General features: G+C 53.5%; 2 protein-coding genes and 1 long non-coding RNA gene across 6 annotated transcripts; 2 read left to right on the top strand and 1 right to left on the bottom strand.

The window, feature by feature from the left end:
- The first annotated feature begins 33,733 nt into the window (after nucleotides 1–33,733).
- Nucleotides 33,734–35,414, top strand: LOC112545135 (uncharacterized). Its single transcript, XR_003088563.2, has 2 exons — nucleotides 33,734–33,872; nucleotides 35,171–35,414. It is a non-coding gene; the product is annotated as an uncharacterized LOC112545135 (long non-coding RNA).
- Nucleotides 35,415–36,306: 892 nt separating this feature from the next.
- LOC142819513 (putative E3 ubiquitin-protein ligase RNF144A) lies at nucleotides 36,307–52,545 on the bottom strand. Of its 4 annotated transcripts, none has more exons than XM_075907256.1 (8): nucleotides 52,386–52,537; nucleotides 52,204–52,301; nucleotides 51,847–51,996; nucleotides 41,320–41,435; nucleotides 40,770–40,912; nucleotides 40,384–40,534; nucleotides 40,124–40,224; nucleotides 36,307–37,653 (listed from the first exon to the last, which is right to left on the bottom strand). In XM_075907256.1, the coding sequence occupies exons 3-8, from the start codon at nucleotides 51,960–51,962 to the stop codon at nucleotides 37,348–37,350; spliced, it is 933 nt and encodes a 310-aa protein (XP_075763371.1). In that variant the 5' UTR covers nucleotides 51,963–51,996; nucleotides 52,204–52,301; nucleotides 52,386–52,537; the 3' UTR covers nucleotides 36,307–37,347. The 4 variants fall into 4 exon arrangements, with proteins under 4 accessions (XP_075763371.1, XP_075763372.1, XP_075763374.1 ...); XM_075907257.1 differs by having other exon boundaries at nucleotides 52,414–52,534; XM_075907259.1 differs by lacking the exons at nucleotides 36,307–37,653; nucleotides 40,124–40,224; nucleotides 40,384–40,534; nucleotides 40,770–40,912 and adding an exon at nucleotides 51,381–51,731 and having other exon boundaries at nucleotides 41,252–41,435; nucleotides 52,386–52,545.
- Nucleotides 52,546–52,559: 14 nt separating this feature from the next.
- LOC142819512 (uncharacterized) lies at nucleotides 52,560–58,456 on the top strand. Its single transcript, XM_075907255.1, has 4 exons — nucleotides 52,560–52,718; nucleotides 52,803–52,900; nucleotides 53,209–53,358; nucleotides 53,695–58,456. Exons 1-4 carry the CDS (start codon nucleotides 52,649–52,651, stop codon nucleotides 54,205–54,207), a joined length of 831 nt encoding a protein of 276 aa, XP_075763370.1. The 5' UTR covers nucleotides 52,560–52,648; the 3' UTR covers nucleotides 54,208–58,456.
- The last annotated feature ends 11,277 nt before the right edge of the window (nucleotides 58,457–69,733 follow it).

Here is a 69,733-nt window from a genome sequence, read left to right as displayed (position 1 = left end):
AGAAGGCCTGCAGTGTAAAGAGAGCACCTCGGAGTGGGGACACCCTAACTCCTGCCCCTAGTGACTACAAGGTCGGGGATTAAGCCCCAGGAAACCTGGGCCCAGCCTTGTTGGGGTTTCAAGGGCTCTGCTACTCAGGAGAGTGGAGGGGAAGCCCTCAGGATCAGGGAGCCGTGGGGTAAAGGAAGTGGGAGCGGGGACTCAGATCCTTTCGCTGGTTCATTTCACCGGGGTGTATAGAAGCCAGGAAAGTTCCCCACAAGAGCGGGACCATTCCCCCGCTTACACTTAGGGGCAGCGAGGCAGCGCCCTCAGAGTGCTGGAGAGACTGCAGCTGTCTGCCTCATGGCCCCGCCTTGCTGGGAGGGAGTGTTGGTGGCGGTGTTGTAGAGCCAGCACACTGAAGCTCAGAGAGGTTAGGGGACTGGCCCTGGGTCACAAAGTGAGTCTCCCATAAGAAGGGCCACACTGGTTCAGACCAAAGGTCTGTCTAGCCTAGCCCGATGCAAGAGGCTCCAGGAGGAATGAACAAAACAGGGAAGCATTCTGTGATCCCTCCCCTGTGGCCAAACAGAGGCTGGGACACCATCTCTGCCCAGCCTACCTAGTAGCCACTGATGGACCTACCCTCCAGGAATTCATCTTGCTCTTTCTGGAATCCTGTGATAGTTTTGGCCCCCACAATATCCTCTGGCAGGGAGTTCCACAGGCTTCCTGTGTGCTGTGTGACAATCAGTCCCATCGATAGATTGCCAGCTCTTGATGGCAGGCCTGTCTTCTCTTCTGTGTTTGTTCTGCACCCAGCACAATGGGCCTAGTCCCTGCCCTACCTAGTATGGCAATGCAAATATCACCACATGTGCAGCTCCTGGCACTGGCGATGGGCTCTGCCCCGTCCTGATGAAATCAAAATAAATTGCAAGAAATTTGAAGTGCATTAGATGTAGGGCCAGAAACCTTTGCACCACAGGACCAGTGGTGCCAAGAACCTCGCACTGGGTCTGATACCATCTGTGTCCTGAGCTGCTCTTGGCAACAAAAGCTGAACCAGGGGCATTGTGGTGGCTCTCCCTCTGGGGCTGCTTGTATTGCAGACACTTAGTAGGTGAAACAGAGACCAGAGCAGAACTTGCTGTGATGGGAGTTTTGTTTCCTGCCATAGCTCTGTGTTTGATGTGACTCTCAGGGAGAATGCAAATGTTCACACTGACCTCCCAAGTCACACTATGGCTTGAGCAATGCAGATTGGGGGGGTGTATTTCCCAAGGGGAAGCAAGCTGACGTGCGGATCATTCATCTTGTGGTCTCCCCCTGGGCCACAGGGAAACAAAGTGTCCCAGGCGTCCCGGGCTTTTATCTACAAATGGGCAGGAGGAGGAACAGGAGCAGGCTGTGATGTCAGGGAATGCCAAAATATAGGATCACCTGCGGCACCTAGAACCACAGGGAAATAGTTGTTCCTAATATCTAATGGAGACTCCAGTGGAGGGGAATGAAAGTCATTAGGGGGCTAGAGCACATGACTGACGAGGAGAGGATGAGGGATTTGGGCTTGTTTTGTCTCTAGAAGAGAAGAGCGAACAGGGACAGCTAACAGGGAGTTTGGAGAGGGAGTTCTCCAGGTAAAAGAGGAGTAAAAACGGGACCCTTGTGGTAAGTGTCTGTCTGGAGTGTGTGTTTGTGTGTGGGGGGGAGTTATTTGCTGTGTGCTGAGCTTGTGTTTGTCTGGTTGGTTGGTTGGTTGGTTGGTTTGTTTGAAGGAGCTTCTAAAAGGTTTGAAATCTAGAAGCCTCTGTTAATTAGCTGAGCCTCAGTGGGGGGGGGGGGGGGGGGGGCGCTACCAGAGCTATATAAGCCTGTGATTCAGTGACCAGGGAGCTTGCAAACAGGAACAGCTAACAGGGAGTTTGGAGAGGGAGTTTAGAGGGGGAGGTTAGAGGGCACTAGTGACTTCTGACCTTCTTTAAACATAACTCTTATAATAATCTATATTCCAGAGGTTTAAAAAGAATCCCAGTTTATACTTAAACTTATTAATTAGAAAAATGGAGACAGAAGCCCAGCAGCAGAGCGGGGGCTATCCTGTTTATTGCATCGAGTGTCACAAGTATGATTACCTGCCCTATGGGCGGGTGGCGTATGTGTGCACCCGTTGCAAGGAGCTCCTGACCCTCAGAGACTGAGTTTGGGCTTTGGAGGCCAGGGTGGCTGAACTAGAGGAGCTAAGGGAGGTAGAGAGATATGTTGATGAGACTTTCCAGGACACTGTAGTACTGTCCCACCTCCAGTCTGAGAGCCTCCAGTCTGAGAGTGCTCTTAAGGAGGATGAAAGTCTCAAGGGAACAGAGCATTGGATGGGAGCAGAGGGAAAGCCGATTGGTGTGGAGATGCACGTAAATCAGAGGGATACTTCTCTTAGAGGAGAATCCATTTCTCTAAGCTGTAGTCAGAAAGAGAGGAGGGGAGAGGGCAAACCATGCGCCAGAGCAGACAAACAACCACATAGAAAGGAATCCAATGCATCAGGGAAAGGCAGACAAATAAGCAGTGGCAAATTTTTAAAGTGTTTGTACACAAATGCTAGGAGTCTGACTGATAAGATGGGTGAACTAGAGTACCTTTTATTAAATGAGGAGATTGACATAACAGGCATCACTGAAATCTGGTGGAATGAGGAAAATCTGTGGGACACAATCATACCGGGATATAAAATATATCAGAAGGATAGAGCAGGCCGGGTGGGTGGCGGAGTGGCACTGTATGTGAAAGATAATGTAGAATCAAATGAAATAAAAATATTAAGTGAATCAACACGTTCAATAGAATCGCTATGGATAGTAATTCCATGCTCCAATAATAAGAAATTAGCAGTAGGGATATATTACCGACCACCTGACCAGGACAGCGATACTGACATTGAAATGCTGAGGGAGATTAGAGAGGCTGCCAAAATAAAGAACTCTATAATAATGGGGGATTTTAATTACCCCCATATTGACTGGATACATGTCACCTCAGGAAGAGAAGCAGAGATAAAATTTCTCAATGGCTTAAATGACTGCTTCTGGGAGCAGCTGGTACAGGAAACCACAAGGGGAGAGGCACTTCTCGATTTAGTCCTGAGTGGAGGGCAGGATTAGGTCCAGGAAATAACCATTACAGGACCGCTTGGGAATAGTGACCATAATATAATAACATTTAACATTCCTGTGGTGGGAGGAACACCTCAGCAGTCCAGCACTCTGGCATTTAATTTCAAAAAGGGGAATTATACAAAAATGAGGAGGTTAGTTAAACAGAAATTAAAAGGCACAATGACTAGAGCCAACTCCCTGCAAGCTGCATGGAAAATTTTTAAAGACACCATAATAGAGGCCCAACTTAAATGTATACCCCAAATTAAAAAACATAGCAAGAGACCTAAAAAAGAGTCACCGTGGCTTAACCACCATGTAAAAGAAGCAGTGAGGGACAAAAAGGTATCTTTTAAGAAGTGGAAGTCCAATCCTAGTGAGATAAATAGAAAGGAACAGAAACACTGTCAAATCAAGTGTAAAAATGTAGTAAGAAAAGCAAAAAAAGATTTTGAGGAACAGCTAGCCAAAAACTCAAAAAGAAATAACAAAATGTTTTTTAAGTACATTAGAAGCAGGAAGCCTGCTAAAAAATCTGTGGGTCCCCTAGATGATCGAGCTATAAAAGGAGCAATCAAGGACGATAAAGCCATTGCGGAGAAACTACAGGCAGTCCCCGAGTTATGCGGATCCGACTTACGTCGGATCCACAGTTACGAACGGAGCTTTTCTCGCCCCGGAGGACATGAGCAACGGGATCGCCCAGACGTGCTGCGGTCCCGCCGCCCGTGTCCTCCGGGGTAAGAAAAGCTGCTCGGCGTCTCCCTAGTCTGCTGGGGGCCTCTCCCCAGCAGACCAGGGAGACGCGGAGCAAAGCCACGGAGGATGCGGGCGGGACCGCGGCACGTCTCTGCGGTCCCGCCGCCCGCGTCTCCCTGGTCTGCTGGGGGGGGCGCAGCTAGTGGCCCCCCCCCCAGCAGACCAGGCTTTTCTCGCCACCAACGCCTGGGGTAGAGCAGCTGGGGCGCTGCTGGGTTGGTCCCGCAGCGCGGCTCCTCAGCACTACTGGACCAACCCGGCAGCACCCCAGCTGCTCTGCCCCCAGGCGTCCTGATTCAGCCGCCGCTGGTCAGTTTCAGCAGCGGCTGAATTGGGGACACCTTGGGCAGAGCAGCTGGGGTGCTGCCGGGTTGGTCCCCGCTGCGCCGAGGTGCGGAGCTGCGGGGACCTACCTGGCACCGCCCCAGCTGCTCTGTCCCAGGCGTCCAGATTCAGCTGCTGTTGAAACTGATCAGCGGCTGATTCCAGAAAGCCCAGGGCAGAGCAACTCTGCCTCGGGTTTCCTGTAGTCAGCCACTGGTCAGTTTCAGCAGCGGCTGAATCTGGACGCCAGTTCCGACTTACATACAAATTCGACTTAAGAGCAAACCTACAGTCCCTATCTTGTACGTAACCCGGGGACTGCCTGTAAATGATTTCTTTGCTTCAGTCTTCATGGCTGAGGACGTTGGGGAGATTCCCGAATCTGCACCATCCTTTGTGGGCAATGAATCTGAGGAACTGTCCTGGATTGAAGTATCATTAGAGGAGGTTTTGGAACAAATAGAAAAACTTAATGTTAACAAATCTCCAGGACCGGATGGCATTCATCCAAGGGTTCTAAAAGAACTCAAATGGGAAATTGCTGAGCTATTATCTATGGTTTGTAACCTATCCTTTAAATCGGCTTCCGTACCTAATGACTGGAAGGTAGCCAATATTTAAAAAGGTCTCTAGAGGCGATCCTGGCAATTACAGACTGGTAAGTCTAACTTCAGTACCAGGCAAATTAGTCGAAACAATAGTAAGGAATAAAATTGTGAAGCATGTAGAAGAACATAATTTGTTGGACAAAAGTCAACATGGTTTCTGTAAAGGGAAATCCTGTCTTACTAATCTATTAGGGTACGTCTACACTACAGCGCTAATTCGAACTAATGCATCTAGAACTAAAAACTAGTTCGAATGAGCGTTTTGCTAATTTGAACTAGCACGTCCACACTGATTGGACGCAGGGGGGCATTTAAAGGCAGCTGAAACCCATTCTGGCAGGCCATCAGGTCAGTAGTTGCTTTGTGTGGCTGCTGTCTGAGGCTATCTGAGGCTCGAGCTTAAAGGGACCCCCCTGGACAGCCGGTTCTCAGCTTTTCCTGCTTGCTTGCCAACCTCGCCGAGGGACAGCAAAGCGTTGGTCTCTGTGCCCGTCTGTGTTGGTGCTTCCCTTCGGGGGGGCCGCCGCAGGTGGCAACATGGAGCCACGGCTTGCCCTGCACCTTCTGGTGCACGTTCTGGACTTGCTGCTGCAAGCCTGCCAGCAATGGCTCGAGGCTGCCTGGCACCACCTGGTGCACGTCAGCCCCCTGCCTCTCCGCCTGGCCGCCCTGGGGGCCGTGGAGAAGCCGCGGCGGCGTCCCGGCACCGGCGTGCCCCGCCGCATCTGGCGTCTGGACACCAGCAGCGACTGGTGGGACCGCATCGTCCTGTAGTGCTGGGAAGACCGACAGTGGACCCAGAACTTCAGGATGAGGAGAGACACCTTCCTGGAACTCTGCGAGTGGCTCGCCCCTGCCCTGCGCAGAAGGGACACTCGCGTGAGGCCCACCATCCCCCTCCAGAAGCGTGTGGCCATCGCTCTCTGGAAGCTCTCCACACCGGACAGCTACCGATCCGTTGGGATCCAGTTCGTCGTGGGGAGATCCACCGTCGGAGCAGTGCTCATGCAGGTACGGCGCTCGTCGGCCACTGCGCCGGAGGGGGAGGGGGGCTGCAAGGAGGGGATGGGCCGCCCCAGGGACAAAGGGGGGGGCGGGAAGAGACGAAAGCGCCCCGCACTGGAGGGGTCGGTCTGTCCCGGCCGTACTACACGCCGCCAGGGGGGTTGCTACAGGGAGGGGGGCGCAGGGCACTGCCAGGGCACGAACGCTCCCAGCCACCCGGGCGCCCCACTGATTGGCGCTTTGCTGTGTCTCTCTCCGCAGGTGGTCAAGGCCATCAACCGGGTGCTGCTCCGCAGGGTGGTCCGCCTCGCTGACCCGGACGCCGTCATCCAGGGATTCGGCGTCCTCGGCTTCCCCAACTGCGGGGGGGCCATCGACGGGACGCACATCCCCATCCATGCCCCGGAACACCAGGCGTCCCAGTACGTCAACCACAAGGGGTACTTCTCCGTGATCCTGCAGGCCTTGTGTGACCACCGGGGACAGTTCACGGACATTAATGTGGGCTGGTCCGGCAAAGCACACGACGCCCGGGTGTACCGCAACTCCTCCGTGTGCCAGCGGCTGCAGGACGGGACCTTTTTCCCCGACCGCCAAATCAGGGTCGGGGACGTGGACATGCCCGTGTGCCTGGTGGGGGATGCCGCCTACCCACTGCAGCCGTGGCTGATGAAGCCCTACACGGGACTCCTCAATCCCTCCCGCCAGGCCTTCAATGCTAGGCTGACCAGGGCTCACATTGTGGTGGAGGGGGACTTCGGGCGACTGAAAGCCCGCTTTCGATGCCTCCTCACCCGTCTGGACCTGGCCGAGCACAACATCCCTCCCGTGGTGGCAGCATTTGTGTGCTCCACAATTTATGTGAGAGAAAGGGGGAGGCTTTCCTGCCAGCCTGGATGGCTGAGACTGACCGCATGGCTGGACACTACGGTCAGCCCCGCACCACCGCCGTCCAGGAAGCCCAGCGGGGGGCCGTCCGGATCCAGGAAGCCCTGCGGGGGAAGCCCTGGAGGAGGAGGACTGACCTCTCCCTGCATGCCCCACTGGGGCCTTCTTCCACCCAACCCCCCTTCCCCTTTCCCCTCCCTACCTACTGTCAAATAAAGACACCTGTTTTTCAAACAAAAATGTCTTTTTATTTTACATAACTGGGGTGGGGGGAGGGAGGAAAAAGGGTGGGAGAGGGGAGGGGGAAACCTGGGACGAGGGAGCAGGAAGGGGAGGGAAGGGAGGAAGGGAAAGGAAAGCTCAGGAGTGGGGGTCCGGCTGCCTCTCCCGTCTCGCAACACTGCGGGTCCGGGGGCGTTGGTGGGGAATGGTTGTGGAGGGTGGGGCAGGAGGGACGGGGGGTGTGGAGGAAGCAGGAGTGGGAGCAGGAGGGGGAGCTGGGGGAGCAGGGGGAGCAGGGAGAGGAGGAGGAGCAGGAGGAGCAGGGGGAGCAGGAGCAGGAGCAGGAGGAATTGGGAAGCGGTCGAGCAGGCTCTGGAGGTGGCCTCACAGGGCATGGCCCTGCTCCTCCAGGGCCTCCAAACTCCTCTGGCGCAGCCTCAGGTCCTCCTGGACCCAGTGGTCCTGGATACGGATCTGTTGCTCCAGGAACCGGTGGTGCCACCTCTGGTAGTCCTCTTGGTTCTTGGCTCTCCTGCTTGTCCGGGCGCGGGCGGCTGCTGCAGGTGGTGTGGTGCGCCCTGCAGTCCCAGGTGCTCCGGCTGTGGTGAAACAAGAACAGCGGTCAATTACCCCAGGGGCCCAGGTGTGTGAAACCCAGCTCCCCTCTGCAAGGCCAGGGCCCCTGCAGGATCCCCAGCTGCTGCTCCGTGGTGGGCAAGGCCCAGGCGCACGGTCCCGGTGCTCCCTCTCGCCCCAGCCCCCCGTACATATAAGGGGAGCACGATGGTACTCACATGTGGACGCCTCCCCGGCCTCGGACGACACAGGCGAGCGGCTCTGTGGGGTGCCTCAGGGGCCCTGGGTCCTGGGCAGGCTGCCTACAGGCTCCTGGCTCTCGGAGCCCTCCTCCTCCTCCTCCTCAGTCTCTTGCAGCGGTCCCTCTGCCCCGGGGTCTATCACGTCCCGGGGGCAGGGACGGCATGAGCCCCCAGGAGGCGGTCCAGGGTGTGAAAGTGGGGACACGCCTCCGGGTCGGCCCCTGGCAGGCAGGCCCAGGAGTAGGACTGCCGCAAGTCCTTAATTTTCCAGCGCACCTGCTCCAGGCTGCGCTGGTGGCCCCCGGCAGCCAGGCTGTCAGCCATGTGACCGTAGATAGCCACGTTCCTGTGGCTAGTGCAGAGATCGTGGACATTGGAGGCTTCCCCCCAAACCTCGATGAGGTCCACGATCTCCGCACTAGACCACGCGGGCGCCCGCCTCTTGCGGCCCCGGGCAGGCTCCTGGGAGCCGCCAGGCTGGTCACAGGAAGAGCGGGAGGGCTGGGTGGCATCGGGTGGCTGGCTAATGGGTGTCAGGTGCAGGGTGTGCAGGCACGGGTGCTGGCAGCCTTGCAACTGGCACAAACTGTGTAGCCAGCCCGTGGCCCTTTAAGGGCTCCGGGGCCGGGAGGGGGGCAGTAGAGTTTGCCTCGTGTTGGCCAGAGTGGCCACCAGGGGAAACCTGGGGAGGGCTAGCCTCCCACTAGTTCGAATTAAGGGTCTACACAGCCCTTAATTCGAACTAGTAAATTCGAACTAGGCTTAATCCTCGTGGAATGAGGATTACCTAGTTCAAACTAAGTGCTCCGTTAGTTTGAATTAAATTCGAACTAACGGAGCGCTAGTGTAGCGCCTATGAAAGTTAGTTCGAACTAACATCTGTTAGTTCGAACTAACTTTGTAGTGTAGACATACCCTTAGAGTTCTTTGAAGGGGTTAACAAACATTCGGACAAGGGGGATCCAGTAGATATCGTATACTTGGATTTTCAGAAAGCCTTTGACAAGGTCCCTCACCAAAGGCTCTTGTGTAAATTACATGGCCATGGGATAAGAGGGAAGGTCCTTTCTGGGATTGAGAACTGGTTAAAAGACAGGAAACAAAGGGTAGGAATAAATGGTAAATTTTCAGATTGGAGAGGGGTAGCTAGTGGTGTCCCCCAAGGGTCAGTCCTGGGACCAGTCCTTTTCAATTTATTCATAAATGATCTGGAGAAAGGGGTAAGCAGTGAGATAGTAAAGTTTGCAAATGATACCAAACTGTTTAGGATAGTCAAGACAGAAGCAGACTGTGAGGGACTCCAAGAAGATCTCACCAAACTGAGTGATTGGGCAACAAAATGGCAAATGAAGCTTAATGTGGATAAGTGTAAAGTAATGCACATCGGGAAAAATAACTCCAACTATACGTACAGTATGATGGAGGCTAATTTGGCTATGACAAATCAGGGAAGAGATCTTGGAGTTATTGTGGACAGTTCTCTGAAAACTTCCACGCAGTGTGCAGCGGCTGTCAAAAAGACAAATAGGATGCTAGGAATTATTAAGAAAGGGATAGAAAATAAGACCCAGAATATCTTACTGCCCCTGTATAAAACTATGGTATGCCCACATCTGGAATACTGTGTACAGATGTGGTCTCCTCACCTCAAAAAAGATATTTTGGCCTTGGAAAGGGTTCAGAAAAGGGCAACTAAAATGATTAGGGGTTTGGAACGGGTCCCATATGAAGAGAGGTTAAAGCGACTGGGACTTTTCAGTTTAGAAAAGAGGAGACTGAGGGGGGATATGATAGAGGTCTATAAAATCATGAGTGGTGTGGAGGGGGCCGATAAAGAAAAGTTATTTATTAGTTCCCTAAATAGAAGAACTAGAGGACACCAAATGAAATTAATGGGTAGCAGGTTTAAAACGAATAAAAGAAAGTTCTTCTTCACACAGCGTGTAGTCAACCTGTGGAACTCCTTGCCAGAGGAGGCTGTGAAGGCTAGGACTATAACAGAGTTTAAAGAGAAGCTAGATAATTTCATGGAGGTTAGGTCCATAAAAGGCTATTAGCCAGGGGATAAAATTGGTGTCCCTGGCCTCTGTTTGTCAGAGGCTGGAGAAGGATGGCAGGAGACAAATTGCTTGATCATTGTCTTCAGTCCACCCTCTCTGGGGCACCTGGTGCTGGCCACTGTTGGTAGACAGGATACTGGGCTAGATGGACCTTTGGTCTGACCCAGTATGGCCGTTCTTATGTTCTTATGTTCTTAACTGAAGGGGTTTCCAAAGGGGATGGAGAGAGACTGTTCTCAGTAGTGAGGGATGGTAGAACAAGGAGCAATGGTCTCAAGTTGCAGTGGGGGAAGTCTAGGCTGGATATTAGGAAAAATGATTTCCCTAGGAGAGTGGTGAAGCATTGTGGGATGGGTTCCCTAGGGAGGGGGTGGAAGCTCCATCCCTAGAGATTTTTAAGTCTCAGCTTGACAAAGCCCTGGCTGGGATGAGTTAGCTGTGGGTGATCCTGCTTTGGGCAGGGGGCTAGACTCCGTGACTCCTGAGGTCTCTTCCAGCCCTAGGATTCTATGATTCTATGACCTGTGGCAGAAGTGGGTGTGTGGGTTTGGGCTGTGACCTGGGATAGAGGTGTGCGAGGTGGGGGTGGAGGGAAGGGGTGGAGTGCCAGGAGTAGGCTCTGGCCGGGAGACATTTACCTTATGTGGTTCCCTACCAGCAGCCCAGTGGGATCCTCACGCAGGCTTCCTGCCTGCTGCACCCTGCATGTCTCTGAAAGGGGCCGGCTGCCCAGGGCCGAATGCTCTCTGTGCACTGCTTGAGGTAGGAGGCTTAACGCTGCCTGTGCCACAAACATGACCCAGGCAGCACCAGCCAATGGATGCTGTGAAACTGTGCTGGGTGTGGGCAGCATACGAACCCCCCTGTGGCAAGTTTATTTGTATGTGTATGTATGCATATGTGTGTTTGTGTATTTGTCTATGTGAGTGTTTGTGTGTGTGAGTATGAAACAAAATACAGGACTATGTAGCACTTTAAAGACTAACAAGATGGTTTATTAGATGATGAGCTTTCGTGGGCCAGACCCACTTCCTCAGATCTGGCCCACGAAAGCTCATCATCTAATAAACCATCTTGTTAGTCTTTAAAGTTCTACATAGTCCTGTATTTTGTTTCAGCTACACCAGACTAACATGGCTACATCTCTATCACTATTCTGTATGTGTGAGTATATTTGTGTATGCATTTGTGTGTACGATGTGAGGAAGTGGGGAGTTTTGGGGGCTTAAAGGAAGGAGTGTTGCATACTTAGTGCCCGGAAGTTACTGGTTTAATGTGACAAAGGTGGGGAATTTGTTGTTTCAGAGAATAGCCCAGAATTGGAGCCGTGGTATCAGGTACCCAGCCCTGCTCAGAGGACAGACAATGGGCTGCAGAGGAGAGACCCTGGCAACTGGCCCAGCTGGTCCCAGTGATGGGAGAACATTGGACGGAGGACAGAAAAGGTGTAGAAGAGAGGGGCCAGGCGACCACATTACCTGGAGAGAAGACAATGGCCAGGGGAGGGGCTGTTGCTGGGGATATTGGAGGCTCTGCTGGGAGGCTGGAGCTGTTTTTGGGGGGACTGAAAGCACAGGAGGCAGAACTCAGCTAGGTGCAGGAGAGACTGACATGTGGGCCCGAGGAACCAGGCCTACCAGCCTGAGAGATCCTTTGCTGTGTTCAAAGCTCAATACATTTTTGGAGAATGTTGGGGATAATTTCTTGGTACAAGTGCTGAAAGAACCGACCAGGAGCCATGTGCAGCTTGACCTGCTCCTCACAAACAGGTAAGAACTAGCAGGGGAAGTAGAGGTGGGTGACAACCTGGGAAGTAGTGATCATGAGATGGTAGATTTCAGGATCCTGACCAAAGAAAAGAGAGTAGCAAAATACACACCCTAGACTTCAGAAGAGCAGACTTTGCCTCCCTCAGAGAACTGATGGGCAGAATCCCCTGACAGACCAGTCAGCCTCACCTCAGTCCCTGGAAAAATCATGGAGGGGATCCACAAGAAATCTATTTTGAAGCACTTGGAAGAGGAGAAAGTGATCAGGAATAGTCAACATGGATTCACAAAGGGCAAGTCATGCATGACCAATATGATTAGCTTCTATGATGATGTAACTGGCTTTGTGGACATGGGGAAGTCAATAGATGTGACTTTAGCAAAGCTTTTGATATGGTCTCCCACAGTATTCTTGCCAGCAAGTTAAGGGAGTATGGATTGGATACATGGACTGTAAGATGGATAGAAATCTGGCTAGACTGTTGGGCCCAATGGGTAGTGATCAATGGCTCAATGTCAGGTTGGCGGTCGGTTTCTAGCGGAGTACCCCAAGGATCTGTTCTTGGACTGGTTTTATTCAACATCTTTATTAATGACCTGGATGAGGGGCTGGATTGCACCCTCAGCAAGTTTGCAGATGACACTAAGCTAAGGGGAGAGGTAGATACTCTGGAGGGCAAGGATAGGGTCCAGAGTGAGCTGGACAGATTAGAGGACTGGGCCAAAGGAAATCTGGTGAAGTTCAACAAGGATAAGTTTAGAGTCCTGCACTTGGGATGGAAGGATCCCAAACATTGTTACAGGCTGGGGGCTGACTGGCTAAGTAGCAGTTCTGCAGAAAAGGACCTGGGGGTTACAGTGGATGAGAAGCTGGATATGAGTCAGCAGGGTGCCCTTGTAGCAAAAAAGGCTGATGGCACATTAGGGTGCATTAGGAGTAGCATTGCCAGCAGATCCAAAGATGTGATTATTCCCCTTTATTTGGCTCTGGTGAGGCCACATCTGGAGTATTGTGTCCAGTTCTGGACCCCCCAGTATAGAAAGGATGAGGACACATTAGAGAGGGTCCAACGGAGGGAAACCAAAATTATTAGGGGTGTGTAGCACATGGCGTATGAGGAGAGATTGAGGGATTTGGGTTTGTTTAGTCTGCAGAAGAGAAGAGCGAGGGGGAATTTGATAGCAGCCTTCAACTTCCTGAAGGGAGGTTCCAAAGAGATGGAGCAAGGCTGTTCATAGTACTGATAGATGACAGAACAAGGATCAATGGTCTCAAGTTACAGTGGAGGAGGTCTAGGTTAGATATTAGGAAAAACTTTTTCCCTAGGGTTATGTCTACACTACAAAGTTAGTTCGAACTAACGGACGTTAGTTCGAACTAACTTTAATAGGTGCTACACTAGCGCTCCGCTAGTTCGAATTTGAATCGAACTAGCGGAGTGCTTAGTTCGAACTAGGTAAACCTCATTTTACGAGGACTAACGCCTAGTTCGAACTAGCTAGTTCGAACTAAGGGCTGTGTAGCCCTTTAGTTCGAACTAGTGGGAGGCTAGCCCTCCCCAAGTTTCCCTGGTGGCCACTCTGGCCAACACCAGGGAAACTCTATTCCCCCCTCCCGGCCCCGGACCCCTTAAAGGGGCACGGGCTGGCTACGGTGCCCGTGCCAGGTGCAAGCCTGCCAGCACCCAGCTAGCAGACCCTGCACCTGGCACGGCACAGAGCCACCCACCCGATGCCCCCCAGCCCTCCCCCTCTTGCTGGGACCAGGCTGGTGGCTCCCGGGAGCTTGCCCAGGACCGCAAGAGGTGGGCACCTTCCTGGGCTAGTGCGGACATCGTGGACCTCGTCCACGATCTCCGCACTAGGCACAGGAAAGTGGCCGTCTAGGGCAGGAGAGCTGCCAGCCTGGCCACCCAGGAGCAGGTGTGCATGAAAATCAAGGGGGTCCACTGAGACCCCCGACACTGAGCCCTGAGCTTACAATGGCCGTCCTGGGTCAGACCAAAGGTCCATCTAGCCCAGTAGCCTGTCTGCCGACAGTGGCCAACCCTAGGGACCCTGGAGGGGATGGACCGAAGACAGTGACCAAGCCATTTGTCTCGTGCCATCCCTCTCCAGCCTTCCACAAACTTTGGGCAGGGACACCACTCCTACCCTCTGGCTAATAGGACTCCATGGACCCAACCTCCATGACTTTATCTCACTTCCCTTTAAACTCTGTTCTAGTTCTAGCCTTCACAGCCTCCTGCAGCAAGAAGTTCCACAGGTTAACTATTTGCTTTGTCAAGAAGAACAACTTTCTCTTACTAGTTTGAAGCCTGCTACCCATTCCTTTCCTTTGGTGTCCTCTAGTCCTTCTTTATGGGAACTCAGGAAGAACTTTTCTGAATGCACCCTCTCCACCCAACCCCTGCTTTTAGAGACCTCTATCCTGTCCCCTCTCCGTCTCCTCTTTTCTAAGCTGAACAGTCCCAGTCTCTGTAGCCTTTCTTCATCTGGGACCTGTTCCCAACCCCTGATCATGTTAGTTGCCCTCCCCTCTCCCAGCCTTTCTCTTCCCCTCTCCCACCTCCTTTTCCCAGTCTCCCCCAGTTTTGTTCAATAAAGACAGAGTCAATGTTGGAAGAAACGTTATCTTTATTTTGTACATCAATAAGAAGGGGGGCTAAGGAAGGGTAAGTGGAAGGAGGTGAGGGAGGAATGGGGTACGAGCCCCCGATGGGGAGGACTGGGCTGGCTCTGCGGGCTTCTGGGGGTGGAAGCTCTCCTGCAGCCCCCCAATTACTCCCTCTCCCCAGATGGCAGCCTGCGGCAAGTGCAGCTGGGCTGATGGCCGAGTGGTGTGATGTGCCCAGTGTGGGCACTCAGGGCACTCCAAGCCAGAACTTCTTTGCAAGCGGGGCACCCCTTAGAACTGTGTGTCCGGGGTGGGGGTCGGGACCCTTTAAGCGCAGCCCTCGGCTAGCCTGAGACAGCATCTCCATGCTCTAAGTCCTCCTTTTATGCCCTGCCGGCACTGCTTCTGGCCATCCTTAAGCCCTGTTCAGAGTCCACTCAATGTGGACTTACTAGTTCGAACTAGCAAAACGCTAGTTCGAACTAGTTTTTAGTTCTAGATGCGTTAGTTCGAACTAGCTTAGTTCGAATTAACTAATTCGAACTAAGTTAGTTCGAACTAGCGCTGTAGTGTAGACGTACCCTAGGAGGGTAGTGAAGCACTGGAAGGGGTTACCTAGGGAGGAGGTGGAATCTCCATCCCTAGAGGTTTTTAAGTCTCGCCTTGACAAAGCCCTTACTGGGTTGATTTAGTTGGGATTGGTCCTGCCTTGGACTTGATAACCTCCTGAGGTCTCTTCCAGCTCTATGATTCTAAACCCTTCTGTTTTGTGCTGGCTGATAGTCACTCTGGTCTAGAGAACAGGGTGGCACTATCCCCTCTGGGAGCGGAGGCTCCAGGACTCCAGAGGGAATGGACCCCCCGCGGCGGAGGCAAGTGGCTGAAGGTCCTGAAAGGCACCCTCCTAGAGGCGGAGGGGTAGACCCCATAGTTGAGAGTGAGCACTCCAAGAGAGGGCCGCTGCACCGGAGTGGACTCCCTGAGAAAGGGCTGTCTCACTGCCGCTGGAGTGTAGTGGGCTCCCCGAGAAGGGGCTGCCGCACTGGAGAAGGGAGTCCTGCCCAGGGACAGACGGGCCGAGCGTGGGCACGACCTGTGAGCCGTGACAACGTGGTAGCAGAGGACGATTAGAGATGCACCAAGTAAACCGTTGGCTGTGCAGGCGCAGCGCAAAGAGTGATTGCCAGAGACGAACAAGGGTGTTGACGTAAACACTGGGGAAATGGCCTGTGCCCAGCTCTGGAGAGCAACCTGGGACGTCTGTGTAGGGGAAGAGGGCTGAGCGTGGGGAGGCTCATTAAGAAGCAGCTAATAGCTCTGATGGTGGGGAATGACCAATCAAAGCTACAGGCTCTGGTTCCCAGCGCGGCTCCCGGGATGCCTGGAGAACCAGGGAGTAGCTGGGGGAGCAGTCATTATAGCAGCCTGGAGTCTGTCAGAGCTGACTCCCCAGCCAGCACAGGGGAGCCCCAATCTGGGTTCTCCCTGGGGAAGCTGTGGAGGCTGGAGCTGGAGCTGAAAGTGAAGCAGCTGGAGAAGAGGCTGGTGGACAGGCAGAGCAAGAGGACTGAGAAGACGGAGTCCAGCAGTGGAAGCACAAGCTGGAGCTGGAGCTGGAGCTGGAGCTGGAGGAGGAGGGACGGGCCAAGAGGGCCCAGTCCAGGGATAAGTGGTGAAGGGCCCTGCGATGACAGGTCTGAGGGGAAGCTGGACTCCAAGCTGCTTCCCCTGTTCAAGGAGGGAGATGACATGGATGCTTTCTTCACAGCCTTTGAGAGAGCTTGTGATCTGCATTGGATTGACCCTGCAGACGGGCTCTGCAGCCCTTTGGGGGCCCAAGGCCATAGCGACATTCAGCCAGGTGGATGGGACTGAGACCGAGGACTATGAGCTGTTCAAACAGGCCTTACTGCTGAGGTTTGAGCTGATCCCCGAGGCCAACCGGACACAGTTCCAGGGCCTGCGCAAGACCCCTGGTGCCACCTACAAGGAGGTGGCCAACTTGCTGGGGGAATATCTCCACAAGTGGGGGAAGGGGGCCGGGGCTATCATAGCCGAGGATGTGTACAATTTGGTGGGGCTAGAGCAGCTTTATGACATTTGCCCCCCAGACCTCAAGGTGTGGTTGGCCGACCGGAAGCTCAAAGACCTGCGCAGTGCGGGTACATTGGCGGATCAGTTTGTGGCCAGCAGATCAGGTACAGGTGGGAGACCCACACCCGAGTCCCTGAAAGGGAATCATTTGGAGACCCCTCAAAAGTGGGGCTTCATGAAGCCCAGCCTGGGGGCCCCCAGAATGCCAAGTCTGGACAACCCCCACCATGGGACTTGTGGGACCTGAACTGCAACTTCTGTGGCCAAAAGAGGCAGAAGGTGGCGCAATGCCAAAGGGGGAAGGAGATGGCAGCCAGACAGGGCCCCAAGAGCATCATCTGGCTGGGAGTGCACCCGGAGGCCAGCCCACCGGCCTGGGGGGATGCAGTTATCTGGGCTATGCTGGGGGGAGGAGACTGGCAGGGCAGGCCATCTGGGGAGAGTGAAGCACCAGCCCTGGAGCTGCTGTACTCAGTCTGCCGGGTGAGAGTGGGACAAGCCCCAGGGAACAATCGTCACATCATCCCCACTGAGGGACGGGGAGGTAGGAGCGTCCATGGGCTCTGGGACACAGGGGCAGAGGTGACACGGCCCGAAGTTGTGGGCCCAAACCAGCTGGTGCCTGATGCCTACTTAACCCTGAGGGGAGTGTTTGGACCCCTGGTCAAGGTTCCTGTAGTGAACATACACCTGAAAGGGGGGGGCCAAGGAGGGGCCCAAAGAGGTGGGGGTTCATGATCAGCTGCCCACGGAGTAGGGTATTCTGGCCAGAGGGCACTCCGAATACCCTGGTCCTCACCCAGAGCCAGCCAGGAAGGGAGGTGCAGGGCCCCCCCAGAGAGGAGAAGAGAAGCAACGCGGATAGGGCTGAACAGCTGGACAGCGGCAGCCCAGAGCCTCCAGCCCAGGGTGGGGGAACTGAGACACAACCCTGCGGGGTCAGAATCATCAGCCCAGCAGCCGAGTTCCAAATGGAGCTGCACAAGGATCCCTTTTTAGAGATGCTGAGGGCCCTGGCTACCAGGGTAGTGCTGGGACTGCAGGGAGAGATTCCTGTGGGAGAAGGGATTCCTGTACCGGGAATGGACTGGCCTGGGACAAACTGAATCCTGGGAGATGAGGAAGCATCTGGTGGTGCCCCATAGAGACCGCCACAGGCTGCTGTATCTGGCCCATGATATTCCCTTTTCGGGGCACCAAGGAGTCTGGTGCACCAGGCAGAGGCTGCTGCAGAACTTTTATTGGCCTGGGGTCTTTGACACTGTTCACCAAGATTGCAGGTCCTGTGACTTCTGCCAGAGGGTGGGTGTCATGCCCATGAGGGATGGGCAACAGCCTGGAGACTAAGGGGTTAATTTTACCTAGCCAGCCAATAGAAATGCAGACAGGGATTTCAAACTGGGACAAAGGAATTTTTGGTTTTTTCCCTCCTTTGTCCCTGAGCAGTTTCTCTCCAGCTACTGAGGGGGACAGACACTATGTCTCCCTCCAAGAAAAGCCTCTTCACTATTTGTAAGTAGGGTAAAGTTTAGACAAATCTATTAGGTTTTATTGTTTTACTAGCCAATTAGCCCATCATAAGACGGGATTTTCAGGTCTCTCCTCCATGTCGGTCTTTTCTCCTGAGCCTCTAGTCTCTCGCTCCGTGTCTCTTTCTCTCTCTCTCCTCCTCCTACTGCCTCCCCCTCTCTCTCTCAGCTCTCCTCTGCCTTCTGCCTATCTCTCTCTTTCTCTTCTCCCCCTCCTGCCTCTCACTCTCTCTCCGCTCTCCTCTGTCTCCGTCGGGGATGCATGCTCGTCCAGGCCCCGCCCCCTGGCCGTGTACGTCACCGCCCCGTCCCCCTTCACCTTCCACCATGGCGCTCGGCTGACTTCTGTGCCGCTCAGCCAGGCTTTTGCAGGGGAGCAAGCAGAGCAAGCGGCTGTTTGGGCTCCCCTGTGGTGGCCTGGCTGGGCGGCACAGAAATCAGCCGAGCGCCATGGCAGAAGGCGAAGGGGGACGTGAAGGGGGGCGGTGCGGTGACATACACGGCCAGGCCCTGCCCATTGGCTGTGTATGTCACCTCCCCGCCCCCTTCTCCTCCCGCCATGGCTCTCGGCTGACTTCTGCGCCGCTCAGCCGGGCCACCGTGAGGGAGCAAGCAGCACAAGCGGCCATTTAGGCCCCGTGCTCCCCATGCACCATGGGGGTGCTGCATGGGGACCGCAGCACCCAAACGGCCACTTGCGCTGCTCGTGGCAGCCAGGCTGAGCGGTGCAGAAGTCAGTCAAGTGCCAAGGTGGGAGGTGAAGAACGTGACTCAGGCAACAGCGCTGCCCAGAGGGAACAGCCAGGGAGGCAATAGCGCCCCCCAGAGGGAACAGCCAGCATTTCAGGCAACAGCGCCCCCCAGAGGGAACAGCCAGCATTTCAGGCAACAACGCCCCCCAGAGGGAACAGCCAGCATTTCAGGCAACAACGCCCCCAGAGGGAACAGCCAGCATTTCAGGCAACAACGCCCCCAGAGGGAACAGCCAGCATTTCGGCGTTACAGACTCTCAGACACTGGGCTACTATATATATGATGGCTTGGGAATGGGAATCTGATGTCTGTGCATTAAAAATGGGTTTTCCTCTACTTTGTAACTAAGTTTTGGCCCATGGTGGAATCCCCCCATGAGTATATTACTTTGTGACTTTCCGTGTAGTCATTACGCTTGCGACAGGAATAGTGTGGTGATAATAAAAGTTCTTTCTCTTTTCTTTTTATTAACCTAGTACTGGTTCATTTTTGTTTCCTGGATTTACTTTTGGGGCTGAGATTTCCCAAGTAGTCTCTCCTTGGTTTCTTTATTATTACTTGGATGGTGGTAGCGGATTGTTTATCCCCAAAATCTAGCATTTTAAGATTTTGGGGGGAAAGCTTTATACCAAAGCCTGGAAAGATAAGGTTTTGGGGTACTTTTGCAGGCCCTCACTTTTGCATTTATTGTGCCAGAGTGGGGAAGAAGCCTTGACAGTGGGAAAAGCCCAGGATAAGTGTGAAGCAACTTTGAGGCCCCTATGGATCTAGTGGGGCCCCTGAGCAAGGCAACCCAGACTGGTGTTTGTCGATTTCGCTACCCACTACCCCAAGGCCATGGCTTTGCCCTCTATCAAGGCACACGTGGTGGCAGACGTGCTGCTGGGTCAGGGTCGCCAGCCCCTTGTTGGCTCTGGCTAAGGGTTGTGACTAGGGTCCTGTGGGGTCCATCTGGCCACTCCTCTAGGTCACCCCCATCAGCACCTCCATGGGCAAGTGCCAGTGCACCCCCACTTCCTTGGGGCCCTCCTTGGCCCCCCCATTTCAGATGCACCTGGGCTAAGGGCACCTTAAACGGGGACCCGTCTATGTCCCTCAGGGTCAGCTGAACATTAGGTACCATGTGGTCTGGGGCTGCGACCTTGGGCCGGGCCAGTGTCACCTCTGCCCCCATGTCCCAGTAGCCCATCACCTCACTGCCATCCACCTGTGGGAGCACGAGGCACTCACTCCACAGGGGCCACCCTGCCCCCACCCGGAACACAGAGAAATCCTCCTCCTGAGAGTCAGACCTCCCAGGGGAGGTGGACTGAGTATCCTTTCCCCCACTCTGAGCTGAGGTTTGCCTGCTGGCCCCAGCCTCTGGGGCAGCCTGCCCTTCCCCCAGCTGGCCTTAAATGAGATTCAGCGTCCTATCAGTGTGGATGCACTATTTTGAAATAGCAAAACGCTATTTTGAAATGCATTTTGTGTCTAGATGCTTTATTTCGAAATAAGCTATTTCGAAATAACACTGTAGTGTAGACATACCCAGAGTGAATGATTGACGAGTGAGTGAAAATGGGGCAATTTGTGGTACCACCCTCCGAGCCCCTCTGAAAAATACCAATAAGGTTATAAATTAGCATCAACATGCCCCCTGAGCATGTTTGTAGGGAAAGGGAGTATAAAAATCCAAGACATTTGTTTATTTGGTGGTGGGGATTGCTGATTTTGAGCACCTGAAGAAGGCAGTGACACTGCTCTGACGCTGATGGGCTGTGAACCAGGGCACCCAAGGCCTTGCTTTAGGGAACAGACCAGATGAAAAGAAGAGGAGCCATTTGTAGCCTGGCAAACAGGGACAGTGGCCAAAGAGTTTGCAGGGCCCAAGGCAGCACGCTGACAGTGGGTCCCAGCTGGCGGATGCTCTAGTTTAAGTCAAACTCAGTTGAGGAGTTACAGAGTCCAGCAGGGGCTGCACAAGTCACCCGCTGGACAGGCCACAGCACCTCGGCTGTGTCTACACTGGCACCCCTTTCCGGAAAAGGGATGCTAATGAGACCAGTCGGAATTGCAAATGCCGCGGGGGATTTAAATATCCCGCGCGGCATTTGCATGAACATGGCTGCCGCTTTTTTCCAGCTCGGGGTTTTGCCAGAGAAAAGCACCAGTCTAGACGGGATCTTGCGGAAAATAAACCCTTTTCCGGAAGATCCCTTTTCCTACTTTCAAGCATCAAGTAAGAATAAGGGATCTTCCGGAAAAGGGCTTATTTTCCGCAAGATCCCGTCTAGACTGGTGCTTTTCTCCGGCAAAACCCCGAGCCGGAAAAAAGCGGCAGCCATGTTCATGCAAATGCCACGGGGGACATTTAAATCCCTGCGGCATTTGCAATTCCAACTCATCTCATTAGCGTCCCTTTTCCGGAAAGGGGTGCCAATGTAGACACAGCCCTCTAGAGTTAAGAAAAAATTCCACTAGCCTCTATTCCAATGTCACCTGGCTGCTTTTACTGTTCACATTATACACTGCCGTAAAACTTCCAATAGATGCCCCCAACGTTTATTAGAGACCTGGAATTTATTTTATAGACCCAGCATCTATGAAAACATTGGGTCAGTATGCCCGGCATCCTGATCAGTCTCAAACTGAGGTATATGTTTTCGTTTTGGAGGCTATTGTATGATTTTCTATGACTTGAGGCCATTTTCAATATGGTTGAACACAAACGTGTTTCAGTGAGCTGGTGTAAGTTTACCCCATGTGTGAGACCCAGGAGTCCTTCTCCCCTGTTCCTGTCCCCTACATGGGAGATCCCCCCATCACGTTACAGGATATGGGGAGGAAGAGGGAATTCTCTCAATTGAGCAGGGTTTCCCTTCCCCTCACTCTGACAAGGGCATCCCCCAAGGCAGGGATGATCCCAGACTCGAATTCTCTTTTGCCTGGCCATGGCATCCCCTCCACGGGGCATGCCCAGGGTGATGGTGGGGGTCTGTGGAGGGCAGTTTCAGTATAGTCCAGTGGCCATCTGTCTCTGACACTTTACAGGGGTGGGGACTGGAGCCCAGCGCCTCCCCCAGTACCTGTGAGAGGAGTAGTGAGGGCAGGGGCTGGCAAAGTTTGTCTCTGGCTGGCTGCACTGTGTGGGTGGGTGGCTCCCAGCCAGGGCAGCGAGTGAGTGGTCTTGCTCACCTTGCCCTAAGGCTGGGCCTGTGGTTACCACACAGGCCTGGTGTGGGGCCAGCACAGGAGCTGGCTGTGCATGTTGGTGAAAGAGCGACTCGTGTAGGGGCATGTCGTTTCTCATGCTTTGGTATGTCTAGCATAGGAGCTGTGTGCTTGATGGAACACTTCTGAGGCAGGCACCATTGCTTTTCAATAGCCTCGCTTGGCAGGCTTGGGTTAAATGCTCTGGTCTGACCTTTGTCACTGACAGCAAAGAGCAATCAGCTCTGCTGGGAGCTGGTAAAGATGCAGAAGGGGCAAATGGGGGAGGCTAGAGAGAGAAGGGTGGGGACAGTGGGGGAGGTCTAGGCTGGATATTGGGAAAGACTATTTCCCTAGGGGTGGGGAGGCACTGGGATGGGTTCCCTAGGGAGGTCTGTGGGATGCAACTTAAATAGCTTTTCCACTCTGGTTCTCAAATCCCACAGGCAAATGGCCCCTTCACATGCCCAGCTTTTCTCTGCTTCTGCACACAGTTGCTGTCCTTGGCCAGGGCAGACCAGAGCTCAGAGGTTTGCAGAGTTTACCTCCCAGCCAGTGGGTGGGGGCGGGTGGGTGCGTAGGAGGCATTTTACTCCACTGGTCATTCGCCATCCACCTGCTCCCTGCTTGCCGTTCATCGGCGCCTGCTGCGGCCACTCTGCTGCCTGCTCCTCACGCCTGCTGCTGGCGTGCGGCAGATTTGGCTCTGGGCCAAACCTTGTGACTTCAGCTCTCAGCCTGGGGGTGGGGAATCATTTTTGAAAGGGGGCTACTTTGCAAATTTCTGAAATGGTTCAGGGATGCCCTAGAAGGGGCAGGGCCAGGAAACTGAGTGTTCCCCTGATTGGGCTGTGGGTGAGGGAGTGCGTGAAGTCTTTGTCCTCCACCCTGCCGGAGTGCCCGGTACCTAGAGAACAGCTGGCGGTCCCCATGGTGGTGTGAGGAGATGTCCCATGCTCCCTCTGCCCCCCAGGCTAATTGGGGTGCAATCCCCCCACCAGGGGAACAAAAAGAAACCAACCAGCAGCATCAGGAGGGGAGCCGAACGGAGGATTTCTCCTTAGGCTGAGGCACCTCGCCTCCCCTCTGCTGGCCACACTGCGCCTCCCCACCACTGGAAAGGGCCAGGAGGTGGGGGAGCGGACGCAGTCTCTGATTCTCCTGCCCTCCCACCAGGGGCATGGGGTTCCCTCCTGGCAGGGCGGCGCAGGTAGCGAAAGCCTTTGCATGTTTCCACACCCCCATGCCATGATTGGCCTTGGGGTGTGGGGGAGAGTGTATGAAATCTCCTAGGGATGAATGGGCCCCTCTGGTGCTATGTACTGCAGGTATGGGGAGGGGACTTCACACACTCCCCTCATCCCCAGGTCTCTATTGGCCTGTGGGCGGGGGAGCAGCAGGGTGGCCACAGGCCAGATGGATCCACTTGGCAGGCTGAACCTGGCCTGTGGGGGCCCCTTTGCCCACCTTTCCCCCAGCACTCATCCTGCCATTAATGAAAAAGCTTTGCTAAGATTATGGCCACTGTGGCAAAGTTTCGGCCATGCCCTGTGGGTTTTGTGCTTCTAGGTGGTAATTATATGGGTCAGAAGCTGTGACCCACCACACTGCCTTGGATCTTTTCTAGAGGCCAGGGTCACAGCTTACTGAGCTATTCTCATCACTGGCAAAGTCAAAGGACTTGGGGGGACCCTCAGTAATCCTGGACTCCCTTTCTAGGAGCAAAAAAAAAAAGTCATGTAGCCCTTTAAAGACTAACAAGATGGTTTATTAGGTGATGAGCTTTCGTGCGGCCGCCCACTTCTTCAGATCATATTCTGAAAGTGAAATGGCATGACCATTATATAACAGAGGGATACAATCAAGAAGTAAACAAATCAGCTACATAGAATAGAAGGTAGGGGCGAGGGGACGAGGAAGAGACAATGAAGGAGGAAATTGCTTATTGTAAGAGGCCTTTTTTACCAAGTACAGACTAACATGGCTACCTCTCTGTTACATTTCTAGGAGCAGACTTTAGTGGTGGGGGGAAGGTCAGGGGGAACCCAGGCCCACCCACCACTCCAGGTACCAGCCCAGGGACCATAGGGGTAGTTGCAACCAACAGGTTTTTTCTTCTAGCCCCCATAACGCAGCCTTTTCCCTGGGCTACTTCCCCAAACACTCCCCTAGTACCTTCTCCCTGATACCTGAGCAAATTTCACTGCTTCAGCACAAACACTCTTTCCTTTCTCAGTTCTCAGCCACACACTTCCTCCTCTCTGTCCTTCACTCTTCTCCTCTCCGCTCCCTTATCTGAGGGGAAATCTTTTTAAAGTAACCCAACAGGCCTTACTTGGCTGCAAGTGCCTGATTAGCCTGTTGCTTCAGGCAAACTTTTAATTAGGCTCCGGTGCCTGCCTGCCTTGATTACATGGCTGCAGTTTATTCAAGAAACAGTAAAACATTCCAAAGCACAACTGGAATTGCAGCTAGCAAGGTATGTAAAAGGCAGCAAGAAAGGTTTCTACAGGCATGTTAGCAATAAGAGGGTGGTCAGGGAAGGTGTGGGACCCTTTCTGGATGAGGGAAGTAACCTAGGGTATGTCTAGACTACATCCCTCTGTTGGCAGAGGGACGCAGATTAGGCAGGTCGACATTGCAAATGAGGCAGGGTTTTAAATATCCTGCAAGGAGGTTTACAGGATCTGTCAAAAAAGGCTTTCTTTCTTGGCAGATCCCCCTCTATACTGCCGCTTTTTGCTGACAAAGTGCAGAGTCGGCAAAATGCGAAGGACATTTTTATGCAAATTAGGTGTGGGATATTTAAATCCCTGCCTCATTTGCAATGTCGACCTGCCTAATCTGCATTCCTCTGCTGACAGAGGGATGCAGTCTAGACATATCCCTAGTGACAGATGACATGGGAAAAGCTGAAGTACTTGATGCTTTTTTTGCCTCTTGTCTTCACAGACAAGGTCAGCTGCCCGGCTACGGCTACACTGCCATAAACCTTGATTTACGAGGCGTAAGGGGGTCTTGCGAAAGAGGGTTTTTTTCAAACATTTGGCCCCCTCTACACAGGGCCAAATATTGGAAAAACCTCTTCTGCAAAAAGAATCGGAAGAAGCTATGCAAATATGAGCACAATTTACATATCTTCTTCTGAAAAAAACTAAAACAGCAGTGTAGCCATAGCCCCAGACTGCTGCACTAGGCAACATGGTACAGGAAGGAGGTAGGCAGCCCTTGGCAGAGAAAGTACTATTTTAAAAAGTTGGAAATACAAAAATCCATGGCACAGGATCTAATGTGTGCAAGAGCGCTGAGGGAGTTGGCTCATTATCTTTGAAAACAATTCAAACATTATCTTTGAATTGGCCATTATCTTTGAAAATATGTGATGATCGGAGCAGGTTCCCGGACAATTGCAAAAGGCAAACATAGTACCCATCTTTTAAAAAGGGAAGAAGGAGAATCCAGGGAACTACAGACCAGTCAGCCTCATCTCAGTCCCCAGAAAAATCTTGGAGAAGATCCTCAAGAAATGCATTCTGCAGCACTTGGAAGAGAGGAAAGTGATCGGAAATAGTCAGCATGGATTCACCAAGGGCAAGTCACACCTGACCATGCCTTCTATGATGAGGTAACTGGCTTTGTGGATGTGGGAAAGTCAACGGATGTGCTATACCTTGACTTTAGCAAAGGTTTTAAAACAGTCTCCCACACTATTCTTGCCAGCAAGTGAAGGAAGTATGGATTGGAGAAATGGACTGTAGGGTGGATAGAAAGCCGGCTAGATAGTGGGGCTCAATGGCTTGATGTCTGGTTGGTGGTCGGTGTCAAGTGGAGCATCCCAAGTGTGGCTTCTGGGGCTGATTTTGTTCTACATAGAATCATAGAACGCTAGAACTGGACGGAATGCTCTTGTGCTGCTGCTACCGGGGGAGGGCTGGAGAGGCTGCTGTGCTGCTTTGACATTCCTCAGCACAGAGAGCTCCCAGAGCTATGAGAGAATCCCCAGAAGCTCAGGGATCAGCTCAGCCTTCCCACTGCACTGCCCTGCAGGATGCTTCCCCACATTGCTAGTGCCCTACTGACAGATAGAGCCAAGCAGTGTGGCCATGAAAGGTTGACAATGGGGAAGCAGAAAAACTGGTTTGACTGGTGTGATGGACTGGGCTGGATCTGGACACAGATGAGGGTATCCGCTCAGAGTGAACTGCTCATACTCGGGGCTCCTTACAGCCCCAGACTGGAGACCTTTCCCGAAAAGGCTACAAACCAGTCACACCGAGCGCTTCAGCTGTCAATGTGGCCAGCCAGAAGTATCACAAGCAAAACCCCTCTGACAGCCCAGCCCTTCCTATGCCCCAATCAGCCCCGGGCCTGCACACAGGTAAGAGGTTATCGAACCCAATCTCACCTACCCCAAACGGGTTCTTCCAGTCCCAAGAAAACTAGCCACAGGTCCCAATCAATTTACACTCTGGATCTTACCCACAAGATCACGCTGGGCCAATCCTTTAGAATCTAAAATCTAAAGGTTTATTACTAAAAGAAAGAAAAGCATGAGAGTAAGGTTGTTAAGGAGAATACATGACATGCATCGAATCACCAAATTCTCAATGCAGGCTCTTAGCAGAGATGTTATAAACTGCTATCTTATAAGTCTCTTGTGTACATCCTATGTCAGGATGGGTCCACGGTTCTTTCCAGGCTGCATCTGGGGTCAGGAGCTGAACTGAAGACCAGATGGAGGGTGCCACATGGCACTTAAATACCTCTCCTGGCATCCTCCTGGCCACACATCGTCGAGTGACCTATCTCTGTTTCACATGCTGGCAGCCATTATACCCAGGCTGGTTTGCAGGTATCAGTCACATTCCTCAGGTGTGTATTGGCACCTAGAGCTTCATTGTCTCCTCACTAATTATAGCCACTGGCTGAACATTCTTTGCCTGTTGCTCTGTTTCAGACAGAGACTTTTCCAGCATCAACACAGAGTACATATTTATAACTCCACATACAGATATTATACAAGTACATGAATAGTATATACAGAATTAGTAGAACATAAGATTTCATTCAACATCTCACATGACCCCCTTTGTACAGAGTTTTGGGGCAAATGCCTCCCCTCCTCCCAATGGGTGCAACAGTGATCTTTAGAATCCAATAATGTGACAACCAGTTTTCACTTTTGGTGACTTTTGCATGTCAACAGCACTTTTGTCGCCAAACATTCCAAGTGTAGACATATGGTTGCTTCCCAAGAGCTCCGGCATTCGAGCCCCTAGCTTAAAAGGCATTTTCACTTGGGGTATGTCTAGAATACAGGGATTTGTCAACAAAAGTGGACTTTTGTCGACAAAGCTATACCTTCATCTACACTGCCGCTGAGTTCTGTTGACATAATGTCGACAGAACTCAGCAGTTTTGTCAATGGCTGTAAATCTCATTCTACGAGGAATTACGCCTTTTGTTGACAGAGTTCTGCTGACAGAAGGCGTTATTGCATCTACACTGTCCTTTGCATCTACATTGTCATGTCGACAAAGCGGCTTGCTTTGTCGACAGAACTAGATGTAGTCTAGACGCTTTTTGTCCACAGAAGCTTTGCAAACAGTATCTTTTGATAAAAATTCTGTCGACAAAAGCCTGTAGTCTAGACGTACAGTTGTAGAGGATCACCTCATCTGGGACTGGCTCACCAGGGGTGAGCAATAATTTTTGACAGGGAACCACTCCAATATTTTGGAAGTGGTCAAGGGCCACACTCTTCCATGATATTAATGGAGGAGGTGCATAGGCTTGCCAGATATCTTCATAAAAAATTCCTAACACGGCAGGGGAAATTGGTTGAGCAAAGAAAAAGAAAGACATGCCTTTAAATTCTTGCGCTCCCTGCTTACCCTGTTCCCCCGCCAGATGTGGCAGGGGAAAAATGGCCCCACCGGCCTTCCGTCCAAGAGAAACAGAAAATACTGGATATTTTACATATTTTCTGGAGAGTTTTACCAGACAGAAGATGTGATTTCCGGACTGTCTGGGTGAAAACCGGACACCTGGCAACCCCTGAGGTGCCAGAAGCAGGCTGTGGCCAAGAGATTTACTTGTCAGCTGCCAAACTGGCCTGCCTGCCTGCCTGCAGAGCTTAAAATGTTTCCCAGCCTGCCTGCCTGACCATGTGCTTCATGAATAACTGAGCCAAGGAGAGGGGGCGTGTTTCTTCTTAGCTGCCTGTTATTCCAACAAGCAGCTCGCATTGGCTGGTTTCTGCCAGCAGCCAGCCAACAGGATTGTGCTGGGGATGGGGTAGCCCCTAAAATTTCCCCTCTCCCCTCCAGTTTTAAAACAGAAATGGAGCCTTGTAGCCACATTTCTGCATGGTGTGCAGGGCTATGGGCAAGCGGGGGAGCCTGTCTGGGGCTCCCGGCTACCTCCACAAGCCATATCTGGTGGCTTGGCAGGCCAGATTTGGCCTGCAGACTGTACTTTGCCCAGGCCTGGACTAGATGGTGCTTGGTCCTGCAGTGAGGGCAGGGAACCGGACTCAAAGATCAATGATACGCTCTTTGTTCCTCAAACAGAGCAGCTCATTCAGCTGTCATGTACTTCCTGGAGGTTTGAAAGGGGAGGGGTACATGCCTGCAGGGCAGCAGAGATCACAAAACACTGATCACCACCATCGGGGCCAGCATTGTAGGATACTGACAGAAGCCAGTTCGCTGGATAAAAGAAACAGCCGTGTCCATGCTGGCTCTTTGTCAACAATAAAGGGAGAAGAAAAGACAAAAGACTCTTGCGGGAGTGGAAGCATTTTGTCACCAAAACTGGGTGTTTTTCCTGACACAGATTGCAACAAAACACACCAGCATAGACAAGGCCATGTGCCTATGTCTGTGTGTTGGCTGGGGGGAGGGGTCCAGGCAGAAGGTGAGGGTCTTTGCTCAGGATTCTCCCTGGATTGATTTAACTTCTCTCTCTTGTCCCTCACCCTCCTTTCAAAGAGAGGTTAATAGGCTTCCTTAGGAGCCCTTACGTTATGTTGAACGCTCAGCCAATACCGCGGTGAGGCTGTGTCTGCTCAGCCTGCAAAGAGCCGAGAATTAGTAAGAGACTGGTGTGCAGAGGGCCCAGCAGAGAGGCGGGTGGCAGCAGAAGGGGACTGGCATCTGGCTGGTGAACAAATGGCTGGAGAGGGGCCACTGGGGGAGAGATCCGGTGGCAGCGATGAGCAAGTGCCCATGCAGCAGAGCCAGGAAGGGCCCCCCCAGGATGGGAGGGGAACTCTGCGGCTGTACTCTGAGCTCTGCAGCTGCGCTGACCAAGGGCAGCTGCTGGGAGCGGGGAACCAGAAGGGCTGGGTATGTGACGGGACATTTACCTTGCGGATGTAAGAACCTGCAAAGAAAAGGCACTGCCCAGCTGGTGTGGGGTGGGCCTGTGGCACGGGGGTTGGTTACGAGCCCTGTCTGGGTGCTTTCCCACATCAATGCCATACTACTTCCCTCCCATTGATTTCTACGCTCAGACTCTGTGCTTGCAAGGGGGAAGCGTTGCCTCCCAGGCACCCAGGGCTGGCATGTGAATTCTCCAGCCACTGGGTGGGGGCTCGAGCCAATTCTGTGCTGGACAGAGGGAGAGGAGCCCTCGGTGTTGAACCCGGCCCTGGCTGCTGCTGGCTCCCCATGGGAGAAGGGTTCATTTCTTGTAATACGAGAGACCCCAGTGAGCCTGGGACCTCGGGCTAAATGCGTGAGCTCAGTGTCACGTGGTCCAGGAGCTGTGTGGGCTGCACAAGTGGAGCTTCTCCCAGTCACACCAGCAGGGTGAGGGTGTCAGCACTGCACAGAGCCCTCTGCAGTCACAGACCTGCTGCTGAATGGCTCCTGCTCATGGGTACCTACTTCCAACTAGGTGGTCTCTGCTCTGCCTGCTGGCACTGCAGCCACACCCCTACCTTGTGCCCCTGCGTCCTGGGCTCAGTAGCAACGCAGGGCTCCCCTGCAAGAGTGTAGCCTTCTCTTTCCTCCCTCTTGCTGGGGGCAGGGCCAAGGTAAGGCAGGCAGGAAGAGGACTGATACCCAGCAAAGTCAGAACACACTATGACTCACATACTGCCAACAGGAGCACTATGTTAGATGGGGGACAGCACCCTGTGCATGCCATGATGGGGGGGACCAGACTGAGGACAGTAACACTGCTGAAGCCTGTGAGCATGCTCAGTACAAACCAAACACCAAATGGGAAGGAAATCGACTAGTTGACAATTGATTAGTCCTTAACATCCTTACTTCTTGTGTTATGTTAGTGAAGGAATGAAGAACATTTCCTGATTCTATTTTTCCACACTGTACATGATTTTCTAGACTTCTAACATATCCCCCCACCCTTCAGTAATTTCTTTTCTAAACTAACAAGTCCCAGTCTTGTTAACGTTTTCTCATATGGAAGCTGATCCTTACCCCTAATCATTTCTGTTCCCTTTCTGTACCATTTCCAAACCCCATAGATCTTTTTTTAGATGGGGTGACCAGATCTGCATACAGTATTCAAGATGTGGGCATACAACGACTTAAGACAAAATATATTGCCTTTATAGAATCTATTCCTTTTCTAATTATTCCCAATATTCTGTTAGCTTTTTAGTTTTTAGACCTGCCACTGCACATTGAAGAGATGTTTTCAGGGAACTATCCACAAGGATCCCAAGATCTTTCTTGAGTGGCAACAGCTATTTTAGACCCCATCTTTGTATGTATAGTTAGAATTATATTGTCCCGTAGGGTACGTCTACACAGCAAACTTATTTCGAAATAACAGCTGTTATTTTGAAATAACTTTACTAGCATCTACACAGCCAAACCGCTATTTCGAAATTAATTTGAAATAGCGGAGTGCTTATTTCGAATTTGGTAAACCTCATTCCATGAGGAATAATGCCAAATTCGAAATAGCTATTTCAAAATAAGTGCTGTGTAGACACTTAGATTGAAATAGGGGGCCTCCAGCCTTCCCAGGGTGCCCTGGTGGCCACTCCAGCCTCATCCAAGAACACTCGTCTCCCTCTTCCCTCCCCAGAGCCCTTAAAGGGGTAGACTCTGGCCACAGTGCCTGTGCCAGCTCCAAGCCTGCCAGCCCAGAGCCAGCAGTCACTGCCCCTGACCCAGTGGCCCCAAAACATTAGCCAGCAAGCCACTGGCAGCCAGCCCTCCACCGCTCCCCAGGAGCAGTCTGCCAGCTCCCAGGGGCCTGCCAGGGCCCAGAGAAGGCGGGCACCTTCCTGGTCCAGGGTGGAGATCATGGAACTTATTCAGATTTGGGGGGGATGCCCCCAGCCTCCATGATCTCCGCACTAGATGGTGGAATGTGGCCGTGTATGGCAGAATAGCTGCCAGCCTGGCCACCAAAGGCTACATGTGAACCCAGGAGCAGGTCTGCATGAAAATCAAGTTGGTCCAGCGAGACCCCCAACCCTGAGCCCTGAGCTTCCCCTCCCCCTTCTTCCCCTTGCTTCCCCCTTCCAGCTCCCCCCTCCCAGGTTTCTCCCTTCCCTCTCCCACCCTCTCTCTTCCCTTCTCCCACCTCCTTTCCCCAGTCTCACCAGAGTTTCATTCCCGCCCCCACCCCCAAGTTCTGTTAAATAAAGAGAGTTTGTGTTCATGAAAATACGTGTATTTTATTTGACATCAGGAAGGGGGGGTAAGGAGGAGTAAGTGGAAGGACATGAGGGAGGAATGAGGCACAAGGCCCCAGTGGGGCAGACCAGGGTGGTTCTTAGTGCTCCTCAGGGTGGAAGTTCTCCTGCAGGACCTCCTGGATACTGACAGCCCCCCAATGGACCTCCCGGATGGCAGCCTGCAGAAAGTGCAGCCAGGCTCGCAGCAACGTGTCCACGAGAAGCACTAGAGTGCCCGGGGCAGCTCTGACTCCATGTTGCAGAGTGCTGTGGTGTCCCAAGAGAGGGCAATCAGAGCATGTAGAGATAAAATGCTTTGCTGTCCCTCATCGAGGTAGGCAAGCAAGCAGGGAAAGCTGAGAACCGGCTGTCCGGGGGGTGGGGGCGGGGTGTCCCTTTAGGCACAGACCTCAGATAGCCTCAGGCAGCAGCCACACAAAGTAACTCTTGACCTGATGCCCTGCCGGACCTGGTTCCAGCTGGCCTTAAATGCAATTCAGCATCCACTCAGTGTGGATGTGCTATTTCAAAATAGCAAAAAGCTATTTCGAAATGCATTTTGTGTTTAGACACATTATCTCAAGATAAGATATTTTGAAATAACGCTATAGTGTAGACATACCTATAGGCATTACTTTGCACTTATCAACAGTGAATTCTATCTGGCCTTGTGTTGACCATTCACCCAATTTTGTGAGATCCCTTTGTAACACTTTGCAGTCAGCTTTGAATTAGGGATGCAAAGTTTCAATTAATTAGCTAATCGACTCCTAGATTAGTCAATGAGAGGGGCACTCGCACCAAATTTTTGATGCAGGCTCTTAGCAGAGATGTTACAAACTGCTAACTTAAAAGTCTCTGGTGCACATCCTGTGTCAGGACAGGTCAGCAAATCCTTCCTGGCTCTCTGTCCTAGCAAGGCTGCCTCTGAGATCAGTAGCAGAATTGAAGACAAGATGGAGACAGCCCCATGGGATTTTTATATTCCTGGTGTCTCCCAAACTGGAGCTGGTCACATGATCAAGTGACCTATCTGTGTCACATACCAGCAGCCATGAAGCACTGGCTGGTCTGCAGGCTCCCAGACGCATCCCTCAGGTGTGTATTGGGCACCTTGACAGCCATTGTCCATAGAGCAGTGCTAGTGAGCACAGCCATTCACTGAACAATCCTTCCTCACCATAGGTGGTCCAGGCCCATTGCTCCCACCCAGACAGAATATTTACAATACAAGAACAGAGCCCATATTCATAACTCCACATACAAACATCAGACAAGTACATGAGCAGCACACATAGAATCAGTAGGACACAAGTTTTCATCTGACACCTCACATGGCCCACTTTGTACAGTGTGACGTAGTGGGGGTGCTGTCTGCTTTTGTGATCCTATGCTGCTCTGCAGGGACTTTGGGAATGTGTGTGTCTGTGCAGGGCCCAGCGGTGGATGGGGGACTCCTGAGCCAAGACAGGTAGTCAATGACCAAGCAGCTTCTCACCTGGCCAGGGGAAGGCGTTTGAACAATGCAAGGGGTATGGCTGCTTGGGGGGAGTGAATGATGGGTGGCTGGGAGAAGGGGCAGTCTGGGGGAGGAAGATGAGGAAGGCAGACTAAAGTCTGGACAGGGAGTTCTGGGGTCCTTGAACTCCTACCCTGTGGAGGGATAAGGCTGTCGGCTCTCAGTGTATCCTGCTATCATCTCCTTTGCCCTGAGAACCAATACAACCTTCTACTCTACTGGCTGATTGAGAGTCACATCTGGCTGTGGATGGGGGTGCAGGGTCGGGGGCTCCCCAACGCCTCATCACACACAGAATTTGGGGCAAACACCACCCGTGGGTGCAACAGTGATCTGTCTGCTCACTTTAAAATCCAATAACGTGACAGGACGTCCCTCGCTTCTGTTTGCCAGATGCTGCGAATAGGGAACAGGGGATGGATCATTTGATAATTGCCCCTCACTCTTGACTCACAGCCCCTGCCAGGGCCCCTCACCCCTGACCCACAGCCCCTGCCAGTCCAGCTCTGGGCTCCCCCAGCCCTGCCGGTGCCCATCACTCCAGCCCCACCCCCTTTGCCATTGCGGTCGCTGCTATTTGCATATCACTGAGCAACAGGCAGTTCCAGAAGCTGGTTTGGAACTGATACGTCAGGACGTGGTCTGGGGTGTGGGGCTGAGCCATGGGCCAAGAGCAGTTTAGCAGCCAGTGCTGGGGTCTGTGGGGCAGGACCCACGGGCAGCGTCCTATGTGGTACCAAGTGGGGATGGAGCCAGGCCCAGGGGAAATGCCCCTGCAATCCCAGCCACCCCTGGACATAGCAACAGGGGCCCTGGGCTGGCCAGGGTTAGCTTATTGGCCTCTGGTCCTCACTCTGATCTTAGGTGCACTGGCCATCACAATCCTGCTGACCGAGAGGGGCTACTCCCCTGAGGAAGTAAGTCAGGGACTGAGTGTAGATGGGTGAGCCCCTGTGACTCCTCCCACTAGATTGTTTAATGGAGTGTACAGTGTGGGACTCTCTGCCACTGCATTATGTGTGGGGGTGGTTCTCTGTGGGACTCCCTGTCACTGGAATATTAGCAGGGTTAACCTGCAAGACTCCCTGCCAGTGGTTGGATAGGATGGTTAACCTGTGGGACTCCCTGCCTCTTGGTGTTAGCATCCACACAAGGGCAGCAGTGTCCAACTTGAGGCTGGGAGTAGCAGTTGAGTCATAGGCAGGTTTCAGGCTGGGGTCAATACCAAAGGTCAGAGTTCAAGTCAGGTTTTAAGGTCCAGGTCATATAACAAGGGCAAAGCCAGGAGATCAGGAGCAGGCTATGGTAGCTGCAGCAGACCATACTATTCATTGCACCCTTTCTGGAACCTCTGTGGGCTTATATAGGATGGGGAGCCAATCAGGAGCCTGCCAGACCCCCTGAGGCAGGATTTCCCTTGTTCTGCATCCATAGCAAGTCATGGGCAGTGGAGCAAGATCTGGTTACAGCTGCCATTGGTGGCAGCATGGAGGTGTCAGGAGACTTGCCTTTGAGACCTGCTAGATCTTAAACTTGGTCAATAGCAGGGTTCACTTGTGGGACTCCCTGCCATTAGAGGGTTTCCCCTACAGGACTGCTTGCCACTTGGTAATTAGTGGAGTTAACCTGTGGGACTACCTGCAGAGATGTAGTGGTGTGGTTAACCTGTGAAACTCCCCATCCACTGGACTTTTAGTATGGCTAAATGGAGGTCCTGGTGTGGAATATATTTGGTGACATCTGCTACTAAGGATGTACAATCCTGGTTAAACCAGTTAACTGGTTAAATATTGGATTTACCTGGTTAAGTGGGATCCTGCAGGTGGGGGGCCTGGCTGGGCTGGAGCAGCTGCCTGTTAACGGGTTACATCCCTACGTGCTACTGGCTTCTAAAGGGAGTTAATACCTGGGAGTCCCTCAGGGCAAGCCTAGCATACATACCCGTGGCATGCTGAGAAATGGGGAGTTTAGTGCTCATGGGCAAAGGGAATGGCATGACATGGTTGGCACCATGGTAATGCAAACTCCCCATTATCTGCTGTTTTGGGGTTAACCAGTGGGACTCCCCACCATATGCTCGTACTGGCATTGGACAGGGCTCAGCCTGGTTGCTGCTGGGGTTAGTGCATCTCCTGCCCTCAGTTTCAGTCCCAGGGACTGGGAGGCTGCAGAGGATCCACAGCCCCATCTCCCCACATTTTTGTCTCCTCTCCAGCCCCAGGTCAAACCCCAGACAGATGGACACAGAGCCCCGGACTCCGGTGCGGCTGCGCTGGCTGATGTCGTGCACCTGCTGGACGCTGTGATGGAGAAGTTGGGGAGGAAACTTCAGTGCCTGGAGACACGGAGACCCGCCCAGTGTTGTCAAGGACCCCTGTGACCACCAGGACCCCGAGATGGGAGCCAGCTGGATGGGGCCCCCTTTCTGGACTGACTGCAATAAAGAGCCTTGGGAGCTGGAGCTTTGTCCGAGTCCTTGCTGCTGGAAAGGGGATTTGGATCCACCACAGGGGTCAGGAAGAAAGTACTGAATTTCCCCCACCCCCAGGATTGGGGATTGTGACACTAGCTGGATGGGCCAACTGGCTGGATCCAGAGCAGCAGTGAGGAGAGGTTGCTAACAGGGCTAGAGCTTCCTGAGGTAGCCAGCACCTAGACCATGCCCCTAGAAGCCAAAGTCCCTGTGTCCGTTCTCTATCCACCTGAGGCACCCAGTTCCCCAACCTGGGGCGAGATCTGAACTGGATTTAAAGACACAGCACATTGTTTTTTAACTCACAAACAAGGTTTTACATTCCTCTGGAACTCTCGCATATTAATACTGAAGAATCAGAATAGAAAAAGTTACAGATAACTCCATGTGACAACACGGTTCTACCACAAAGAGGCACAAAATTGTCCCCTTACACATAATCAAATTAGGTTCTTCCACACATGGTAAGTGACAATCAGGGGGTGCGTTGCTGAGGTCAACCTGCAGAATGACCTACCACAGGGTAATAAGACCTTTGCCAGATTGTAAACTGGGTTTACCCATGGAACTCTCCGCCACAGGATGCTGCAAAGGTTTAACCCATAGGCTGTGTCTACATTGGCACCCCTTTCCGGAAAAGGGATGCTAATGAGACCAGTCGGAAATGCAAATTCCACGGGGGATTTAAATATCCCCTGCGGCATTTGCATTTACATGGCTGCTGCTTTTTTCCGGCTCGGGGTTTTGCCGGAGAAAAGCGCCGGTCTAGACATGATTTTCCGGAAAATAAACCCTTTTCCGGAAGATCCCTTATTCCTACTTGAAAGTAGGAATAAGGGATCTTCCGGAAAAGGGCTTATTTTCCGGAAAATCGCGTCTAGACTGGCGCTTTTCTCCGGCAAAACCCGGAGCCGGAAAAAAACGGCAGCCATGTTTATGCAAATGCAGCGGGGGATATTTAAATCCCCCGCGGAATTTGCAATTCCGACTGGTCTCATTAGCATCCCTTTTCCGGAAAGGGGTGCCAATGTAGACACAGCCATAGTGTGGTGAACCAGCAGGATTTCCTGCTTCAGGATGACAGAGTTTAACTGAAATATCCAAAGATACTATATCGGGGTATGTCTACACTAGCCCCCTAGTTCAAACTAAGGAGGCTAATGTAGGCATTTGAAGTTGCAACTCAAGCCCGGGATTTAAATATCCTGTGCTTGATGTGCATCTTCCCAGCCGGTCACCACTTTTTGAAATTTACAAGTCCGGACTAACTACCCGCGTCTACAAGCAGCATGGACCCGGTTTTTCAAATTAAAGCCTTAAAATGAACTGCCTGTTAAACCAGGAGGTACTAGGGGGCTAGTGTAGACATACCCTCAGGGATTTAGTTCCTGAGATAGGTAATTGAGAAGTAACCTGTGGGACTCCCTGCCAAAGGATATATGACTGGATTAACCCACAACACACTTCCAAAATCAGGCTGGTGGTTTCTGCCACTTGGTCTTGGCAGTCATAGCTTGGGAAGTTCCCTCTTACATGATATTTGACTGGGATGTAAAACCTGGACAGAGCATTGGACAAACAAATAGGTGGGGTAACCTGCAGAACTCCTGCCCACAGAATATTAGGCAGCCTTGTAGCCTGCAGGAAACTCCCCGAGGAGGCAATCAGGACTTGGTCAGAGGAACTTCCTGCTCCATGATGTGGCTTGGGTAAAACACATGTAAAATGCACTTGAGGCAGATTACAAGGAGGGTTGGCCTTTGGGACTCCCTGCTGCGTTTATTGGCAGCACTGACCTTTGGAACTGCCCATCACTGGAGAAAAGGAGTGTAAGCATCTAAGTGCTACTGTCCTGCAGCCCCGTGGGAGAAAGGACCCTTGGCATGACAGACCCAAGCCTATGGGAAAGTGCTGGGGGGTCAGAGCCTCTCTGGGAGCTTCTGCCATGGCTCTGAGGAGCTGTGAAGGCCGAGCAGGGCACTGGTGGCCTCCGGAGTCACCAACCGGCCATACTCCAGTTCCACGGCTGCCAGGAGGAGCTGGGTCCCAGGGGAGCTCTCCTCACATGGGAGCTCCAGGAGGACAGTGACCGCGTTGTACTCTGCCTCTGAGAGCCACCTCCTGCCACTGCGGAGCACAAAGGGAGGAAGGGGCTGGGGAGGAGGAGAGGCTTCACGCACCGACATGATAGAGCCTGGAGAGTTGAGACGCAGCCGCTGACAGACCTGGAAGGAACGAACAAGAGGTACATTAAGTACCAGAAAAAGGGGCAAGTTATCTGCTGAAATCCCTGACAAAAGATATTTTGGGGAGTTTACCTGCAAGCCTGAGGTATAGCAGAGGAGCTACATAGTGCACAGTGACTGAGGGGAGCCGGGGAGCTGCATGGCGCACACAGTAACTGAGGGTAGCCGGGGAGCTGCATGGCGCACAGAGTAACTGAGGGTAGCCGGGGAGCTGCATGGCGCACACAGTGACTGAGGGGAGCCGGGGAGCTGCATGGCGCACACAGTAACTGAGGGTAGCCGGGGAGCTGCATGGCGCACAGAGTAACTGAGGGTAGCCGGGGAGCTGCATGGCGCACACAGTGACTGAGGGGAGCCGGGGAGCTGCATGGCGCACACAGTAACTGAGGGGAGCCGGGGAGCTGCATGGCGCACACAGTGACTGAGGGTAGCCGGGGAGCTGCATGGCGCACACAGTGACTGAGGGTAGCCGGGGAGCTGCATGGCGCACACAGTGACTCAGGGTAGCCATGGAGCTGCATGGCGCACACAGTGACTGAGGGGAGCCGGGGAGCTGCATGGCGCACACAGTGACTCAGGGTAGCCATGGAGCTGCATGGCGCACACAGTGACTGAGGGTAGCCGGGGAGCTGCATGGCGCACACAGTGACTGAGGGGAGCCGGGGAGCTGCATGGCGCACACAGTGACTCAGGGTAGCCATGGAGCTGCATGGCGCACACAGTGACTGAGGGGAGCCGGGGAGCTGCATGGCGCACACAGTGACTGAGGGGAGCCGGGGAGCTGCATGGCGCACACAGTGACTGAGGGGAGCCGGGGAGCTGCACGGCGCACACAGTGACTGAGGGGAGCCGGGGAGCTGCACGGCGCACACAGTGACTCAGGGTAGCCGGGGAGCTGCACGGCGCACACAGTGACTGAGGGGAGCCGGGGAGCTGCACGGCGCACACAGTGACTGAGGGGAGCCGGGGAGCTGCACGGCGCACACAGTGACTCAGGGTAGCCGGGGAGCTGCACGGCGCACACAGTGACTGAGGGGAGCCGGGGAGCTGCACGGCGCACTCAGTGACTGAGGGGAGCCGGGGAGCTGCACGGCGCACACAGTGACTGAGGGGAGCCGGGGAGCTGCACGGCGCACACAGTGACTGAGGGGAGCCGGGGAGCTGCACGGCGCACACAGTGACTGAGGGGAGCCGGGGAGCTGCACGGCGCACACAGTGACTGAGGGGAGCCGGGGAGCTGCACGGCGCACACAGTGACTGAGGGGAGCCGGGGAGCTGCACGGCGCACACAGTGACTGAGGGGAGCCGGGGAGCTGCACGGCGCACACAGTGACTGAGGGGAGCCGGGGAGCTGCACGGCGCACACAGTGACTCAGGGGAGCCGGGGAGCTGCATGGCGCACACAGTGACTCAGGGGAGCCGGGGAGCTGCATGGCGCACACAGTGACTGAGGGGAGCCGGGGAGCTGCATGGCGCACACAGTGACTGAGGGGAGCCGGGGAGCTGCATGGCGCACACAGTGACTGAGGGGAGCCGGGGAGCTGCACGGCGCACACAGTGACTGAGGGGAGCCGGGGAGCTGCATGGCGCACACAGTGACTGAGGGGAGCCGGGGAGCTGCATGGCGCACACAGTGACTCAGGGGAGCCGGGGAGCTGCATGGCGCACACAGTGACTGAGGGGAGCCGGGGAGCTGCACGGCGCACACAGTGACTGAGGGGAGCCGGGGAGCTGCACGGCGCACACAGTGACTGAGGGGAGCCGGGGAGCTGCATGGCGCACACAGTGACTGAGGGGAGCCGGGGAGCTGCATGGCGCACACAGTGACTGAGGGGAGCCGGGGAGCTGCATGGCGCACACAGTGACTGAGGGGAGCCGGGGAGCTGCACGGCGCACACAGTGACTGAGGGGAGCCGGGGAGCTGCATGGCGCACACAGTGACTGAGGGGAGCCGGGGAGCTGCACGGCGCACACAGTGACTGAGGGGAGCCGGGGAGCTGCACGGCGCACACAGTGACTGAGGGGAGCCGGGGAGCTGCATGGCGCACACAGTGACTGAGGGGAGCCGGGGAGCTGCATGGCGCACACAGTGACTGAGGGGAGCCGGGGAGCTGCATGGCGCACACAGTGACTGAGGGGAGCCGGGGAGCTGCATGGCGCACACAGTGACTGAGGGGAGCCGGGGAGCTGCATGGCGCACACAGTGACTGAGGGGAGCCGGGGAGCTGCATGGGGCACTGAGTGATTGCATCATTGATGCAGCGGAAGTCCCAACCTCCTCCCATGATTGGGCTTGCACCCTGGAGCAGGATCGCATTCAGCGGTAACCTGCAGAACTGCCTAGCACATGATATTATTGGGGCCGTTAGAGACGCAAGTGCTATTTCTGGCCAATGCTGACAGGAGGGGGCCCTTCTGCTGAAGCCTGGCCATCCTTGGGGCACTTTACCTCTTGGGAGGGAGCAGAGAGGTTGCTGTGGATCCGGTGTCCTGGGGGCATCAGAGGATCCGTGTAGAAGAATTCACTGGAACTAATGGGAAGCAGGAGACCTGGAGTGGGGGAGGATGGGGGGGAGATGAGATCATGGGTAGGGTTAGGATGCCTCCCCATCCCTCACTGACCGTTGTCCTTCCCCATAGGGCTCAGGCCTGAATTAGCCAGAGAGAGGGAGATTTCCTCCCCACCATGCATCCCACTTGGCCTCCTACCTGATCCAGTGGCTGGACACCACTGCTGGCCAGAGCTGTGGGGCCAATCCCCATCAGGCACTGGACAGGTCCCTGGTGTAGAGCGAGAAAGAGCCTCATAGTACGAGTAGAAGGAGGGATGGGAGAGTGTCCGGGTGGAGATTGAATGATCCTGCAGGGGGACAGCAGAGTTCAGTCCCCCCAGCCCTGCTGGTGCCCCCCATTCCCAACCCGCAGCCCCTGACAGCCCAGCCCTGGGCTCCCCCCGCCCCACTGGTGCCCATCACTCTCCATCCACAGCCCCTGCCAGCCCAGCCCTGGGCTCCCCCCGCCTCCCCAGTGCTCCTCACTCTCACGTGGCTGCACGTATGGCTGTGACTCGCTCTGGCTCACACATTTCCCATTACCGGCCCAGGTTCCCTGAAGCTCTCAGCAGCAGCTGGATTCTCAGATGCTGTTGGGTCTGGTGCCAGTGGTGACTGGCCAGCTGGGAGAGACTGGGGATCCGTGCCTGATGGCTCCCGCTTCAGCCCAGCTCCAGAAAAGTGGCCTTGAAACAGGGAGATTCCCCATGAGTGCCTGTGCATTTTCAGGAGCTTGATAAATACCCACAGGTGCCCATCCCTTCCCTAGCCTGGCAGCCCTAATCCAGCGGTGGGGTACAGCTGCCTCTCGGGTGGAGGCAGGTGATTGTTTACTCAGGGGTCTCTCACCCGCTGACCCCCATCTTGACCCATTACTCCCAGCCCAGCGCCCCCTGCTGGGCCCCCATCCTGCTCCCGGCAGCCCAGCGCCCCCTGCTGAGCCCAAACCCCGTCCTCTGAAGCCCTGAACCCCACTGAGGCCCCTAATGAGCCCCCCCACCCCGCTTCTCGCAGCCTAGACATGGGTCCTGGGTGAGATGAGCCCCACAAACCTGGCTCATTATCAACCCCTAGGCCCCCTGTGCCGACCTACCAGTGTGGGGCCACGGCCTGTGGGGGGAGAAGAGGGGCTGGTGACTCGGCTGAGGCCTCGCAGACTCGTTATGCAGATGGAGGCGGCTGCGACTCACCAAGGGTTCCTCCTTCAGCCTGGGGGTGTGAGAGACTATCTGTTCCTCCCGCCACAGCCCTGCCCTCCTGTCCCCAGCCCTCGCCCTCCTGCCCCCAGCTGTCACCCTCCTGCCTCACAGTAGAATCCTCCTGCCCCCCAGTCCCATCCTACGGCCCCCAGCTCTTACCTTTCTCCATGGTAGCCCCACCCTCCTGCCCCAAGCTGCCATCCTCCAGCAGCTTCCCTGCTTCCTCCAAATCTGACTCTCACCAGCCCCTCTCCTCAGTCCAATCCAAGCCCAATTCCTCTTCCTCCTCTGACCAGCCGCATGTGCCATCCTCAGCCCATAGGCCTTGGGGTAGGGCAAAATCCTCAAACAGCACCTTGGCTGTACAAGGAGAGAGCCCCACATTTCCAGAGTCCAGCCACGCCTCCAGCCCCCTGGCCTTACCCTGTGCGGGGAACCGCTGAGCAAGTCCCAGGAGCAGAGATAGTGTGGGACAGACCCAGGGAACAGAGCTAGCCAGTGCCCCTCATGCACTCTCGGCAGCCCCTGCCAGCCCACCCCTTCCCCCCAGCTCAGCCAGTGCCCCTCACATTGGACCAGCAGCCTCTGCCAGCTCCCCCCTCCCCGTTCAGCCAGTGCCCCTCACATTGGACCAGCAGCCTCTGCCAGCCCACCCCTTCCCCCCAGCTCAGCCAGTGTCCCTCACATTGGACCAGCAGCCTCTGCCAGCCCCCCCCCCCCGTTCAGCCAGTGCCCCTCACATTGGACCAGCAGCCTCTGCCAGCCCTCCCCCCCGTTCAGCCAGTGCCCCTCACATTGGACCAGCAGCACCTGCCAGCCCCCCCCCCCAGTTCAGCCAGTGCCCCTCACATCGGACCAGCAGCCCCTGCCAGCCACCCCCCCCCAGTTCAGCCAGTGCCCCTCACATCGGACCAGCAGCCACTGCCCCTCACGCCCAACCCACAGCCCGCTGGTTTCCTATTGCTTTTTAAAGATTCCCCCCATTTGCACGGCAAGTCACCTGGCCAGCTGGTGTGGCCATGTGACTTCCCCAGACCAATCACTGTTAAGACTTAAAGGCCAAAGGTGTGATTCTTTAACATTTGATCATCAAGACATTGAGGTTAACGCCCTTGACGACTTTCATTTGCACATTTAAAAACCATAAACCATTCCATACTCCATGTCTAACTTCACACACAAGAATGTTACATCTACCAAAATTAGATAAACAGATCCAGCAAATTAATACATTAAGACTGTGAGGTTACATGAAGTATTTTGACCAAAGCATAGGGTTACCAGATCATTTCATCAAAAATACCGGACACACTTGACATTCCATCACAATCTACATTACATCTTATTTAGAAAATACCGGACATTCCTATTTTTTCATTTCTATTTTCTCAATTTGTTTCCCGAAGAGAAAGCTCAAATACTGGACTGTCTGGTTCAAAACTGGACACCTGGCAACCCTACCAAAGCATCTTTGAGTGATAGAATCATAGAACCATAGAACTGGAAGAGACCTCAGGAGGGCATCAAGTCCAGCCCCCTCTCTAGGCAGGACCAATTCCAACTAAATCAACCCAGCCAGGGCTTTGTCAAGCCGAGGCTTAAACACTTCTAGGGATGGAGACTCCACTACTTCCCTAGGTAACCCATTCCAGTGCTTCACCACCCTCCTAGTAAAATAGTTTTTCCTAATATCCAACCTGGACCTCTCCCACCACAACTTGAGACTATACAACTATACAACAGATGTATATCTGTGTCCATAAGTCCATTTCATAAAGCATGGGGGGGTCTGTCACATGCACCATGTGTCTGTGCCATGCACACTGAGTATGTCTGGTGTCTGCACCGCGTGTCTGCACCATGCACTGAGCGTGTTGCACTGTGTGTCTGTGCCATACACCGAGTGTTCCTGCACCATGTGACTTGTGACTCTGCCATGCACCAACCAGGTCGGCACCAGCTGTCTGTGCCATGCACCAAGCACATCTGGTGTCTACATTGCGTGTCTGCTGTCTGCACTGTGCACCAAGCGTTTCTGCACCATGTGACTGCGCCATGCACTGAGCGCTCAAGCTCATCTGAAGAAGTGAGTTTTGCTTACGAAAGCTCATGACACTATGTATATTTTTTGGGGGTCTCTAAGGCTATGGCATCCAACAAGCTAGCCACCAGACACATGTGGCTATTTGGCCAATTGAGTGTGGCTAGTTTACTATCATAATCTGCTACTGCTTCAGAACTAGCTGAACACCACAGTTCTATGGTGTCACAGGACAACTTGTTTTTAAAGTTACTGACTAACGTGACTCCCTCTGGGTATGTCTACACTACAGCGCTAATTCGAACTAACTTAGTTTGAATTAGTTAATTCAAACTAAGCTAATTCGAACTAACACATCCAGACTAAAAAACTAGTTCGAATTAGTGTTTTGCTAATTCGAACTAGCATGTCCACATTAAGTGGACCCTGAACCGGGGTTAAGGATCGCCGGAAGCAGTGCCGGCAGGGCATCAGATGAGGACTTAGAGCGTGGAGCTGCTGTCTCAGGCTAGCCGAGGGCTGTGCTTACAGGGACCCGACACCCACCCCGGACAGACAGTTCTCAGGGGCGCCCCGCTTGCAAAGCAGTCCTGGCTTGGAGTGCCCGGAGTACCCACACTGGGCACATCACAGCACTCGGCCATCAGACCGGCTGCACTTGCCGCAGGCTGCCATCTGGGGAGAGGGGGCAATTGGGGGGCTGCAGGAGAGCTTCCACCCCCAGAAGCCCGCAGAGCCAGCCCTGTCCTCCCCATCGGGGGCTCGTACCCCATTCATCCCTCACCTCCTTCCACTTACCCCTCCCTAGCCCCCCTTCCTGATGTACAAAATAGAGGACAATTGTGTTCAAAAACAGAATCTCTCTTTATTGAACAAAACTGGGGGAGACTGGGAAAAGGAGGTGGGAGAGGGGAAGAGAGAGGGTGGGAGAGGGGAGGGCAACTACAATGATGAGGGGTTTGGAACAGGTCCCATATGAAGAGAGGCTAAAGAGACTGGGACTTTTCAGCTTAGAAAAGAGGAGATGGAAGGGGGATATGATAGAGGTCTATAAAAGCATGAGTGGGGTGGAGAGGGTGCATAAAGAAAAGTTCTTCATTAGTTCCCATAATAGAAGGACTAGAGGACACCAAAGGAAAGGAATGGGTAGCAGGCTTCAAACTAATAACAGAAAGTTGTTCTTCACAAAGCAAAGAGTCAACCTGTGGAACTCCTTGCTGCAGGAGGCTGTGAAGGCTAGAACTAGAACAGAGTTTAAAGAGAAGTGAGATCAATTCATGGAGGTTGGGTCCATGGAGTGGTATTAGCCAGGGGGTAGAAGTGGTGTCCCTGCCCGAAGTTTGTGGAAGGCTGGAGAGGGATGGCACGAGACAAATGGCTTGGTCACTGTCTTTGGTCCATCCCCTCCAGAGTCCCTAGGGTTGGCCGGTGTCGGCAGACAGGTTACTAGGCTAGATGGACCTTTGGTCTGACTCAGTACGGCCATTCTAAGCTCAGGGCTCAGGGTCGGGGGTCTCAGTGGACCCCCTTGATTTTCATGCACACCTGCTCCTGGGTGGCCAGGCTGGCAGCTCTCCTGCCCTAGCCGGCCACTTTCCTGTGCCTAGTGCGGAGGTCGTGGACAAGGTCCACAATGTCTGCACTAGCCCAGGAAGGTGCCCGCCTCTTGCGGTCCTGGGCAAGCTCCCGGGAGCCGCCAGCCTGGTCCCGGGAAGAGGGGGAGGGCTGGGGGGCATCGGGTGGCTGGCTCGAGCCGTGCCAGGTGCAGGGTCTGCTGGCTGGGTGCTGGCAGGCTTGCACCTGGCACGGGCACCGTAGCCAGCCCGTGCCCCTTTAAGGGGTCCCTGGCCGGGAGGGGGGCAATAGAGTTTCCCTGGTGTTGGCCAGAGTGGCCACCAGGGAAAGCTGGGGAGGGCTAGCCTCCCACTAGTTCGAATTAAGGGGCTACACACCCCTTAATTCAAACTAGTAAGTTTGAAGTAGGCTTAGTCCTCGTAGAATGAGGTTTACCTAGTTCGAACTAAGCGCTCCGCTAGTTCGAATTAAGTTCAAACTAGTGGAGCGCTAGTGTAGCGCCTATCAAAGTTAATTCGAACTAACGTCCGTTAGTTTGAATTAGCGCTGTAGTGTAGACGTACCTTTTGAGACTAATGATGCCTATTTAGCTCTCTTCTTTGAACAATGTATGTGGGGGAGAGAGACGTAACAGTGTAGTCAATTAACCGATTAACTGAATAGTTTAAAAGTTAATGCTATAGACCAGTGTTTCTCAACCTTTTTTTTTTTTTTTATAAAGTACCCCTTTAAAAAAAATTAAGCATTCCCAGTACCTTCAGTTTTCAAACACATAAATTTTTTTTCTACCATTGCAACACATTTGTTTAAACAACTGAATTGTAGCAGGGTGGGCGATGAAATTTTTGGGTGTAAAAAGTACAAAAATAATAAAGCACTATAAAACTTAAAACAAAAATTCAGTTTTCTCCAAATTTCAGTTGTGTTGACAGCCCCCCCAGATTTCTCTCGAGTACCCCTAAGGGTATTCGTCCCACTGGTTGAGAAACTGGAGGGGGGAATGCTCTAGTACAAGCATTCCCCCCTCCAGTAGTTTTAGCAGGCTGGCCAGCAGCCCGGCTCAGTCCTGACTTGTGCCAGGTCCAGGACCTACCCCTACTGTGGCTCTGCATTTAAAGTATTTTAGCTGGGCGGGCGGGCGGGCAGGCATCCTGGCTCAGTTCTGCTCGTGCTGGGTCCGGGAGCTCAGACCCCACTGGCCCCAGACAAGGGCTGCTGCCACTCTGCACTGCTGCCTCTCTATCAGAGGCAGCAGCCCAGAGCGACAGGCAGCTAGTGTGTGAGGGGAGCTGATTTTTTAACTTGCTCCCCTCGTGGACCAACTCCCGCCTGGCACCCTGTGCTGCTGCCTCTGATACTGTGGCAGCAGTGCAGGGTGGCAGGGGGCTTCCCCCCCTTCCCTTCGCAGAGCTCTGACAGTCCAGCTCCTGTATTAGCCAGACTCTGCTCATTGAGCCCTTTCCTTTGGAGCAATGTAGCACTGTCTACCTGTCCCTATCCCCTCTCTCCCACACCAGACATGGGGGGAGTATTTTCGCTCTCCCTACACTGAACACAAATACAAGTGGGGATGGGTAACAAATTACATTGATTACAATGAGCAAAATACTACTCCATCTGCTGAACAGCTAATGTCTAAGCAAAGCAGGAGCAAACGGTATTTATATAGACACAACCAGGGAACCTCTCCCATTCCAGCACATTCCTTCAGATCCTGTTTACACATCCACTCATCCACTCTCCCAACACATACACATCCATCCATTCACTCCCTTCATGCATCCATCCATCCCAACAAACGCACACATCCATCCACCCACCCCCAACACACGCACACATCCATCCCAACAAACGCACACATCCATCCATCCATCCCCCCAACACACGCACACATCCATCCATCCATCCCCCCAACACACGCACACATCCATCCATCCATCCCCCCAACACACGCACACATCCATCCATCCATCCCTCGCAACACACGCACACATCCATCCATCCATCCCTCGCAACACACGCACACATCCATCCATCCATCCCCCCAACAAACGCACACATCCATCCACCCACCCCCAACACACGCACACATCCATCCATCCACCCACCCCCAACACACGCACACATCCATCCATCCATCCCCCCAACACACGCACACATCCATCCATCCCCCCAACAAACGCACACATCCATCCATCCATCACCCCAACACACGCACACATCCATCCATCCACCCACCCCCAACACACGCACACATCCATCCATCCATCCCAACAAACGCACACATCCATCCATCCATCCCCCCAACACACGCACACATCCATCCATCCACCCACCCCCAACACACGCACACATCCATCCATCCATCCCAACGCACACATCCATCCATCCACCCACCCCCAACACACGCACACATCCATCCATCCATCCCTCGCAACACACGCACACATCTATCCATCCCCCCAACACACACACACACCCATCCATCCCCCGCAATACACGCACAAATCTATCAATCCCCCCAACACACGCACACATCCATCCATTCACCCACCCCCAACACACACACACATCCATTCACCCCCAACACACGCACACATCCATCCATCCATCCACACACCCCAACACACGCACACATCCATCCACCCACCCACCCCAACACACGCACACATCCATCTATCCATCTCCCCCAACACACGCACACATCCATCCATCCCCCGCAACACACACACACATCCATCCATCCCCCGCAACACACGCACACATCCATCCATCCACCCACCCACCCCAACACATGCACACATCCATCCATTTCCCTCATGCATCCATCCATCCATCCATCCATCCATTCCCTTCATGCATGCACCTATTCATCCATACCCCCAACATGTGCATGCATGCATCTATCCATCCATCCCCACACCAAACCATCCATCCATTTATCCCTCCACCCATCTATTCATTCTTCCCACATGCACACACATGTGAACAACTAGTCAACTATCCAAAAGCAAATGCTTATTGGATAGTCAACAGGCTAATTGACTAGTCACTCCCCCCAGCCTCAATGCTGCCTCTATCCGAAAGAGGCAGCAAGGGGGGAGAGGAGAGGCGGGGATGCTTTAAAGTAGCAGTGCCATGTGGATCCTAGGGCCAGACCCTGGGCTCCACATGGCGCTGCCACTTTGAAATGCCACATGTAGCCCAGGGCCACTGGAGACTCCTCCACTGACCCCAAGCTCCATGCAGCACTGCTGCTTTGAAATGCCACAGGGAGTATGGGGCCAACAGGACACTGCTTGAGTCCCCCTCTGGTCCCATGCTCCCTGCAGCACTTTCACCTTTGAAGTGTAGCTACAGCCCTGGGGCTGTTGCTACACTTCAAAGGCAGAGGTGTCTTTATCAACTTAGGGTATGTCTAAAATACACCACTAATTTGAACTAACTTAATTCCAATTAGTTAATTTGAACTAAGCTAATTCGAACTAGTGCATCTAGACCTAAAAAGTAGTTCGAATTAGCATTTTGCTAATTCGAACTAGCATGTCCACATTGAGTGGACCCTGAACCGAAGTTAAGCCTGGCCGGAACAGGTGCCAGCAGGGCATCAGGTTAGGACTTAAGAGCGCGGAGCTGCTGCCTCAGGCTAGCCAAGGGCTGTGCTTAAAGGGACCCGACCCCCACTCCGGACAGAGTTCTCAGGGTTCCCTGCTTGCTTGTCTACCTCGATGAGGGACAGCAAAGCAGTCCTGGCTTGGAGTGCCCTGAGTGCCCACACTCAGCACATCACAGCACTCGGCCATCAGCCCGGCTGCACTTGCCGCAGGCTGCCATCTGGGGAGAGGGGGCAATTGGGGGGGCTGCAGGAGAGCTTCCACCCTGAGGAACCCACAGAGCCACTCCAGTCCTCCCGATCAGGGGCTTGTACCCCATTTCTCCCTCACCTCCTTCCACTTACCCCTTCCTAGCCCCCTTTCCTGATGTAAAAATAAAGGACACGTGTTCAAAAATAGAAACTCTGTTTATTTAACAAAACTGGGAGGGGGGGGGGATTAACCTCTGGGAAGGCTGGGAAAAGAAGGTGAGAGAGGGTGGGAGAGGGGAGGGGGAAACCTGGAAGGAGGGAGCTGGAAGGGGGAAGCAGGAGGAGGGGAAGTATAAAACTATGTTACGCCCACATCTTCAGTACTGTGTACAGATGTGATCTCCTCACCCCAGAAAATATATTTTGGCCTTGGAAAGGGTTCTGAAAAGGGCAACTAAAATGATCAGGGGTTTGGAACAAGTCCCATATGAGGAGAGGCTAAAGTGACTGGGACTTTTCAGTTTGGAAAAGAGGAGACTGAGGGGGGATATGATAGAGGTATATAAAATCAAGAGTGGTATGGAGAGAGTGCATAAGGAAAAGTTCTTCATTAGTTCCCATAATAGAAGGACTAGAGGACACCAAATGAAATGAATGGGTAGCAGGCTTCAAACTAATAACAGAAAGTTCTTCTTCACAAAGCAAATAGTCAACCTGTGGAACTCCTTGCTTCAGGAGGCTGTGAAGGCTAGAACTAGAACAGAGTTTAAAGAGAAGTTAGATAAAGTCAGGGAGGTTGGGTCCATGCAGTAGGAATGGAGTCCCTGGCCTCTGTTTGTGGAAGGCTGGAGAGGGATGGCACGAGACAAATGGCTTAGTCATTGTCTTCGGTCCATCCCCTCCAGGGTAGCTGGTGTTGGCCGCTGTCGGCAGACAGGCTACTGGGCGAGATGGACCTTCGATCTGATCCAGTACGGCCGTTCTTATGTTCTAAGCTCAGGGTCAGGGTCTCTCTGGACCACCTTGATTTTCACACAAACCTGCTCCTGGGTTCGCATGTGGCTTTTGGTGGCCAGGCTGGCAGCTATCCTGCCCTAGACGGCCACTTTCCTGTGCCTAGTGCGGAGGTTGTGGACGTCAGAGGCCTCCCCCCAAGTCTGGATGAGGTCCACAATCTCTGCACTAGACCAGGCGGGCGCCCGCCTCTTACGGCCCCAGGCAGGCTCCTGGGAGCTGCCAGCCTGGTCCTGGGATGAGGCGGAGGGCTGGGTGGCAGTGGGTGGCTGGCTCGTGCTGTGCCAGGTGCAGGGTCTGCTGGCTGGGTGCTGGCAGGCTTGCACCTGGCACGGGCACCGTAGCCAGCCCGTGCCCCTTTAAGGGCTCCAGGGACGGGAGGGGGGGCCGAAGAACTTCCCTGGTTGTGCCCAGAGTGGCCACCAGGGAAAGCTGGGAAGGGCTAGCCTCCCACTAGTTCGAATTAAGTGGTGACACAGCCCTTAATTCGAACTAAGTGTTAGTCCTCGTAGAATGAGGTTTACCTAGTTCGAATTAAGCGCTCCGCTAGTTCGAATTAAGTTCGAACTAACGGTTTGCATGTGTAGCACCTATTAAAGTTAATTCAAACTAACAGCTGTTAGTTCGAATTAACTTTGTAGTGTAGACATACCCTTATTGAATAGTCAATACAAATTGAATTGACTATTCAATTAGCCAAATAGTCGAAATTTTACATCCCTACCACATACCTCCCTCTCTGTATACATAGACATACCCATCCATCCATTCATCCCCCCAACACACATTGATTAATACACACACACACACACACACACACACACACACTTCCCCACAGCCCTCCCACCCCCCATTCATCTGTGCTGCATAAGCGCCCAGCTTACTGACAACTGCTCAGGAGAGATTCCCACGCTGCTCAGCTGTTTAACAGAGCACCTGCAGCAAGGTCTGTGTTGCTACTGGTGGTGCACGTTTGCACATGCCTCGGTGCACTGAAAACAATTATTTCATTCATCACCATACTCATTCATCCATCCCCATACACACACCCATCCATCCTTGTGTACCCCAGCTCTCAATGTCATACATAGAGAGCCCCCTCTCCCCCTGTCACTCCAGCCACAGCAAAGATTTGAGCTTTAAGATTTCCTTCTTTTCAATGTGTCCTTAAAGCTAATGTTTGAAACTAAAGCCCCCAAGCTACACTGGGCTAGAGGAAAGGCTCTGTACATCTGGGGTCACCCAAGTCCCCCCCCTCCCCATTCTTACCCCACTCACTCACTGACAATTTGATGCACTTGTTCAGCCACACGATTACCTTGTGCTATATCACACAGTGGCGGCACCTAATGGCGCCAGCCATGCCCAGGACCTCACTGTGCTAGGGGCTGCAGATGCCCCTTCTTCAAAGTACCAAGATCCAGCCCATGATACTGGGCATGACAGAGCTGGACTGGGAATTAGGGTTACTGCATCCCCCCGCAGACCAGCTGCCGGTCAGCAATGGGGCAGGGACTCACATGGCCCCTGCTCAGCTCCAGGCAGCGGTAGCAGAATGAGCACTGGCATTCAGGGCAGAGCACCAGAGGGCAGCCTCGCAGGGTGTGGCTCAGCAGGGCATGGCACCGGGGGCAGGCCCGCAGCGAGGGGCAGCTGTGGAGGGAGGATCTTGGGGCCTGGATTGTGGGGGCGTCATGCAGCGCGGCTTGGAGGGGGCAGTGAAGGTCAGCGTGGGCTGAAGCATCCGGCCAGTCCGTGCGGCAGCCCCAGCAGAAGCAGCATAGTCGCCTGGCCCGCTGGGAGCAGAGCAGGCACGGGGTGCGCAAGGGCCCAGGCTCCAGGCGCTGGACGAGATGCTGGCAGCGCGGACACTGGGGGGCAGAATGAGGAAATGTCAGCTACTGAGGTCCCCACCCAGATCCCAGACAGAGCCACATCTGGGGGTCAGGGCAGCTGCTGGGCCCCCCTCACCAGCCCAGGACTCACCTGGCGGTAGCTGGCCCTAGTCCCCTCCTGTGCCAGGATTTGGGTCTCCAGCATGGCACGGATCTCATCTGAGAAGAGTCCGAGCTTGCACACCTCCTGCCAGAGCCACGGGGCATCCGGGCAGCGTGGGCAGCGGAACGAGGTGATGCCCTGGACGGGAACAGGGGAACTGGATCAGCCACAATTCTCCCCTACAACTCCCGGCCCCCCGCCTACCCCACCCCCGCCTCTATCCAGCTGCCAAGCCCATATCCCCTGGCACCCCCAACCCTCCTCGCCATCACTGCCCCCAGTGGCCCTCAAACCTGCCATGAAGCTTCAGACCCGGCCCCTGCCACAGCCTGGGGACGGACTTACCTGATCCAGCAGCGCCTGCACCCAGCCCTGCAGCCCGGCCACGCTCACGCAGTGCCCGCAGGACGCCTGCCCTCGCTGCTTGCTAGGGTCCCCCGCACCTGGAAGTGGAGGAGAAGGGGTGAGACGGGCCCGGAGCTCAGCTCTGCGGAGCAGCGTTCCAGACAGGCGGGGGAGGGTCTCACCTGGGCCCCCCCCAGAGGGGCAGATCACCTGGAACTGCTCGGCCAGGGCCTGCCACTGCCCTGACGCCATGGCAGGCTGCGCGCGTCGGGCCGGGCCGGGAACCCCCCGCTTCCCTTTCGCTTTCACTCTCCACGCGCAGCCCCTGCGCCCTGCGGGAATCCCCCTGCAGGTCGCCAGGAGTAGGCGCAGGGGCTGCGCGTGGAGAGTGAAAGCGAAAGGGAAGCGGGGGGTTCCCGGCCCGGCCCGACGCGCGCAGCCGGCCATGGCGTCAGGGCAGTGGCAGGCCCTGGCCGAGCAGTTCCAGGTGATCTGCCCCTCTGGGGGGGGCCCAGGTGAGACCCTCCCCCGCCTGTCTGGAACGCTGCTCCGCAGAGCTGAGCTCCGGGCCCGTCTCACCCCTTCTCCTCCACTTCCAGGTGCGGGGGACCCTAGCAAGGAGCGAGGGCAGGCGTCCTGCGGGCACTGCGTGAGCGTGGCCGGGCTGCAGGGCTGGGTGCAGGCGCTGCTGGATCAGGTAAGTCCGTCCCCAGGCTGTGGCAGGGGCCGGGTCTGAAGCTTCATGGCAGGTTTGAGGGCCACTGGGGGCAGTGATGGCGAGGAGGGTTGGGGGTGCCAGGGGATATGGGCTTCGGGGGAGGGTATTTGACTGATGGGGAAGAGGGACTGGAGGACTGGCTGTGGAGTGATGGGAGGGGAGAGGGATGGGGAATGGCAGGTGGCTCGGGGGGCAGGCAGCTGGATAGAGGCGGGGGTGGGGTAGGCGGGGGGCCGGGAGTTGTAGGGGAGAATTGTGGCTGATCCAGCTCCCCCGTTCCCGTCCAGGGCATCACCTCGTTCCGCTGCCCACGCTGCCCGGATGCCCCGTGGCTCTGGCAGGAGGTGTGCAAGCTCGGACTCTTCTCAGATGAGAACCGTGCCATGCTGGAGACCCAAATCCTGGCACAGGAGGGGACTAGGGCCAGCTACCGCCAGGTGAGTCCTGGGCTGGTGAGGGGGGCCTGGCACCTGCCCCCCATTGGGGGTGGGTGTCAGTAGCTATGGATGGATGAGTGAGTGTGCCTGCAATGGGTGCAGGGGTGGGTGTGGGAATGGCCTGATGAATAGATGGGTGTGTAGACAGACAGTATATTAATATACCAAACCCAAGAAAATCCCTAGTCAATAGACTTCTGAGATGGGTTGTGGCTGTGAAGTCCCCATGATGGGGTTCTTGCTGGGCTGGAAGACTGACAGCACAGCCAGGGACAATAGGCTACAGGGAATAACCCCCTCCCCCAGTAGCTAATGCCCCCTCATTCTGCCCCCCAGTGCCCTCGCTGCCAGCATCTCGTCCAGCGCCTGGAGCCTGGGCCCTTGCGCACACCCTGCCTGCCCTGCTCCCATCAGGCCGGACGACTGTGCTGCTTCTGCTGGGGCTGCCGCACAGACTGGTCGGACCTCTCAACCCAGAGCGACTCTTGTTCCAACTCCCACTGCGCCCTGCAAACTGCGCTGTATGATTCTCCTGAGATCCAGGCCCCAGACTCAGCTGTCCATGGCTGCCCCTTGCTGCGCGCCTGTCCCAAGTGCCACGCCCTGCTGAGTCACAGTGGGGTGGGCTGCCCCCTGGTGGAGTGCCCGGAGTGCTGGCTGGAGTTCTGCTATCGCTGCCTGAGGGACCATCTTGGGGAGAACCACGAGGTAGAGACGGAGCAGGATGAGGATGAAGACCTGGACTACGATTCCTGGGAGGCTGGCTGCACCATTGCTGGGCGGCAGGAGCTGAATGGGTCCCCCCCCACCCAAGGGAAACCCTGGACTCCCCCGAGACTCACCTCCTGAGAACTCCCCTCCTGCCTCCGCAAGGCCAGATCATGCCCCTCATCCTCAGCCCTTCTCCCAATTTTAGGGACCCCTCCAGAGCATGATCCCTCCACCCCCTCCCGGCTCACAGGATGCAGGGGCAGGCCACTGGTGCCTGGGTATCCTGAGGCAGGGAAGAGTAGTGCCTCTGCCTGAGATGGGGGTGCAGAGGTCAGTTTCCCTCCTGGGGCCTGCTGAGCTCATGTCCTGAAGGTTTCTTCACCAGGAAGGAAAAGGACTTAGATCCTGGGAAAGAAGCTGCTAACCTGGCTGCAGCCCAGCCCAGTCTACCTCCCCCTTGGTATCAGGGTGTTGTGTGAGGCTCTTCTGTATAACAGCCCCTTCTTACCGCTTCCCAGGGCCATCCTTACCCATACACAGAATATGCAGTTGTATAGGGCACCTGACAATTTGGGGTATCACTGCATCTAAATGTCCCCCCGCCTCTTCCTATCCCTGTTCTCTGGCTTTACTTCCTCTGGAGAGGAGCTCATCATTACAAGTGACACTGCCTGCCAGAGCTACGAGCAGCCCCTGAGCCTGGGACCCAGTCAGGCCAGTGGGAATGCAGCCACAGAACAGGCATTTGCCAACCCCAGATCTTTACTGTCTGTTCCTGAATTGACTGTGCAAGTCGACAGGGGCTGAGTTTAAAATTTGTTTAAAACATTTCACTGGTGTGTGGCTGGTGATGATCCTATCACAGCTCTAAAAATCCTCATCCCCTGCCACAGCTGCCATGGGGGCACCAGTGTGAGAGCACTGCCTATGGCCCACGGATCCTAAGGACAGCCCTGCTGCTCCCTGTCTCAGTCAGAATCTGAGTCTTTGGCTGCTCTCAACTGTGGAGGGGCCACAGCCCAGGGTGGGAATCAGATTTGGACCTGGCTGGGACTTCATCCGTGCATGTACCAGGCAGCTGCTCCCATGGCCCCAAGCTCAGACAGCTCTACCCCAAAGAGTTTCCAGTGACAAATGATGGGTGGACACAAGATGGGAGAAGGGATGCGACCTATGAGCAACGATCAGGTGCTGCAGGCTCCAGGCTGCATATGGTGGGGCACTCCCCCGTTTTGTTCATGTTTCTTCCAACCCCACAGCTGCAGTTTGCCCCGGCCTCGCTCTGCTTGCACCATGTCAGTGTGCCACCCTATCTGCAAAGGGCCCATTCTCCCGCCTTCCTATTGTGGAAGCCGGCTCTATCCCTGGGGTAGCCTGTGTTGGCAGCAATGGAATGTAGGAAGGATAAGGGAGCCACTGAAGATGGGGAGTGAGGGTTGGAGTCCTGCCTGCCCTGAGGGCAGCTATCACCAGCTTCCTGAGGGATGGAGCTGACACCACTGAAAGATTTGCAAGATAAGGGAGCCCCTGAAGTTAGGGAGGTGAGGTAGGTCCTCCAACGGTGTATGGATAAGGCATCTGCCTCCTGAGCCAGCACCCTCACCAGGGGACAAGCAGCCTCAGCACAGGAAGGCTGGGAACTGGGGTGGGGGGAGCAGAAATCAGATTCAGGCAGTTTCATAGCAGAGTTGTAAAAAGTTCTTTCCAGAATCACTTAGCTGGACCACACCCAAAACAGGCAGCCCCCAGCAGGCGTGTGTTCTGATTTCTCCCTGGGAATTCACAGGATAATCCAGCCTGCACTGTAGACCTCCATCTTGTGATTAAGCTCCCCCTGTCCAAGCTGAAGCAGATCTGAGATAACAGGATCAGGGTCCTTGAGGGCTGTCCAGTGATTGGAAGAATTAATTACAATTAATGTCCATTAAACAATAATAGAGTGCCATGTATTTAAAGAATGGGGGGGGGGGGTTATTTAAAGTACTAGCCAATTAGCCCGTCATAAGACGGGGTTTTCAAGTCTCTCCTCCATGTCGGTCTTCTCTCCTGAGCCTCCAGTCTCTCTCTCCTCTCTTCTCCTCCTCCTACGGCCTCCCCCTCTTTCTCTCAGCTCTCCTCTGCCTTCAGCCTCTCCCTCCTTCTCTTCTCCCCCTCCTGCTTCTCACTCTCTCTCCTCTGTCTCCGTTGGGGATGCACGCTCGTCCAGGCCCCACCTCCGGGCGTGTACATCACCTCCCTGCTCCCCTTCGCCTCCCGCCATGGCGCTCAGCTGACTTCTGTGCTGTTCAGCCGGGCCACCGCACAGGAGCAAGCGGCGCAAACAGCCTCTGTCTCTCTTCTCCTCCTACTGCCTCGCCCTCTCCCAGCTCTCGTCCACCTCCTGCCTCTCTCTTTCTCTTCTCCCCCTCCCGCTTCTCACTCTGTTTCTCTTCTCTTCCTTCTGCTGCGTCTCTCTCACTCTCTCTCTTGCTCTCCTCTCTGTCTCCTCCACGTCCTCTGTCTGCTCCACTTTCCTCCTTTTGAATCTGGCGCCCTTTCCTGACATCAGAGACACATGCTTGTCCAGGTCCCGCCCCCTAGCTGTTCCCCCTGGGCGGCGCTGTTGCCTCCCGCCGTGGTGCTCAGCTGACTTCTGCACTGCTCAGGCGCAAGCGGCCGTTTGGGCCCCACGCTCCCCATGCAACACTGTTGCTCCCGCGCAGCAGCCCAGCTGAGCAGTGCAGAAGTCAGCCGAGTGCCACGGCGAGAGGCAACAGCACTGCCCAGAGGGAACAGCCAGCATTTCAGCATTACAGAGTCATAGATATGGGGGAGGTCTAGGTTGGATATTAGAAAAAACCCTTTCTATAGGCATGTGGTGAAGCACATGACTGGGTTCCCTAGGGAGCTGGTGGAATCTCCATCTCTAGAGGTGTTTAAGTCCCAGCTTGACAAAGCCCTGCCTGGGATGATCTAGTTGGGGTTGGTTTTGCTTTGGGCAGGAGGCTGGATTCGATGACTCTTGAGGTCTCTATGAGTCTATATTTTTGCTAGTTTTTCAAATATATTGATTTCAGTTACAATGCAGAATGCAACATGTACAGTGATTGCTCACTTTATTAGATGTATTTGCACTGTAAAAAACCCCAAAGTGTATTTTTCAATTCACCTAATACAAGCACTATAGTGCAATCTTGATCATGAAAATTGAACTTACAAATGTAGAATAGGGTAAACAAAAGCCCTGAATTCAAAAGTAAAATGTTAGCGCCTGCAAGTCCACTCGATCCCACTTGTTCAGTCACTCGCTAAGACAAAGAAGTTTGTTCACATTTGCAGAAGAGATGCTGCTACCTGCTTCTTGTTTACAGTGTCTCCTGAAAGTGAGAACAGGCATTCTCATGACTTTGTGGTAACCTGAATCACAAGATATTTATGTGCCAAAGATCAGTATGTAAACTTTCATATGTTTTCACCACCAGAAGACATGCATCCATGCCCATGATGAGTTCTGTTCAATAACGCTCCAAAGTGATGCAGAACCTATGCATGGCCATGTTGAATGTTGTAACTATTTTTAGAAATCTTACATTGGTGCCTTCTTTGCATTTTGTCAGATCTTCAGTGAAAGTGTTCTTAAAATGAACAACATGCTGGGTCACCATCTGAGACTGTGGCTACATCTAGACTGCAGGTTTCTTTCTGAAGAAGTTTTCCGGAAGAGCTCTTCCGAAAAAACTTCTTCCGAAAGAGAGCATCTGCACAGCAAAAGAGCATTGAAAAAGCCATCTTCCTTTTCAAAAAAGAGCGTCCACTCTGATTGGGCACTATCTCGCGTATAAGGCCACGCGGAACAGCTTCAGCCAGGACATTAGGTCACCTGTTGCTTCTGAGTGCTGTTGCCTAAGGCTATATGGGTATGTCTACACTACAGAGTTAGTTCGAACTAACTTAGTTCGAATTAGTTAATTCAAACTAAGCTAATTCGAACTAACACGTCTAGAACTAAAAACTAGTTCAAATTAGCGTTTTGCTAATTCGAACTAGCATGTCCACATTAAGTGGACGCTGAACAGGGCTTAAGGATGGCCGGAAGCAGTGCCGGCAGGGCATCAGAGGAGGACTTAGAGCATGGAGATGCTGTCTCAGGCTAGCTGAGGGCTGTGCTTAAAGGGACCCGACCCCCACCCCGGACAGACAGTTCTCAGGGGTGCCCCACTTGAAAACCAGTCCTGGCTTGGAGTGCCTGGAGTGCCCACACTGGGCACATCACACCACTCGGCCATCAGCCCGGCTGCACTTGCCGCAGGCTGCCATCTGGGGAGAGGGGACAATTGGGGGGCTGCAGGAGAGCTTCCACCCCCAGAAGCCCACAGAGCCAGCCCAGTCCTCCCCATCGGGGGCTCGTGCCCCATTCCTCCCTCACCTCCTTCCACTTACCCTTCCCTAGCCCCTTTTCTTGATGTACAAAATAAAGGACAATTGTGTTCAAAAATGGAATCTGTCTTTATTGAACAAAACTGGGGGAGACTGGGAAAAGGAGGTGGGAGAGGGGAAGAGAGAGGGTGGGAGAGGGGAGGGCAACTACAATGGTCAGGGGTTGGGAACAGGTCCCCTATGAAGAGAGGCTAAAGAGACAGGGACTTCTCAGCTTAGAAAACAGGAGAAGGAGGGGGGACAGGATAGAGGTCTCTAAAAGCAGGAGTTGGGTGGAGAGGGTGCATAAAGAAAAGTTCTTCATTAGTTCCCATAAAGAAGGACTAGAGGACACCAAAGGAAAGGAATGGGTAGCAGGCTTCAAACTAGTAACAGAAAGTTGTTCTTCACAAAGCAAAGAGTCAACCTGTGGAACTCCTTGCTTCAGGAGGCTGTGAAGGCTAGAACTAGAACAGAGTTGAAAAGGAAGTGAGATCAAGTCATGGAGGTTGGGTCCATGGAGTGGTATTAGCCAGGGGGTAGGAGTGGTGTCCCTGCCCAAGGTTTGTGGAAGGCTGGAGAGGGATGGCATGAGACAAATGGCTTGGTCACTGTCTTCGGTCCATCCCCTCCAGGGTCCCTAGGGTTGGCCGCTGTCGGCAGACAGGCTACTGGGCTAGATGGACCTTTGGTCTGACCCAGGACGGCCATTGTAAGCTCAGGGCTCAGGGTCGGGGGTCTCAGTGGACCCCCTTGATTTTCATGCACACCTGCTCCTGGGTGGCCAGGCTGGCAGCTCTCCTGCCCAAGCCGGCCACTTTCCTGTGCCTACTGCGGAGATCGTGGACAAGGTCAACGATGTCTGCACTAGCCCAGGCGGGTGCCCGCCTCTTGCGGTCCCGGGCAAGCTTCCGGGAGCCGCCAGCCTGGTCCTGGGAAGAGGGGGAGGGCTGGGGGGCATCGGGTGGCTGGCTCGATCCGTGCCAGGTGCAGGGTCTGCTGGCTGGGTGCTGGCAGGCTTGCACCTGGCACGGGCATCGTAGCCAGCCCGTGCCCCTTTAAGGGATCCGGGGCCGGGAGGGGGGCATAGAATTTCCCTGGTGTTGGCCAGAGTGGCCACCAGGGAAAGCTGGGGAGGGCTAGCCTCCCACTAGTTCGAATTAAGGGTCTACACAGCCCTTAATTCAAACTAGCTAGTTCGAACTAGGCTTAATCCTCGTAAAATGAGGTTTTCCTAGTTTGAACTAAGCGCTCTGCTATTTCGAATTAAATTCGAACTAGCGGAGCGCTAGTGTAGCGCCTATTAAAGTTAGTTCGAACTAACTTTGTAGTGTAGACATACCCTAAGAGACACATGCCTGAAGGGGCTCCCTTGGACAGCACACTGCTTCCTGTGTGTGCTTGCCTACCTCTCCAAGGGACAGCAAAGCTTTAGCAGTGCCTGCTCTGGTTGCCCAGCTTTTTTGGATTCCTCAGCATTTTACTTTTTGCCATGGAGCTGGAGTTGCCTCTGGTCATGTAATGACCCCACACGGCCATGTTGAAGTTTCTGCAGCAATTTGTGTAGGCTGCGTTCATGGCCCTCCAAAAGCTCGACACCAAGCTCATTCTTGAGACCCCCTCCGTGTGTGTGGGAGCAAGATCTATGCAACCGCACCCACCAGTAGAGAGAAGGTTCTGGTGGGACCAGCTGGTCATGGAGTGGTGGGATGTCCAGCAGTGGCTCCAAAACTTCTGCATGCGGAAGGCCACCTATTTGGAGCTGTGTGCCTGGCTCGCCTCTGATGACACGACACCCACCTGTGGCCCACCAACCCCCTGGAGAAGCGGGTTGCCATCGCCGTCTGGAAGTTCGGTACTCCAGACAGCTACTGGTTGGTGGGCAACCAGTTCGGCATTGGGAAGTCCACCGTGGGGCTCTTCTCATGGAGGTAAGGCACTCTTGGCCTGCAGTCCCTGCAGGTGAGGGGGGGAGTCCTGGAAAAGGGGACCAAAAGGAAACAAGAGATAGGAACCATCTAGGTACATTGAACACCATGCAAGTAGATAAATGCCATTAGTATTTCTCTCATACTTAAATAATACGGATTTGCATTTCGAAACTCAACTGACAGGCTGCTAGCTAGGTCTAGGGAATGGCTGCAGTTACCATATGCACACTTTTCTAGTGTGTCTCTTAAAGTAGCATTTGGGTCATTTAACCAACTAGTTGCTTGCACCTTTCTGGCCTGCTGGCCATAAGCAGGGCACAAGAATGATACTTGCTCTGTTCTTGCCTACTTGCAGAGCTGAACCCCGATGTTCGCTCACAAAGCAGGATGTTGGCTCAGCAGCGAGCTTTTGAACAAGTGATAATAGAGGCCACTGCCCTGAAGCACCACAAGCCAGGCTAGCCAGGGACGGGCCTGAGGGCAGGTTATGACAGTAGAGTCCTGGCAGCAACAGGGCCGGAGCAGCCCAAATAGAAAACAAGCTTCTGATTAGGGTATTTGGTGCTATAGCAGCAATTCCATCAGGGCATCCACAGCAACCTTGTCAGACCACAAACCCTGAGCCACAATCAAGGCCCAACCCCTTCTCCAAGGAGACCGCAGCATGTACCGCTGCTCGTCCAGCACTGCCAGGGAGAGGTGGGATATCAGCTGGAGCTGGCCAGAGCAGAGCCCCAGTGAGTTTGCTCAAGTCCCTGGAGCTTTTGTAGCATGTTGTGGGGATGGGAGGGGGCCTTTGACAAGGGTTTTCAGCCTCTGGGCTGGTTAGCACATGTAGCAGCTCAGCTGTGTGCCAGGACCACTGGGTTCCTGGCTGCTCAGTGCAGAGGGGTCCAGGCTGCCTCACTGCACTGGGGTTGGAGCTTCCAACCTGTCCTGTGTGGCAGGAGTACCAGCCTGCCCGGTGGGCCTGGGGCAGCCACCTGGCCCTGCTAGTTTGGGTGTCAGGGGCAGTCACACAGCAGAAGTCTGTAGTCAGAGTCCAGAGCTTCTGACCAGTCTCCTGAGGTGAGGGGCCCAGGAAAGTTGTCTGGCCTTATGAGTGCTGGGAAGCTGCACAGTGTGGGCCTGGGGTGGTGGGGGGTGCGAGATGAAGTCAGCTGGACCAGTCCCCATGGCGGGAGATGGGTGGGGGCAGCCAGCCCACCCCATGTGATGGGAGCCAGATCCAGTCCAGGGCAGCTGCAGGACAGGAATGTGGGATAGGCAGTTGCCCAGCCCACAATGTGTAAGTTGAGAACTTCTGCTCAATGAAACTTTAAGCCCTGGATATTGTACAACAAGAAGTGGTGTTGGCAGATACCTTCAGCAGGGCAAATGTGCCCGGCCTCAGTGAGGCGAGGGCAGAGGGTCAGGACATGGAATCCAGTTACATGCTGCTCTGTCCCCCAGATCTAGCAGCAAAGCCAAAGACGCTGCAGGAAAGGCCATCCAGCTGCAGGCCTTCCAGCGAGCAATCCTAGCAGGGTGGGCAGGTGACTTGCAGGAGCAAAACCCTGTTTCCAATTGCAGTGAGACTGAGTGTGAAGGATGGAACCGAATTGTGAGGAGCCACCATCCCTGCATGCTGGCGTAAGACAGTCATGCCAAACCTGCCAGCCTTCCAGGCAGGCGCAGACAGCGTTTGATGTGCTTAGGAGTGAGTTCCCTGGCTGGGAATTCTGCTCCTGGACAGAAGGGGGTGACTGACTGGTTAGGCCACAGCTGCCAGCAGGACGGCTCTGTTCCCACATGAGCTGCCTGCCCAAGCATGGGAAAAGGCGGGCTCAGATGTGCCTTCCACTGCAGTATTTGATTATAGCGAAAGCTGCATTTGTGGGAATGCAACGCCCTGCACAATGCTAAAATTGAGTCGGTGACTGGCAAACGGCAGTGGGATTGGAGCTTGGAGGGATGTAGCTTTATGGAATAAAGGACTAAATCCCTGCTGCCAATAAGGGGAGTCATGCTGGTGCCAGAAGAATGAGGGAGCTGTGGAGAAGTAGCAACCAGAGAAAGCAGGCCTGGAAGTAGAACAGGTTAGCCGAGGGCTGGCAGCAGAGCCTCCTCCCGGGGAGCCAGGCCAGCAGCAGCCTTTGCTGAGCATATTCCCAGGGAGGCTTTGCTGTGGGCTCTGCAGTATAAAGTGTACGTAAGTTTTACGCAGTGTGGATAACCGCTAGGATTTTTAGTGGTTACACGGTTACATTTAAACCTTTTTACATTGCTAGTGGTGATGCTGTGGAGTTTGTTTGCCACCTGGAGACTGGCATACATCAGTAGAGATGACCTTTCCCCAAAGAACATAGCCAAAGGGCTGTGTCCTTGGAGCAGCCAAACCAGGCTGTGGGGTTTTTCAGAAGCCCTGAAGGGGTGAACCTGAAGCAGGCTGCCACAGAGCTGCCTTGGCCACCGTGGCATTACACAGGAAGAGGCAGGGTGGTGGGTGAGGCTGGCGGAGATGGGCAGTGCTGGGAGGAGAGTGTGGGCAGCAAACGGACAGCCAAAGCCACAGAGCAAATGAGAGAGAAAGCTCCAGTCTAGCCACCAGGGTTGGAAGGTGCCTGAGGAGAGACAGGGGAGGCCCCTGACCTGAGAAGGAGGGATGAAGGAGGCTGAGTGGTCCTGCTATTCTCCTGCACCCACAGCTGTGGATGGCCACTTTGAGGAAGGGGCCCAGTGCGTGTGGGCAGGGGAGCTGATAGCCTGTGCAGGCTCCTGGGCAAGGCGGGGTGGAACGGCTCAGGTGGAAGGAGTCCAGCTGGGGCAGCGAGCCCTCAGCACCACCCAGAGCACAGTGCGCCCACCTAGCCCTTAGGCACACATACCGCACGGTGCAGGTCTCTGATGTAAAGGGCATGGGGCTCTGGCAGTAGCTGGACGCTCCAGACCCCTTTGAATCAGTGGGCTTGTGTGTGAGGCTTACATGCTCAGGAGCCCCTCCCAGTGACTGCTGCTGTTCGTATGTTCTTACGTTATGTTCTCTGCTCCCAGCTTGACCTTGGCACCAGGGTTCCCTGAAAGCTGGGCACTTGTGCAGCTGGTCAGGAGAGATTCCAATCCCGGGCAGTGGCTTAGCAAAGAACCCACAGCTAGGATGTGTTTCCTGCTGGTTCACATTCCAAATGTACCCTACTCAAAGATGGCAAAGATCAGCGGGACCGTTGCTTGGCACCTCATTTCTCAGTGTCACAGGAAACTGCCAGTCACTGACCTGGCTGGGGGCAAGACTATAGCTCCTGCTATGCGATGGTCTCTGAAACTGAGACAGGAGACTGAGGGGGGGGATATGATAGAGGTATATAAAATCATGAGTGGTGTGGAGAGGGCACATAAAGAAAAGTTATTTATTAGTTCCCATAATAGAAGAACTAGAGGACATCAAATGAAATTAATGGGTAGCAGGTTTAAAACTAATAAAAGAAAGTTCTTCTTCATACAGCATGTAGTCAACCTGTGGAACTCCTTGCCAGAGGAGGCAGTGAAGGCTAGGACTATAACAGAGTTTAAAGAGAAGCTAGATAATTTCATGGAGGTTAGGTCCATAAAAGGCTATTAGCCAGGATAAAAATGGTGTTCCTGGCCTCTGTTTGTCAGAGGCTGGAGAAGGATGGCAGGAGACAAATCGCTTGATCATTGTCTTTGGTCCACCCTCTCTGAAGCACCTGGTGCTGGCCACTGTCGGCAGACAGGCTACTGGGCTAGATGGACCTTTGATCTGACCCAGTACGGCCACTCTTATGTTCTTATGTAAACCCTGTCCTGGCTCTCCCCACTTTAACCACTTTTGTCGACAGAAGTTTTGTCGACAGATACAGTCGACAAAGCTTCTGTCGACAAAAAGCGTCTAGACTACATCCAGTTCTGTCGACAAAGCAAGTCGCTTTGTCGACATGACAGTGTAGACGCAAAGGACAGTTTAGATGTAATAACACCTTCTGTTGACAGAACTAGACTCACCCAAACAGAGGTAATGCGCAGAGAACAATTGTACTCTGCTCCTCCCAGGTAACTTAGGTGCATAGGTTTAAGGACACAAAAATCAACAAATACCAGTTAATCAAAACAAAAAAGGAAAACACTTTTATTATCAAAACAAGGTTACAGTTGCAAGCATAGTAAATGACTGGGTGTTAAAAGCCATGGAATGAAATAGACTCAGGGGAAATCCCTGGGCTGTAATCCTTAGTCCATCAGGTTTTATTGTTTTCCTTGTTTGGGGGGTTTGGAAATCATATCTGAGCTAGTTAATTGTTTTTCTCTTTTATAACTATCTAAACTTTTTCCTACTTACACATTTCAAGGAATCTGTTCCTGGGAGCATGTCTCCTTTGATACCTGGGGAAAAGACTGCTCTGATTTAAAACAAAAGGAAGAGAGAGAGAAAACCTCTCTCCGTTTGAAATTCCTATCTGCATTACATTGGCTGAATTCCTGAAGCCCCCTTCCTCAGGTGCATCTCCAGCATTACTTAACCCTTTCCTCACTCTCAAGTAAGGAAGACTCTCCTATTCATGACAAGTGGACTGAGAAGTGTCAAGAAGATTTTAAGCAGCTTAAGGCTGCTCTTATGTCTGACCCTGTCCTAAGGGCCCTAGACTATGACAAACCTTTCTTCATCACCACCGACACATCAGAACATATATGTGGGGGCAGTTTGGATGCAAACAGAGCCAGATCAACAATTCCACCCTGTTGTGTTCCTCAGTAAAAAACTCTTGGAGAGGGAAAGCCAGAGTGGGGAACAGCCCTGACAGTGGTAATAAGTGAGAACAGGCAGAGCAAAGTAGTCTACAAACTTAAAATAACAGAAAATGCTTAGCTAATTCTAAAATTGAACCCCCAGTACAAACTTATTGTAAACTCACCCTAAAACTGTTCCTTTTCCAGCTAAACCTTCCAACCAGGTTCTCCCTTTCTCTGAGGTCTTTGGTTCATTCCCCTGGGTATGCTGCGTCAGCCAAAGACAAAGACATGCTCATTTCCTATTGTTTTAAACATTTCTACTTTTTCATGGAAAGTTACCTGGCCAGTCTGTACCAGTTAGGGAGGTCATATGACTTCTTAAGACCAACCACTTCTAAGACTTAAGGACAAAAGCCTGTCTACATATGTTTCCCATTGAGGCATCCCAGCATTGGAAACACCCTTGGTGGCTTTCCTTTGCACATTTAAACCCATAAAGCATTCCATACTCCATATGTCCAATTTTACACACAAGAATGATACATCTACCAGTATAAGACAAACAAATCCAGTGGCTTAAGACATTAAGATTGAGAGGTTATATGAGGCAATTTGTCCCAAGCACCTTTGAGTGATGTACATCTGTGTCCATAAGTCCATTTCATAAAGCATGGGGGGTCCATCACAGTGTGTGACCCTTCTGAGCCCTGTCCTTCCATCAGCAACTCACTGCTGCAGTGCTCCACAAACCTGGCTTCCCTCTGGATGTGCTCAGATGGCCTGGTTTTCATAGAATCATAGAGCTGGAAGATACCTTGAAGGCCATCAAATCCAGCCTCCTGCCCAAGGCAGGACCAATCCCAATTGGTTTTGCAGGTCAGAGTAGATGATCATGATGTTCCTTCTGGCCTTAAAATCTGTAAGTCTCTATGGCCTGTAGACTCTGCTTCTCCTTTGTGGCTTTGTGGGTCAGCTAGGGCGGGAGTGAGCTAGGGATATAAACTCCTAATAATCCATTAAGTTTAACCAGTATCCCAGGCTGGGGGCTGCTGGCTATTGGCCCTGCGCGGGAGGGAGGCGGCCAGCTCTGCCGCTTGCCTCGCTCCTGTCTTCGCACAGCAGAAGGACCCAGCGGGCCATAGGTGGGGGGCTGCTCCTGGGAGCCAGTTAATCATTACCCATTAAGCATCACCAGGTAACTGGTGACCTGTAGACATCCCTAGAGTGGGCAGCAGTGTCCTGTCTGGAATAGGGGAACATGTATTTTTAAATTGATTGCCCTATGGCACATATTAATCCACTGACCTGTCAGATCACTGATCCCTTTTCTTGATCTTCTCTGGCTTTTCTCTACATTACTGTCAGTGTCTATCTGGCAGCAGGGTGCCCACACCTTTACGCAGTAATTGGGGTGTGGTTGCAAAGAAGCTACAGGCTCCTCTGTCTTGAAGCTCAGTGTTGCAATGGCCTATTTTTTATTGCTAGGTTTGGCCAAATTCCTCCTCTCCCATGTGGCTCTGCCTCTGGGTAGGGCCTATTTCATCTGATCTTTCCCACCCGCTCAAAAACCTAGAAAGAGCAAAACTCCTGACATCATTGACTCACTGTATGAATCAGTCCTGGCCAAACCAATAGAACTCACCAGCAATATTGGCCTGTGCTGACATTGAGAGCTTTACCAGGGCCATTAGCCCACCTGCTCCAGGATGGACCTCAGCCACTGACAAACAAGGTAGAAGAAGAAGTTTTCACTCAGGGGCAATTGTAGAATAAGCTGCCACTTGGTGGTTTCTTGGGTAACACCTGCTGTAGTTGGGACCCAGGATTCACAGACCTCTGGAGCTAAAAGCATGAGGATCTACAGGTTGAGCTAGAGAAGTGGCACCTGTAGCTTGCATTGAAACAGACTCCAACTGTGTAAGAAGTACATGTAATACACTGACCTGTGGTTTCCACTTGCATGTCCTCAGAACGGAATCCCAACCAGGATCCCATTAGGGATCTCCTGCTGAGGCTATGTCTACACTTGCACTTTTGCTCCTTAAAATTCTCATGCTCGGGGATGTGAAAAAACCCACTTTGGTGGGCCATCTCTACAAGTTTTGAAGCCCTAAGCAGCTTCTTGTTGGGGAGGAGGGGCTCCATAGGCAGGGCTGTGCTCAGGGGCAGGCACTACGGAGAGCAGGACAGGAAGGCAGCAGGTTCCCCTGCACTCTCTGCTGGTGGTGGAAAGCAGAATGACCAGGCCTCAGCCCAATCCACTCCCCCATCTCCAAATGGCATCACTTGAGGGAGGGATTTGAGGAAAGGGGTGGCATTGCCTCCACATACTCACTGGCAGGAATGTAGTGGAAACGCTAGGGGTACCAGAAGGCCAGGTACAGGTAAGAAAGGGCAGATGGGGTAATTGCTCTGTAATACCCTTGCCATCCAAACAGAGAAGTGAGGAGGAGGAGCTAAGGGCAGAGTTGGCAGGTGGCTGTGTGAAATTTCTAGGGGGGAACAATGAGCTGGAGGAAGGGGCAGAGAGGCATTGGAGAGCCTGGGGTCACCATCTGCATGTGCAGGGGGTGGGAATTGGAAAGCAGGTCAGTTTGCCTGAGGAATCAGTTACATAAGAGCCAGGCCAGACTGTAGGGACCATTCTAAGGCGGAGGTGCCTGGGCTGTGTCGGGAGGAGGCTCAGAGACAGACTAGAGGACGGGGAATCTGTAATCCCACACAACTCGGGTTATTGTAAATTCTTACATCACAGTCTCTCCATCCCCCATAAGCTGCCTCTCAGCGCCTCTCACTTCCTCTGTTCCCTCTCTCCCTCCCTCTTCATGCAGTCCCACCACATAGTGCTTTCAAGGCATCTAGGCCATGGAGAGTGGCCACAATGCTGAAGACCTCACCCCCCACTCCTCAGGCCCACTACCTCTGCTGTCCAGTCTTGCTCTGTGGGCAGGGGCTGTCCCAGAAGTGGTCGACAGTGAGTGGACTGCTTCTCATTCCAGGCACCAGTGGCATTTGCGGAGGTGGTGTGATGTAGTGGGTTTTGTATTCACTCTGGTTGCTTTGTTGTGGTGTATGTGATTCCTACTGTCCTGTGCTGCTCTATAGAGTGTGTGTGTGTGTGTGTGTGTGTGTGTGTGCGCGCGCGTGCGTGTGTGCGTGTGTGGGGAATGGCCCAGGCCTCCTGTCACCTGATCCTAGGGGAAAATGCATCCAGTGATAGAGATAACACAGATGTGGTCTCCTCATCTCAAAAAAGATATACTGACACTAGAAAAGGTTCAGAGAAGGGCAACTAAAATGATTAGGGGTTTGGAACAGGTCCCCAATGAGGAGAGGTTAAAGAGACTAGGACTTTTCAGCTTGGAAAAGAGGAGACTAAAGGGGGATATGATAGAGGTAAATAAAATAATGAGTGGTGTGAAGAAAGTGAATAAGGAAAAGTTATTTACTTGTTCCCATAATGTAAGAACTAGGGGCCAAATGAAAGTAATGGGCAGCAGGTTTAAAACAAATAAAAAGAAGTTCTTCACACAGTGCACAGTCAACCTGTGGAACTCCTTGCCTGAGGAGGTTAAGAGGGCTAGGACTATGGAGGTTAAAGTCCACTAATGGCTATTAGCCAGGTTGAGTAAGGAATGGTGTTCCTAGCCTCTGTTTGTCAGAGGATGGAAATGCATAGCAGGAGAGAGATTGCTTGATCATTACCTGTTCTGGGGATCTGCTAGACAAGTGGGTGAGGGGGAGACAGATTACAAGCTCTGAGGGCATGTGTGACCTGATTATTCAGGAACTGTTCCTGCACATGGTAGATGACAATATAAAGCGGTGTCTGTTGTACAAAACTGGTGAGAATGCAGAAGTTCTTGCTCACTTTGCTGATTAATTCAATCAGCCTCAAACATCTGGAATGGGGAAATCTCAAACAGAGTGGTTTAAGTCTGGAGGTAGGCAGAGTCCCCAACTTACTTCTGGGAAGAGGGAGGCTGGAAAAACTTCCCAAGTACACTCCCTTGCTACCCATCCCAGGTCTCCTCTGCAGACAAAGAAGCCTCAGAGATGTTATCACTGTAACTCCACTGATCACTTATGGAGCAAATGCCCTTTGATAGGGGAAAACAGGCAACCAAAGGGGCAGCTTGCCAAGCAGAGGCTGCTTTCCACACAGGGTTTGTAAAGCTGGCTAATTCTAAGCCAGGCTGGGAGCTCATGATGCCTGGCAGGCTGAATGGGTAGGACATTCCTGCCTGGACAGACATGGGTGCAGAAATCTCTGTAGTCTAGAGGGATTTGCTTAAGGAGCAAGATTTTCTCCTTGGCAATTCAGCTGAGTTAGAATTGGTTGGGGGTCATAAGATCATTGCACCTTTGGCCAGGGTACACGTACAGATGGGGTGTAAACAGGCTGAGTTAACTGTTGCTGCTGTACCTGAGAATTTTGTGCCATTTATTTTGGAAAATGACTTTTTCCATGTGGCTGAGTCCATCCCTGGGATTGTCAGCAGCAAGAAGGAGCCTTGTAGGGAAATATCACAGGGGCTGTCGAGGGGACAAGGGATTGTCTTTCTGGTTCTCCAGCTGAACTGGACAATTTGCAGGCATGGGGAGGAAGGGAG

Source organism: Pelodiscus sinensis, chromosome 24, assembly GCF_049634645.1.
Source record: "Pelodiscus sinensis isolate JC-2024 chromosome 24, ASM4963464v1, whole genome shotgun sequence".
NCBI classification, from domain to species: Eukaryota; Metazoa; Chordata; order Testudines; family Trionychidae; genus Pelodiscus; species Pelodiscus sinensis.
Note: the sequence above shows the minus strand (reverse complement) of the source record. Positions and strands in the feature narration are given on the sequence as shown.

Bases quoted from the DNA above. Each gene is read 5' to 3' on its own strand.
- LOC142819512 (XM_075907255.1), top strand. From the start codon at position 52,649: ATGGCGTCAGGGCAGTGGCAGGCCCTGGCCGAGCAGTTCCAGGTGATC. The intron at 52,901-53,208 runs GTAAGTCCGTCC...GTTCCCGTCCAG, and splicing joins TGCAGGCGCTGCTGGATCAG to GGCATCACCTCGTTCCGCTG. The intron at 53,359-53,694 runs GTGAGTCCTGGG...TCTGCCCCCCAG, and splicing joins CTAGGGCCAGCTACCGCCAG to TGCCCTCGCTGCCAGCATCT.
- LOC142819513 (XM_075907256.1), bottom strand. From the start codon at position 51,962: ATGCCCCGTGGCTCTGGCAGGAGGTGTGCAAGCTCGGACTCTTCTCAG. The intron at 41,436-51,846 runs GTGAGTCCTGGG...TCACACCCCCAG, and splicing joins CTAGGGCCAGCTACCGCCAG to GCTGAAGGAGGAACCCTTGG. The intron at 40,913-41,319 runs GTAGGTCGGCAC...CCCTGTTTCAAG, and splicing joins CAGGCCGTGGCCCCACACTG to GCCACTTTTCTGGAGCTGGG.